Here is a 56,057-nt window from a genome sequence, read left to right on the forward strand (position 1 = left end):
TATTGTAAAGAAAGGGCACTGTTGTTACTCATTTTTTACCCCCCACCCACACACACACACACATATATATAATAAAAATAATAAAAAATACAAGAGGACATATATGAAGAAAGCCTAGAATATTTCCCAAGATTAGTGGTGGAGGACCAAGATGATAAGTGAAAACGCTGGAGGACTAAAATGTATAAGATAGGCAAAATTGTTCCTCCAATTCTGACTAACAAAAGGCCCTACTAGTGAAAACATTTTGATTTGGGGTAAAGAAACAAAAATTTGGATGGGGACTTTGTTGCATAAATACTAAAGTTTGATGAGCAATTAGGGACTTAATTGAAGAAATAAAAAACTAAGGACCAAACTAAAAAGACATGTGATTGTAGGGGCTGAAATTGACCAAATTATAGGCTAAATTGAAGAAAATTAAAAGTTTAATGATCATTTCAGGATCCAGGTGCACAAATAGAGAACTAAGGACCAAGATGAAAATGACACTAAACTTTAGGGCTGATGATTGAGTTCAGCAGGAGTGAAATTACATGAAATTAAGAGTTTGAAAGGCTATTATGGATGCAATTAAAAGCAACTGGAAGAATAGGGGCTGAAATGAAATATTTCATATCTCAAATTAAAAACCATAATTTTTAGAGTTTAACCTAGACGACGCATCATTCAACCACTATTTAACTTCTTCTTCGATAGTTTTAGCTAATCAAGTAGGCACTTTCAGGCAAATGGCTGTGGCATTTCTGATCACCTCAGGGGCTGTAACCACCACCATTCAACTCAGAAACATCCCCTCTATAAAGACCAGTTACTCTCATCAAACGTTTACATCCCATTTTCTTCAACGAACTCAACAACATCTTGTTTTTGATCAGTCATCACTGTATTTTCAAATTCTATGCTAATCGGTTTGGCACTTTCAAATAAATAAATGTGAAGCTACAAACCTCTAAATTGAGCAAGATTGGATCCAAACGAAAGGCATGCAACTCTTCTACCAACTTCAGGTGGTTTCCAATAATGTTTACAGCTATTTTTTTCATGTGTTCACACTTAAAACTTCTCAAAGGGTTCTTATTAATGGCTTTAAAACCTTCATCTTAAGATCAAAAGGCCAGAAATAGCTTATTGCCTTCCAAGTCTAAAACCACCAAGTACCCCTAAAACCAAATCAACACTTTCAAAACCAGCCTAGTACAAGAGCTTTCAATTGTTAGCTTTTTTCCAGAACCCTCTCACTTTGATCAAAGAGCTAAGATTTGATCAATATTAGAGGGAATTCACCCAAAAAAACCTAGAAAACCCCTATAAATACCCCTGGAAATCAGAGGAGAAAAAAATATAAAAAAAAAAGGAAAAACAAGGAGAAATACTCTGTTAATATACCATATTGTGAAGGTTTAAAAGCCTAACATAGAAGGTCTAACAAACTTTGAAAAGAAAGAGAATGAAATGGGAAGAAGGAAGGAAAAGAGAAGAAAAAATAGCAGTCTATAGTCAGCAAGCTTGGAGAAGGTATAACCATGTAAAAACTCATTGGTGGAGTCTATGTGGCCTGCCTATTCATGCTTTCTTAATATTTAAACCTTTTTTGATTTTTTTCAGCTTGTATTAGTATTATGATGTTTTCTAGTTTTGTTTTTATTAATACATAAAAATATTTTTTTATTATTTAAATCTTATTTGGAGTTGATATTGACGTTACTGAGTGTCAAGACAATATGTTTGTGACTGATTTTGATAAAATATTGTATTTTTGGATCTGCCAAAAGGTGACAGTGGGTGTTTGATGCCTTTTCTATTTTGTAAGGTGGCAGTGGATGTTTGATACCTTTTCTATTTTATTAGTGTATGTTCCTGGCTCCTGAACATGGTTTGAGTTCTAAGTGTTCAAGAGTTAGTTGAGAATCAAATTTTAATGTTTTTGTTGGCTGTCATTAGGGCTCCAGTTATGAAGTTGAAACTTCATAAATGTTATTGATGATTTGATGTTATTTATTAGTTTTTTGAATTCAACTATGCTTGATATTGGTAAAGTGGTTTGTGAGGACCAAAAGTAGTGTATTTAGAGGCCTAGAAGGCTAAATTTAAGTTTTGGCATTAGTTCTTCAATTTCTGGAAATTTTACAAATTCTGGGTTCATGTTCTTCGCATGAACATTGCCTTAACCTCTTGTTTTTTAGCTGATTTGGGTTAATTCTTGGCACAAACATGTTAGCTTGTCATCTTTAGCAAATAATCTAGGGTTAAAACACATCAATAACACATATTCATGCATATAGATTCTAGAGTTCTTTTGATTGCCTAAACAGATTTTGATCAAATCGTGACTTTTGAGTGTTAATCAAAGAAAATGAATGCTTAGTTATTGATCTACACATAATTACACACAAAACCTTTCACTTGATTGCATGAAACTTGTATGGTTTGTGATTTGTGTTTGTTGGGTTTCAGTTTGAACATTCTTCGTGTTCTTGGTGTTTGATCTGTTTTTGTCATAAAATTTTATGTTTTTTTTGTTTTTTTTTGTTTTGATATGTTTTTGCTTTAATTGTTTGTTTTGCTTTAGTTTCTGGTCAAACCATGGTTTTCGGTTCGATTAAAGGTTGAACAAGTGTTTTCAGTTAACCCGATTGGTTTTGTTTTGGGTCAAGTACCAAGGCTTTGTTGGGTTAGTTACTTTTTTTGTTAAGGAATTTTTGGCCTAAAGGTTGTTTGGCAAACATACCATTAGATCTATTTTAACAGTTTTGTTTTGAATAAAAATGGTTTTTTACCAAACAGACCCCAAATAAATTCATAAAAATTATAAAACAAAATTCAAGGACCAATTTAAAATAATTTGTGGGTCTCTCACATAGTTTTCCAGCAATTTTATTTAATATTGGGACTGTAAACTTGCCTTGTAAGATGTTGATCTGGCATTAAAATACCCCACTTTTCATCAAAAATCTCTAAAATTTCTAAAAACAAATTCTCATTTTCAAAAAATAAAAAAATGTATTTTATCTAGTGTGCATTCAGCCAAGTCTCTTATATATATATATGATTTAACATTTTTTAAATAAAAATAAAAATTCAAAAAATACATTTGCATCTATTTTTGGATTTAATAACCAGTTTATTAAATCCATAAAAACTTGGCTAATATTTCACTAACCCCTAAAAATTTTAATTCATGAGAATTAATAGTCAACATTCTTGTATAAATGTTGGAACTACAAGTAAGCTAGCATTTAAATACTAGAAGTTGACTAGAAAATTCTTAGAATTATTTTGGGTATTCACCAATTTTAATTGGGATTATTTTTCACCATAATATATGATATGATTTGTGGAAAACTATTTCGCCTTCCACGATAGGTGAACCCTGTCAGAGCACTTATATGAAATTTTCCCGCAAGAATTTATTTTGGCATACGAGTCCATAATGAATTCGAAATGCCAGATTTATTCATGAAATAAATATTTATTCTAAGCAATAAACGGACCATTGATTAGGAACTCATCAATACATTTAAGTCACATCTAGACCACACAATGCAACATACCTTAGGTAAGATACGTTATGGGTGTTAATACCTTACCTAGCCACAATCAATCTTTTACCCTAAAGTTTTATATAAGATCAATCCACTTGGATCTCCTAGTGACCCTAAACTAAATAACTAGGTGACGACTCCTTGATCTCGACGCCACAATGTCATGCATGTACATGCGACACTTGATATAATATAATGGCGGTAGCTAAGGAGACAGATATCAATATTGATTGATAAAAATTGATGCATATGACAAAGAAAAAAAAAAGGAATGTGTTTTGATACTTAATAATCATGTTGACGGTGACTAAGGAGTTGTGTAGAAGGCTTGTTGGGTAATCTGGATGATGACCAACATAAAGAATAAATGACTTATTCGTTTATATGTAGGACACGTAAGGGGTTAGGTGTAAATTGAATTGTCATTACTAAAGGTGACTTATGGATATGAAGAAATAAAGTGATTTTAAGATTTATATGAATATATCTGAGTTATTAACAATACTGGGTTAATATATGAGTAGAGAATCAAATTTGTGAAATATTAAATAGTAAAATAATGGCATTTTTTACCTTATATGTTATAAATTTTAGAGGTTCATCTTTCTCAACGGGACAACGCTGATTTAGTTTATTATTTACATTTTGTTAAGTATAGAACCTATGTATCTTGAAAAGATTATGACGTTGTAATAACTTTATTATGGGATCTATTAAGTATGGAATGTTATTATTATACTATGTGTGTTAAAATTTTGCTTAAATTCAATTATGCATTTAAATGATATATGGTCTACTAATGAAATGAATGAAATGGAAGTATTATAAGGATTATAGACAAATTGTAAAGAGATTTAAGGGATAAAAAAGAACCGATGGTATGTCTAAGGCATCTGTATGAAATTATTAGAATTTGTTTTGGTGCAGGTAGCAGGAAGAAATTTTGAATAGGGCTTCGTTAAAGGAGACTGTGCTGAAATTTCATTAAAAAAATAAAGGAATTTGAAAGACTGTTAAATTTCAATAAATGTCAAATCAGAGTATTTACGATGATAAATAAAGTTGATTAAAAAATAAATAAATTTACCCTAATTTCAGCTATGACATGAAATACATTGGTTAAATTAATGTTTAAGAGAAAACGAGGGGTTTTACATTAAATTCAAAAAGCTAAAGGGATTATATAAGAAGCAAAAGGAAAATAGATGGATCAGAATGTACTTTTTCACGTGATTTCAAGATTGGCCACGTGGTTTTCTTCTATTTTTTAGTTTGGTTTTCTTTTTAATTGTAATTTCTACTATAATTTTATATTATATCTCATTACATTGGTCTCCAGTAAAGTTTTAAAATTTAATAAAAACCATCAAATTTGTAGAACACATGAAGATAGAAGATTATTAATTCATAAAACACTCAAAATATCTCACAAAAGGATGCAATAAAATAAAAGGTTTGATGAACAAAATGAAGAAAAAGTAGGCATAATTGTAATACACAATGAAAGGTAAGAATATGTTTTGAAGTTTTGGGCCTAGCCCCTGCTTCTAAAATGAATTTTGAATATGGATGTTCATGGATATAGAAGGTCGGGTTTTGACTTATGATTATATTCAACTCAATTTTTGTTGTTTTACAAAATATAAACCTGACCTATTCAATTTTATTTTATTTTTAGCCCAAGTAGGTTGGATATATCAAGTTTAACTAAAAAATTTATAGATATTATAGATATACGCGGGTTAAGCATATTAACTCTTTTATTCATCGACAATCCTAAAAAAATATCTAGATGCAACTGTTGGAACTATATAAGATTGCTAGAATGTATATATTAGGGACAACATAAAAACTATCACAAATTCTACATAAAATCAAAACAAAACAAAAATCATAGTAAAGCATTTTATAAAATAGTTAGGGTGCAATATGATACAAAGACAAACTAGTAGGAAGAGACTATAAAGTGCTTTTGGGTTTATAATTAGACTAAAAAAATAAAAATTCAATCTGGATTCTTGAAATTTTCATTTGTTTTCTAATGGTTCCTTGGTTACCAAATAGAAAAGATTGGAATTGTAAAATTCATTGTCACTTCATCATATTAAACTTCAAAAGAAATAACTATAATTTCTGCAAAAATAAGAAATAGAGAGAAGGGAAAGAGATTAAGAGAATAAAAGGCAATTGTATGTGTAAATGCAAGAAAGGAAAAAAATAGAGAGATAGAAGGAAAAATAGTATTTATACCAAGAACTCGAGGTACATGCATTGGGTTATACAAGTTGGGTTAGGTTGAGCGAGTTTTAAGAATCTCAATCCACACTCGACCCATGACATATATTTATTTAGTTTTTTTACTCATTATTATTTATAATATTTATATTATCTGATTTTGACGAGTTATATTATATCAAATAATACAAATATTATAAATGAACTAGTTTTTCTTTTTAAAACATCACTGGTTTCAAACATGTTTTTCTTATTAACATTAGAGAGATTAGCATTGAAAAAGACTCATTAGAGTTTTCTCCGATTTCTCTTCAATGTAGGAGATCTACTTTTAAAATCGTCTGAAAAGAAAGACTTGTCTTGATATATGGTTCAAAAATTCAACTTACATTGGAATAGAAAAACACGTGCTTTTATTCTTTCTTTTTATATTGGGTTACTTTAGGGATAGTACACAAGTGCTAGGACATGCTATATACTTATTTGGTAATTAAACAAACGCTTGTTATTATTCATGTATTCCACAGTCTGCTGCGTTTAAAACACAAGAAGAAAAAAAACAGCTAGGAGCTGCTTCCTGCATGGCAAAATGTTGAACCGTGCTCTACTGTTCAGTGAACAGTGGAGGCATGCATCCACTGTTCACTGAATAGTAGAGGTATATTTACTGAACAGTGGAGCATGCCTCCACTGTTCACGTGAACAGTTTTTTTTTGAAAAACCGGTGCAGTTAATTGATTTCACTCGTGAACAATAATTTATTTTTTTTTTGTTTTTTTAAAAAAATTAATTTAAGGTAAATTAAATTTACTCGTACTGTAATCTCAATTTTATTCCTGATAATATTTTACCTAATTTTGTAGTTCTTGTCGGATGAATTTTGTACGTAATGGAATAATAAAAAAAATTTATATAAAGTATAATTTATTTCATGATGTAATAGCAATAATTAAATCCACAATATTTAAATGAAAAACCATCAATATTAATATATATTTTTTAAAATTATTTTGCAACCTCAATTTCAAAAACATTCTTAACCAAACACATTAAACTACTTTTTCTTCAACCTCAATTTCAACCACAGTTTTAACCAAATACCTATTTTTTCAAACCAACCTCAACTAAAAGTACTTTTTATAAAACAATTTTTTTCAAACCATAACCACAATAGCTACCGCAATACCAAATACACCTCGTGTTTTGTTCAAAACTAGATATTTTATTTTTAACAAAAATATTTATACAAAAGCTTTTTCTACACATTTTTATAATTTAAGAAATTATAAATGAAGATAAAATATTTTATGCATGCATGCAATTAAATAAATAAATAATATGTTTATTAATAAATGGAAAAAAAAACACAAATGATAAATAAAAACAAAACTAAAAAAATCAAGAAACAGATGTAAATCAAAATATTTAATCTTATAAGATGAGATATTTACCCTATTATGCTTATTAAATTTATTTATTAAAATATTATTGACATGCGATTGTCTATTTTCAAAATGCCCATTAATTTTTTCCAAACAGACTACTTAATTTGACATATGACTGTTTATTGAACAAAGTTCTGATCCAACTTAACTTAAAAGATCAATTTTTTAAATGAAGTCCCATTATTATTATTAATTGATTAACAAATTATACAAGCAATACAATCAACATGCTCTCACGATAACACACTCGACAATATTTATGGGCACAAAATCACAGTGGTCCAAAACAGCGAGAGAGAAAAACCAATGGTTGAAGCAAATTGCACATCATAGGATTGGAGAAAAAGCATGCCCTTACTGGGCATGCGTAGCTCCAAAGTTTATTCGTGCTTGCTCAAACCGAAAAATTAAAACGACAAAGATGATTCGGCCCTTCCTCTTTTCAACTTTCTCCTAAGGGTTTGAGAGAGTAATGAAGCAAAGAGATTAGAATGGCTTCTTCATTGGTCTTTTACTTTCTTTCTTGGTGTTTCGTTAACACCAAGAAATTTTGACATCTCCCTCCAAAGGAATTTTGACCCATCATTTAAAACTTTAATCATGCAGCGTTTAAAGAGAAAAGGGGTTAGAATTTAGAAAGCATTGGATACCGTCATGCCAAACTGTTCGAGTAGACTTGATCTCCTTCTAAATCATGACAGTCGATTTCTTCCTGTCACTCAAAGGTGTTGCTCTCTTGACTTTCTCTCTGTCTTGCATTATTAAGTTATTAACAACAGCATGATGCACTAGCCGAAAAAAAAGAAAGCATTAGCCATGCGGGACACATGAGAGCTTTTGCCGCACACTTCAAATGAATATGCTTCTACTTTCCTTGCACAAACACAACATAAAAAAAAACAGTTCCTATTGATGACACTATCTTCTCCTTATTACCCTTCTTTTTCAGCTTCTCATGTAAATCTAAGTTATATTACTGGTATGAATGTGATCAGTTCAACCCTCCACTGGCAGATTAACTTCCCTCATAACCTTTGCAGCATCCTCGGGGAAAACAGGATTTATGTAGCAACCAGTTCCAATTTCAAACCCCCCGACCCCACTCAACTGAGGTATTATCTGTAAAAACCAGTGAGAATAGAATAATTCTGATTCTTTAACCTGAAGGGGAGAGGTCTGGATCATGAAGTTAAATGGTGGGTTGTTCAGTTGTAGAGACATCTTCCTAAGCATGAGCTTCAGCAATCCACCGAGATCAACCATCTGCAGAATTCCACATAAATCAGGATAAAATGACAATCACGGAAATGAACCCTACCATGTGCGAAGACAATTACAGGAAAGCCTTTATCTAAGGCTCAAAACATCACATAGTTTACAGGTTATACGAACTACATGAGTAAAATTTGCATCTTATACTTCACAGAGAAAAAAGGTGGAGAGAAAACTCTACATGCCTTATTACAGTCCATTGCTTTATCATAATCACTATATTAAGCCTCACCTAGCAAGGTAGCATCCTTAAATACACAACCATCTTATTAATTTACTTTTAGTTATTCCATCATATGGCACCTTACTCCTCCCAAATAAATGTAAAGACTCCTAATTACTTTACAATTGTCTCTGTACCAACATAGTTCTTTTTATTTCTGAAAAGAAAAGAAAAGAAAAGACAACAATATTTTCTTTTGCAAAATTATACCAAATAATTATAAAAAATGAAGAAGATCCAAACACACCTTTCAAACGAACTCATTCGACATATGATTCCTTGCTATTCTTTTCAAATTTTAAGATTTAAGGTAAGGGCTAAACTGGTACAGGACAATAGCTTCCCCAAGCTCAAGCCACAAACATTTAGAAAGGAATTCTGGGTTCAACAAAATCAAGAAATACTACCCTCGTTTTTTGTTGTGATTTCAATATAAAGTAACTAACAAAATAACCTAAGGATCATAAATGTATATCATGGTGTCTTAATGACTATTTTCACACCCTTTTCCTCTTTACAAAGGGATGAAATTAATTATTAAAATTCCAATAATGTCGCTGTCAGACCCAAAAAAAGGGGGGGGGGGGGGGGACAACAATATGTGGTTGTATTTGAAAACCTGTGCAAAATAAAGGATTCAATCTGCAGAACCAATAACTGAAAATTACCTTCTCACAATCAAATTCATGGAAATGAGAGGAGTGAGCCCTGGGAATAATCCATATCTCAAAAGGGAATGTGGCAGCAAAAGGAACAATGGAGATAAAATGAGTCGATTCATCAATCAAAAGTTCTTTTGCTTGAACTTCACATAGACTGCATTTTCCTGTCTTTTCAAAGTACTCATTCATGCCCTCAAATCGAGCAGAAACTGATGAAGGAATAATGGGAAGAGCCAGTATCTGGCTATGTGAATGACTCATCGATGCTCCAGCAGATGCGCCATGGTTCTTGAACACCTTAAAGTGTAAAACAAAGACCATTGTCAGTTCAATTGCATATCAATGCAACAGAGAAACAAGTTCAGATGCAGTTTAACATGACAGGAAAGCAAAGCAGATGAGATTGCACAAAAACACATACATGTGCATGCAAATCTCATGGGTATAACTTTAAATGCAGCCTCCTTTTAGTTATGCAGAAATGAGGACACGAGGCAGAACAGAAAATTTCCATGACAGTGAAACAATCCTAATTACTAGTGAAATACCCCAAAACAATAAGCGCAAACATTTTGAAAATTCTCCAAATCCAACTACAAAAAGCAAAGCTACATGTATTCATTGATTCAAAACTCCCAGGAACATAAATATCCACACACACTTGAACGAAATCCAATTTCATAAATCCACATTAACGAATCAACTAAAATCCCATTGCTGAAAAAGGATAAAATAAAATAAATTATTAACTAAATGAAAAATTAAGAACAAATAAAACATGTTCAAATAAGCTAAAATAAATAAGCTCATATCTTGACAATCATTAACCAATAAAACCAACATGTTGATGACTCATCAATGTTCCAGAAGATGCAACATGGTTCTTGAACACCTTAACAATGAAATCAAGACCGTTTTGGGTTCAGGTTGCTACTGGTGCAAAAGCTAGACAAGTCAAATCAACCTTAATTGAAAGGTAAGCAATACTGTGAGGATGCGCATGCACACAGATTTGATGGGTTCAAAGAAGCCTGAACAATAGAATGATGTATTCCAAATTTTCAGTTACGCAAAAAATTTAAAAAAAATACAAAAAAGAGAGAATTTTGCAGGAAAAATACATCACAACAGCTAATGAATATATGGTGGGCTAGGTTACATGATCATAGACATATTAACAGAACCATTAAACAAAAACACGAACAAGTGAAAGAATACAAGCATGAAAACACACCAAGCTCAACCATCAGACTCGCTATATATTCGTAGAACATGAAGAAAAACTCTGAATTTCCTAAAGGCTAAAGATATAAACCATTGTTTCAAGAGTACAGACTCCAAGCCTGTCTTTCCAAAGCATTGACAATGAAATATAATTTTGCAAAATGAACAAAAATATACCCGCCCGGTACCCATTCAAGGAGCAATAGAATCACAAGTTCACAAAACATTGTGTGTCATCTAGGCTAAATCATCATCATCATCATTCAAAGCCTAAAAAAAAATTCATCTTTAAGCTAATATCAACAGTACATTATTAAAAAAAAAAAACAGCTTAATTTGTTTTGCTACAAATTCAAGATTCAAGAAGAAAAAACCATTACCAAAAATACAGAAAAAACTGAAGAATCTACTCGTACTTGAACAAATGGCCCAGAAGAAATCTATATTTATGAATTAAATAAAAAACCCATGAAAAAAAAAACACACAAATTCACTAAAAAGAAAAGTACAACAAAAAAAAAGAGCAAACCTGCACGTATTTAATGGATTCAACAGTAGCAATCTGCTGAATCCTCTTCTTATAAGCAAGCAAAACTTGGCCAATATCTCTCGCCTCCATATCACACAGATGGACCGAATGAACCGGGTTCTCTATCACCACATCGTGAAACCCAAAACCACCCATTGCCAGACCCGGAACACCCATATCCTGCTTTTCATCACACGGGCCCTCGAGATTCCTGTTCAGGGCGGGGTAGAGATTCTCAATGACCCGGAGTTTCCAATTCGGGTCGGACGGGACCCGGAAGATTTCGGGTGCGCACTCGTGCTCGTTGCCGATGCAGAAAGGGCATGAGGAGTTGTCGTTGGGGTTAGAGTTTTGAGGGGATTTGGATTTGAGATCAGTGGGTCTTTTGGCACGGGCGGGTGAGAAAATGACCCATCGGTTTGTTACCGGGTCGTGCCTGAGCTCGGGCCTCCGACCCGTATTTTGACCTTGAGATGACATTTCTTTCCGGGTGCTTGTTTAGAAACGTCTGGTGCTTTGGTTTTCATGGGAGAGTGGTAAACCACCTATGTGTCGCGTGAAATTCACTTTCATCCTCGTTCTTTTAATTTTATCACTTTGAATCATTTGTGTTGATGGACACTTGGACAGCTTTTTAAAAAAAACCTAAGAAAACAAAACTGTCCTTTTTTATTTGTTCCATTTTTTCTTCTTATTGAATTTGTGTTTTAAAAAAATCAAAAAATAAATAAATGATTGAAGACTACGGTGTTGTAGGGTATTTATCGCTTGAAAATATTTCAAAATGATTTTTTTATTTTTTTATTTTTAATATCAACATCTTAAAATAATAAAAATATATAATAAAAAAAAATATTTTAATATTTTTTCAAGTGAAACGTATTTTTAAAACACATCAAAGAATAAAAATAAATAAATACTGTAGGGATTTAAAAATTAAAATAAAATAAGAGAAATAGTTGCGCTTGTAATATTAAGTGGGGAATTAGGTTTTGTTCTTATAATAAGGGTGTGTTTACGATTGTAATAGTAATTGCAGATTAAAGTATTTTTCGTTTAAAAATTTATCACAATAAATTTTTTTTACTTTTTAAAAATTATTTTTGATATCAATACATTAAAATTATTTAAAAATAAAAAAAAAATTAAGAAAACACGGTAAGAATAAACCCTAAAAAAATTATCCATCACAAGTATGATGAACAAAGTAGTTAATAGATAATTTTGTCTTTTTTAATACATAAAAAACTCAAAAAACTTTGGGATAATAATTAGATTATTCAGTGTGCCATTAACACCTCAAAAGAAAAAAATATCAAAGGTTTTAAAATTTTAAACAATTTTTTCTACGAGTAATGGTCTTATTTTAATATCAGTGTTGTTGAGTTTTTATCTATATATATATATATATATATAAATATCTTTATGCTGCTTTTTTCCTTTTTTTTTTTTTAATTGATGATGACAGTTTGAATATAAGAACTTTTTATTCATGTGTGGGCTTCGAATAGCCGTGTGTGTGTGTGTGTGTGTGTGTGTGTGTGTGTGGAAAAGAGAGAGAAGAAAACAAGAACAGAAAGTCTCATTAAGAGTTTAAATATTTCTTCTTTTTTTTCGTGGACTTGCATAAGGCTTTTGAGTCAATTCCTATGCTAATGCGTCTCCTCTTTTCTTTTATTTTTTTTTTCTTAAAAAAAAGAGTGAGAGAGTTTTTCTAAATAATGAGTGTTTCGTTCAAATTGTGAGAAATTACTTAGTTTAATTTATTATTTGATAATATTAAGCATATTTAAAAATTTTAAGAAAATATTTTATTATAAGTTTTTTTAGTCCACCTACTTTCTTTTTTCTTATTATGTAATCTCTTTAGTTTTTGTAATTTTAATTTTGGTTCAAAAATCTATTTTCTTAACATTTCAGTTATTCTGTTTCAAGAAAAGGCCTTTGAAAAGAACAAATGAGAGAGAAAGTTAGTGAATGAACACTTTTCAGCGACTAAACTCGTCATATTTATTGTTAAATGGTCTATTTTATTTATGTAATTAAATAAAAATTATTTAAAAAAAATAAATCAAATGGAGTCTACGACTCGGAACATGGGTTCACTTGGGTTGATGAGCGGATAAGTTTCATAATTTATTTTAGTTTGTTTTCAATGAGGTTATTGAGGTCTCATATAAAAGACCGACATTGGGCTAGTGTTTGATTTTGCAAACTTCTATTTTTTGTATCATATGATGAAATAAAAAATAGTTTCACAAAAGAAAAAACAAAGTTATTAAACCTAAAGGAGGTCATGATTGGTTTTACAAGTTTGACGGGTTGTCTCAATATGTTATTGTCTCATTGTTTTTTTGAAAAAAAAAAACATGTCATTTTGAAGAAAAAAAGTCAAATTATATTTTTATCAGTCATTCGAGTTGTCTCTAAACAAGTCAAGCCATCCAAGTAACATCCAATTGATTTTCCAGTCATGCCACAACTTTTAATAAGATTATACATTTTTATGGTAATATTATTAATTGTTTTATGATGAATTATATATGGATCTAATATGCAGATTTTTTTAAAAAAAATTGCTTTGGAATATTGAGTGAGAATAAAACATTTATTTTGTTGTTCTTTTATTACTTATTTTATATAATTTTTTTCAAATTCATTTTTTTTTAAATAGCTTTCATATGCTCGCGTTAAAAACACAGAGGCATGATATTTTTTTAATCTATGATAAATTTCTATTTTTAAAACTTTATTATTTTTATATAAAGCTATGTTGTAAACATGTATTTGTAGAAATTAAGATCAATATTATGAAATAAAATTTTAGTTTATAATTAAAAAAATCAAAATAGTAAGGATCAAAATTAAAAAAAAATAACCTTTTTTTTTATTTTTACTGTTAAAAAGGTGTGAAAAACTTTAGTTTGGTCCTTGTTGTTTTATTTTTTGCATATTTAGTTAATATTATTTTAAGATTTTACATTTTGATGCTAAACTTTATCTTTTCATGTTCTAGTCCCTAACTATGAGAGACAAGAGATAAAGTCGTTAGAAAACAGGGAGGAGAGGAAACAATTTGGCCGGCCACAATTTGACCAACCACATTTTTACCATAAAAAATATAAATCTTGGTGTTAATGTATTCGTCTTTGTTTTAGAGAAAACGGTTTAATAGATGTAGTTTTATCATTTAAACATACTGGGAAAAAAAATTAAGCCCTGTGAGTATTTTTTTATAAATACGACTTTATTTGTTTTGTTTTTAAAGTAATTATAGGGTGTTTTAGGGTCAATGAGTTTATTAAGATTTATGCGATGTATTGTAGGTTTTTTTTTTCTCTCTCTATCAAAGCATGTTGAAATATGGAGTTTTAGGCATAAAAAATTTAGACCCTGACATTCAAGGTGTTCAAGGTGGCGGGAAACAAACAGGTAGATTACATGTCATTTGTCCAATCAAAAGATATTTTATTTATTGTATTTTGAAACAAATAGGTAAATAATGTGTCATTCACCTATATATTTTTTTAAAAATAGAGATAAATAAGCATGCGTGCTTGGTTTCTAGACCCGGGTATGCCTGATATTTTTTCTTTTAGATCAAATGTGCTTCCCTAGCAACATTAAAAGTATTTTTTTAAAAGGGAATCTTAGCCTATTACTTTTTTTTTTCTTTTACTTATTTTTCCTTTTTAATTTTAATAAGATTATATATTTTTATGGTAATGTTATCAATTGTTTCATGACTAATTATATATGAATGTAATATGCATATTTTTATAAAAAAATAAATTTGCATAGGAATATGTAGTGAGAATAAAACATCTAGTTTGCTGTTTTTTTATTAATAATATTTTATTTTAAAAAACTTTATTTTTTATTTAAAAAAAAAGCCATGCTGTAAAAGGTGGATGGTGATAGCTTTAATTATTATAAACATGGCCTGGTTTTCAAAGGGTATTGGCGAGACGACTCCTCATCCCACCTCCGTGTCACGCTGTTCTCCTACCGACTCGTGTTTCTGGTTGAAAATTAGCCACTTATTTATTTATTTATTTATTTATTTATTAAGCGTAAAGAACCATGTAAATTTAGGGGAGAAGTGGATGAATTCCCCACCTCACAAGTTAAATTGCTGTTCATGTATCAGATTAGGTTAAAAATTTATATTCAGTAATTTTGACCGACCGAGGGATGGAAAATGGAAGGTGGTTAATTACCAAGAGAAAAATAATGTCTTTTTTGACTTTTCCCCCACCAATGCTTGGATATTTTTTCGTTGATGAATGAAATTATATTTAATTGTATGATTGGTATTACGATGAAAGGGATTTTTAAAATTATTTTTTAATTAAAAAATATTATTTAATAAAAAAACAAAAATAATCAGAATGCCATACGACAGCTTAATGATATTAGTGGAGAAGGAGGTGGTGGAGCCATTTAGAATTGCAATTTATTATATATTTGCCCTTATAAATGTAATTTTAAGTATATATATAAAATCAAACTTTTGCAAAAACATCCCTTTTACGCTTTAATTGGCAACCACAATTATAATTGATAAAAAATATTAATTTAAGTTGAGAAAAAAAAAATTTTAATTTTTTCAAAAACATTTTTGATACGCAAAAATAAACAGGGTTTTCATGGAATATAAATTAAAGATAGACATATATACTTATAAAATAGATAGATAAATTCAAGTAAAAAAAAATCCGTGAAGTGGTCTAGACATTTTAAATATGAAGTGATGAAAATAATAAAAAAAAAAAATTTAATAATAAAAAAAAGTTTGTTTATTTTTGTATTTTAGAAGTGTTTTTTAAAAAAATCAGGTTATTTTTATTTTTTTAGCTTCAAATTATTTTTTTATATATTTTCAGATTATTTAGATATATTGGTATTAAATATAAATTTTAAAAATAAAAAAATATTATTTTAATACATTAAAAAAATATTTTAAAAAATAATTGAAAAAAAAAAAAAAAAAGGGGAAGCAAAAGGAGTTAGCTATGCTTACCAGAAAGTCCGAAGAACAGCACTAATAACGTGCGATGTGTTTTGACCACTGGTACCCATGCGAATAAAAACAAAACTTCCTTTTTTTCCACCTGTACACCGTATGCATACATCTGTACACCGTATGTATACATCTGTATACACGCATGCATGCATACATGCAGCCCCTTGACCAAACGATGCACAAATGGAGGATACCCCTTGGATATACGTGCAATGCTTGCATACCATGTTCACATTGGCCAGACTCCTGCTCGTGCATATGCAGAGCTCAAGATACAGCAGCATCCCTAGCGGGATCCTATGACCAAGAAATACTGTGACAGATTTTTGCATATTGAATTTATTTATTTTTAGATTAAATTTTGAATTTATCATTTATATTTGTTGGTATAATCATGAAAATCTCTTACTTAAAATATGAATCCTAAAGAGAGCTGACGATAATTTTTTTATATATTTGACATTATGGTGTCGAGTATTTTTTAAAATTTATTTTTGTTTGAAATGTATTAAAATAATTTTTGTTTTTTTATATCAGTATATCAAAATTATCAAAAAATACTAAAAAATATTAAATTTATATTTTTTTCAAGAAAAACACACTTTTAAAAAATACCCAGAAACAACACTTTTAAAAAACACCAGGAAACAAAAACAACCATACTCTGAAGCGGATTCTAAATTTTTATGGTTTATCTAGAAGGATTTTTTTGAATGTCCTAGGAATAAAAAAAAACTTGACTCATTAATTTGTATTTTAATTGGATGAATCACACAACAATTGTTATATATGGCACATTGATTACTGAAAAATAAAAATAATTTTTTTAATTTGTTTGTTGATACCTAAATTGTGAAGCTTTCTTTATAATTAAATTAAAGCATCATTTAATGTCGTGTAAAAATGAGAGGTGGGAGGTAATCTCTAAATTCCCGACGAGCTATATTTTTTTTAAACCATTGACGTGGTATATTATATCCATAACATCCAAACACATGTAACTATTTCTTAACACATTTATATATAAAAATAAAACTATTGTAATTAAAATTTTATATGTATTTTATTTACACATGTTCAAAAAAGTTAATGCATTACTTTCCGATGTTGAATAATATGATAAGTTATCGGTTATTATAAAAATTGTTATAATTAATTGTTGATATATAGACACACACGTGTATAAAAATTTAATGTATTACTTTTTATTATTCAAAATATAATAATTTGTTGATTTTTTATGATAAAACTGTAATAGTTAAGCATTAGAACATATATAAAAAAATTAATACATTTTTAATGTCATAAATTTTTAATCCAATGTTTTGTATTATGTAATGTTAACATATTACAAGTAGTGCATTGGTTTTATAAGTAAATCTATATTTTAGGTTCAACACTTTCAACATTTTCCTTTGAACATCACAAAGTTTGTGTCTTTTTTTTTTTTTCCTTTTTTCCTCTTAGAATTATGAAAGTTCAAACACTCGATTTAGAGTGTGGTTACAGTTGTTTTTTAAAGTATTTTTCATTCAAAAATATATTAAAATAATATATATTTTTTTTAAAAAAATTATTTTTGACACCATCACATCAAAATGATCTGAAAACGTCAAAAAATATTAATTTAAAATAAAGAAAAAAAATAAATAAAAAATAATTTTTTTTAAAAGCGTTTTTGAAATGAAAAAAACAAACAGTGTTAGGATTCAAAGCATACCAACTATAAGTAATTAAGGTACAAATTAGTTTTAGCATGACAAGATAGAAGAATGCAATAAACATTAATACATTTATATGTATTAAGCATTTTATAGATAAAACTATTGTAATTAAAAAAAATTATATATTTTTTCTACACGTGTTCAAAAAAATTAATGCATTACTTTCTAATGTGATAAGTTATAAATTCTCATGCAAACCGTTATACAATTAAACATCGACATATATGCATTTATGCACGTGTATAAAAAATTAATGTACTACTCTTTATTATTTTATGATAAAACTTTAATGTTGGTGAGTTATTGATCTTTTATGATAAACTGTAATAGTTAAACACTAATATATATATAGATAATTAGTACATTTATAATGTCATAAACTTTTAATCCAATATTTTGTATTGGACAATGCTAGCATATTACAAATATAACTATTGCATTCAGGGGCGGAGCTAGGTGCAGTTTACAGGGAGGCCAAAATTAATATAATAATATATATTATTAAAAAACTTATGTATTTAAATTAAAAATATTAAATAATAAAAAAATTTAAAATATTTTGCGGGGGCTCGGACCCTTGCTTACCACCTCTTAGTTCCGCCCCTGATTGCATTAGTTTTATAAGTATATCTATGAGATTTTAGGTTAAACACCTACAACATTTTCTTTTGAACATCACAAAGTTTGTGTTTTTTTTTCTTTCTCTGTAATTATGAAAGTTCATAGAATCCTAGATTTTGGATTCAAAGCACATCAACTATAATTAAGGTACAAATTAGTTTTAGCATTAAAAGCAATCAAAATTTATATTTGATCTTTTTTATAACTTAAAATTTATTCATGAGTATAATGTTCTAATCATGATTTTGAAAATATTTAATTAATTACAACACGACATAATTATATATAGATTTTACTAAAAACTCGTTTTCAAAACATAAGTTAAAAAATTAACCGCAAAAACAATTATGATACCAAATATACATATAAATTAACTAACATAAATATATTTTAAGCTTGAATCTACATAAAGCTAGGGTAACTCCTCATCCCTACGCTCACCCACTATTTCAAAATTCAAACCTAACCCTTTCCAAGTTAGAAGCATGAAATTTAATGGAATTTCATGGTGATTTATTACCGGGACAGATCTGTACAATCTACCCATGTCTTGCAAGCATGCCCCATGTTTTGTATCTTGACCAAACCACCGTACATACACCTCAAATACATGTATATATACCACACCCCCGTATACCATACAGCCATATCTCTTCTTCTCTCTACACTAGAATATCCTTTTGGTTAGAAGAAAGCCACATTTGCATACCTCATGTTTCTTTATACAAAATATACATTATGTGGTAGATAGGAGGAGTACCTTCCTAGATAGCATTAGAGAGAGAGAGAGAGAGAGTAGTTTTTGGTTTTAACTCCTTGGCAAAAGGAAAGGAAAGGAAGAGAGATTTTCTAGAGTGAGAAACACATACATCCAGACACAACAACAAGAACTCCACCACCCCCATCCCCACCCTCTATCATTTTAAGACACATTGTAATAAGAGAAAACACAAACTCAAGACACCAAAAAAGAGAGTCTTTGCCCAAATCAAATCAAATCCTTCTCTCTATGTTTCTTGCTTTTCTATCCAAACAACAACCCCTTATCTATCAAAACAAAAAAAGTTTTTTTTTTTTTTTTCATCTGAAAAATAAAGGGGCGATCTAGGAACAATCGGTTGCTTATTTTTCATAGCTCCGATCGTTGTTGTTTTTGTTTGTATCGAAGATCGATCTGTGAGTGCTTTTTTTTGTTTTTCTTTTGCGGGTTTTCTTTTTTTGATGATAGTAATATCTGTGTTTGCTTTGTTTGTTGATGATCGGCTTTGATTTTGTTATGAAACAAAAGGGTTTCTAGTTTTTTTGATGATCGGGCTGCAGATTGTTTGTTAAATGGTTAAAGATTTTAACTTTTTGAAATAAGATGAAAAAAAACTTAGCTTTTTTATTTTGTTATGGATTCAATTGTTGGTGTTTGGATATGTTTGTGTGGTTAGTTTTAAGACGATATGATTTTGGTATAAAGTAAGAGTGAGTGACTAAATGGAAAAGAAATGATAGAACATCATTTTCTGGAAATGGAATGACAAGCAATTGTTTAGATTTTGTGGGTATTTCTAGCTACATTTGCTTCATGTCCTGGGATATAAAAGATACCATTTACTTCATGTTTTAGGATATGAAAATACCATCTTTTTATCTTGTATTTGCTTTTAAATTAAGCCACCTTTGCTTTTGTCAATGTTTGTCTATGAAGATTTAATCTGTTTTAGCAACCCAACTGAACATTCTTACTGTATATGTGTTTTGATATATGCATATGTTAATGAGAATTAGTTTATGTATTTCCTGTTTGCAGTTGGTGTTTGTTGTTGAGAGTGTTGTTTGTTGTGATTGGGAATTATACAATGTTGTGATAAAGAAAAAGAAAAACTTGGATCAACTTGTTTGTTTTGATAAGGGTTTGCTAAAAAGTTTGAATTGTAGTTGATTGAGGGGGTTTCCATGTATGTATCAGTTCTGCGCGCGCGATTGTGTTGCATTTGAACTGGTTCTTTACCGATACGTGTCTGTTTTGAAGGGTATGCATGGGCAGTTTATGTGTTTTCCTTTTTTGATCATTCATGTGTAATTTTAACTGCATATATCTATTGTAAGAAACATGTGTGAAACATGCTCTATTAGATTGCTCAAATGTTTCTGTTTCTAGTGCCATTTCCTTTTATGTTGTATTTCCCCACTGCAGTTTATGTGTCTGCACGTGTGCGCATGTATGTCATAAATTATGAGTATCTGGCTTTTCTGTTACAGGAGATTTGAAGGGATATTGGCGGAATCAAGTGGAATGTGATTTGCATGGGCTGAGGATGCCAGAATTGAGAAGTGGAGCCCGGAGATCAAAGCGCCTTGATGATCTTCAGCCTCCCCAACAACCAAACAATCAAGCAGAAAATTTGACGGTGCCTGTTCAAAACAAGACCAGGAGGAGAGCTGGTGGTGGTAGAGGAAGGGGTGGGAATGCTGCAGGTGTAGCAAAAGGGGCTTCGCCAACAACGAGGCCAACTGCTGCCGGTAGAGGCCGGGGTGTTAGGTTGATAGATTTAGACCCAGAACCTTGTCAGGTTGAACCTGCAGCTGTTGGAGCTGCTGAACTAGGTTATAATAGATTAGAGGTGGTGGCAGATAAAGATATCGCGATGGAGGGTGGAAGTGCAGAAAAGGTAGTGGCAGTCGAAGAAGAAGGAAGCACTACTCCAGTTCCTGAGAGGGTAATCATCCATTTGCCTTTCTATCTTTGCAGGGTTATTTGTGTGCATCACAGAGTTGTATAAAACTGTCTTTATTAGTATTCTTCTGGTATCCTTTCCTTGTAATTAATAAATTGCCGTCTCCACTGCTTCAGCTTATGTGGAATAAGCTGTTTGAAAATATTTGGATGATAATCATTTTGAAAAATATTAATGAAATTAAGCTCTGGTCAGGTTGCATGTCCTTACTTTTAAGTTCATCTTAAAAATAATCTCTTTCTAAAATTTGTAGTAGTTTATATATAGTTAATCTCTATCTCAAATAGATAGTTTTTCTGTTAATGGGTGCAGGTGCAAGTGGGTAGTTCTCCTGTGTACAAAGTAGAAAGGAAGTTGGGTAAGGGTGGTTTTGGCCAAGTTTATGTTGGCAGAAGAGTTAGTGGAGGCAGTGATAGAACTGGACCAGATGCAATTGAGGTATGACCGATGGCTCATTTCCATGTCCTAGGTTGTTGAAAACATAACCATTTTGAGTCTGATGCTTACCGTTCCCTTTCTTTTACAGGTGGCACTAAAGTTTGAGCACAGAAATAGTAAAGGTTGCAATTATGGCCCTCCTTATGAGTGGCAAGTGTACAAGTAAGCACCTGCCTTCATTATCTGAATTCAAATATGAAAATCATGTAATAATAAACTTATTTGAAATCTATCATCTGATCCTCACTCTTCACTGATCTGCTCCTTTTCTATTTGAATTGTAAAGCACCTTAAATGGATGTTATGGAATTCCTTGGGTACATTACAAGGGTCGTCAAGGAGACTTCTATATTCTGGTGAGGTTTGATTATGAGTTCCTCCATATCAAAATTTCTAAACTTGCTTATTGTGTCTGAAAGAAATCAAATATATATTTCAGGTAATGGACATGCTTGGTCCCAGTCTTTGGGATGTTTGGAATTCCCTTGGCCAATCGTAAGAAAGAGCATCTCTGTCTCTCTCCCTCTCCCTCACACCTACACGCAGCCACACACATTCACTGACACCATGATCATGCATGTGTGCATGACATCCTTGTGTCCATGTTATAGGGGTCACTTTTTTTCCTTGTTTAATATGCAAGTACCTGCTACAGGATGTCACCAAATATGGCAGCCTGCATTGCTGTGGAGGCTATATCAATTCTTGAAAAGCTTCACATGAAGGGGTAAGCCGTTTATGTTTCCATGGGTTCAGGATTTGACGTTCTTATTTATCAACCTGCCTCAGTAATTTCGATTAGAATGTAAGTACCGCTGCTCATGATTTGTTCTCTTCTCAAACAAGGTTTGTGCATGGAGATGTCAAACCCGAAAACTTTTTACTTGGTCAACCTGGAACCGCAGAAGAGAAAAAGCTATATCTTATTGATCTTGGTTTGGGTATGTTGTCTTTCCTTGCTCTTACTATCCTTGAGTGCCAACCACGATTACGTATCATAACAACTTACATTTATTTTTAAATTTATACATGAGATTTTTGCTCTTCTCTATGTGGTTGAAGTTGTACTACATGCTATTTATATATCTGTATTTATTGCTGGCGAATTTAATGTTTTTTGGTTCAGCTTCTAGATGGAAAGATGCTTCCTCTGGTCAGCATGTTGATTATGATCAGAGGCCTGATGTATTCAGGTGTGGATTTTTTTCCTATATGCTCAACAATTTATACTTAAATATTCAAATATTGACGCATCTGTCCGGCAGGGGAACGATAAGGTATGCAAGTGTACATGCACATTTAGGTCGGACTGGAAGTCGGAGGGATGATCTTGAGTCATTAGCATATACATTAATATTTCTTATAAAAGGAAGGTTGCCATGGCAGGGTTATCAGGTTAGTCTACATTGTTGTTTCAGGTTTTTTTTTATTAAGATGCTCTTTTCATTCTATTTCTTACCCCACTTCTTTTTTTTGTCATTATCTGATTGTTTGTTAAAATGCACAGGGAGATAACAAGAGCTTTCTTGTTTGTAAGAAAAAGATGGGTACATCTCCAGAGCTGATGTGTTGTTTTTGTCCTGCCCCATTCAAACAATTGCTTGAAGCTGTTACAAATATGAAGTTTGATGAGGAGCCCAATTATTCCAAGCTGATATCTTTCTTTGAAAGTCTTATTGAGCCATGCACTCCACTAAGGCCAATTAGAATTGACGGAGCTCTTAAGGCAACTTTGATTTCCTTTTCTTTTCCTGAGCTTGATAGGATGCTTCAACCTGCTGAACTTTTATTATTGTTTTAAACAATTAGGTTGGACAGGTTGGACAAAAACGCGGAAGATTGCTTATAAACTTGGAAGAGGATGAGCAACCAAAAAAGAAAGTACGATTAGGGAGTCCTGCTACACAGTGGATTTCTGTTTACAATGCACGCCGACCTATGAAGCAGAGGTATATTTATTTCTGGCACGGTCATATAACATTTGCTTGTACTCTTACATGCTCACAATTCTTATTTTCTGTGCTCACAGAGCATTGCCTCTGTATGTTGATTTGAGCTGGTTTTATCATTTGCTATGGGTGTGAAAGAAAGTGCTACTGGTTGTTTGTCTGTCCTTGAATTCCTGTTATGACTAGATTTTTTTATGCTTCAAACTGTCTCTTGTGTTCATGTTTCTTGGGGGGGGGGGGGATTGGGGCAAGGTGAGGGGAGATTAAAGTTGAAGGTTTAGGTTTGATATGGTTGTTAAATGTGGTGGAAATGTTGATGCAGGATAACTATGGATTTTTTCCAGGTTTTAGGTGTGGTGTACTTTATTATTAAAGTCCCTATGGTTACAGAGAATACATGCCCCTTTTATAGGCAGTAAAAGTTGAAAGCTAATTGGGAAAAGAAATGATCATAATAGTAAACTCCTAACAAATATTCTAGTTCCTAAATAAGCTGTAATTTCTATGTAGTAGCATTAATATTTCGACGATAAATTCTAAACAGACTAAATTTGCAAGGAACACCAGAATATAAAGAATAAAAAAAAAAGAGGTAATTCATAAACTTTTTTCTCTTTTGTCGCAACAAACATTGTCAGATTTGCTGGACAAAGGATAAAGAAGCGAAGGATTCAAGGATATTCCTGTGTTTCCAATGATTGATATTAGAACACTAGTCTTGTATGGCTGGAAAGTAATTTTCTTTTGTGAAGATCTATGATAGTGAGAGGTCACGCCATTGATCAATGTGAAAGCCCTATAAAGTATCTCAACTAATAAGACAATTTGAGTAATAAAATATAATCAGATAAGGTAATTGTCATTCTTAACTAAGAAATGTCATTCATTTTCCAAGAAGCATGTAATGGTGATGGAACAAATCCAGATATTTTGGTGACAATAATTGACTTATTTCGATTGAAAAGGCTAAAAGAAGTGAGCTTGAGAAATTAGTATCGTGTGCGGGTTTAAGAAGACTTTTGAGGGAGGCTCTATGCCAAAACCCTCAAGGTTATCCAAGAAACATTTTGTTCTGCATTGCTTTCAATTAAGGAGTATGGCATGAAGAATAGCCATCTACAGGACATCCTATTAATATCTTAAAGTATCGTTCTTCATAGGCTATAGTGTTTGGCAGTCATTGAAATGACCAAAGTGTGAAATATACATGTCCTTTCTGTTTTTGTTTTTAATATTATAATTTTTAAGTTGAAGATAGAATTCTTCTTGCAGTTGAAAATCAGAACTATAATATGAAATTCCATAGAGTAATTTCATTATCATTATGGTTTTTCTAATTATCAGTCTTCTTGTTCCTTGAACTTATTACTCCTAATAGTCTCAGTTTTCTTGTTCCAGCATTATCATTTTGTTTTCTTACCTTGGATTTGTAGATACCACTACAATGTAGCTGATTCAAGGCTGCGCCAGCATGTAGAAAAGGGTAATGAAGATGGATTATATATCAGCTGTGTTGCCTCTTCAACTAATCTCTGGGCCTTAATCATGGATGCTGGAACGGGCTTCACATCTCAGGTTTATGAATTGTCAACTGTCTTCCTGCACAAGGTATTAATTCAAGAAAATTAATTGCCATCATCTTTTGCCGCACAGTTATGTGTGACTGGAACTACTGATCATCTTTGAAATTGTTTGGATTGTTAACAGGATTGGATTATGGAACAGTGGGAAAAAAATTACTATATCAGTTCAATAGCTGGTGCAAGTAATGGAAGTTCGTTGGTTGTTATGTCCAAAGGTTGGTGACTGTTTCCACAATATAAAGAATTGCGTGCTATATATGTTAGTACATGAAGATTGGTAACTCTGTTTTCATAATGTATAAAAATGATTGAGGACTTGGAAGCTACCAAGATCCTTACACTTGAAGTCTCGTACTGTTTTACATCATGCCAACTGCTAATTCTGCTTGTTTTTGTACTTAATATTAATTTTATTGTAATTAACTAAATAGGTATGTTTCTACATGTCAGCACAAAGATACTCTGATAATTTTTGTAAAGAAGAGATGCATCAAGTATGATTGAAAGGCATTATCTGTCTGCATGTGAACATGACTAATGTATTTGTCCTTAGGCAGGTTCTATAGTTTTACTTTGCTAGTAGGGAGCCAGCTAGAAGAACTAAATTAATAAATTGGAGGAAAGTGCCATTGTTGGACTTTGAACTCACCTTGATTTTGAATTGCTAACTGTCATATGCAAAACAGACGATTGCTGTAAGTTTTCAGTTATGTTTCTGACTACAAAGTGGAACTGGGCAAGGCTTGTATTGCGGTATTGCCAGGTCCTAGTATTGTCTGAAATGAGATTTGCTTCTATGGATATTTTCTTTTATCTGGTCATGTAAAGTGATTTAGTTGGGTTTTATAAACCCGAGTGTGGCTTTTTATTATTTGTTGCATATGCTAGTTGAGGTGCACTTTTGCAGCCTACCTTTGTTAAAAGTGTTGTGTCATGCCATCATGGCATGCATAGAACACAAAAAGGTTTCAAATAGCAACTTACATATTGTTCTTTTGCTTTTTTGAGATGCATCATTTTGCCAAGCTGATTGTTGGAACGAGTCTTCCATGCATATAACATGGGTACCGGCATGTGTATCACAGTATGGTGTATCTAGCTATTAAAATTAGGATTTTGCTACGTAGATTAACATGGAGGTTCATGAATGAAATGGTTATGATTGTCAAATTGACTTGAAATTTGAGTTATATCATGTGCATGGGAGAAGTAAAAATCTTAAAGTAAGCCTGGAAAGGGCTTCCCACTGCTTCAGGAGGTGCTGTGAAAATTTTCATTCATGTTTCTTATTGGAATCGAGCCTTTCTCAGTTTCTTGGTGGTTTAAGCGAAATAACTTTTTAACTAAGAGATCCAATGGCTTAACTTTTACGTAAGTAGATTCTGAAGTTTCTGCAATTATGTAGGAACTCCTTACACCCAGCAGTCTTACAAAGTGAGTGAATCTTTTCCTTTCAAGTGGATAAATAAAAAGTGGAAAGAAGGTTTTCATGTCACATCCATGACAACTGCTGGCAGTCGCTGGGGTGTGGTTATGTCCAGGAATGCTGGATATTCTGATCAGGTATGATTTCCTATTGTGGTTGTGATTTTTTTTTATGCACCGGTAATCCTGCACATTTATTTTCCCTTTTACCTTCCGGTTATCAGATTTCTCCTCATTATTGTTGTTTTACTGGGACTAGGTTGTGGAGCTTGACTTTTTGTATCCAAGCGAAGGGATCCATCGGCGATGGGAGAGTGGTTTCAGGATAACATCTATGGCTGCCACTGCTGATCAAGCAGCCTTCATATTGAGCATACCAAAACGAAAAATGGTGGATGAAACTCAGGAAACCCTGCGCACCTCTGCCTTCCCAAGCACCCATGTTAAGGTAGGTTTCTGCATGTTTTCTCTGCCTTAAAGTATCTAGTAAAATTCAGTTTAAATTGTACTGAGTTGTTGCTTGCAAGTCCTGAAGAAAAAGTTTAATCAGACAAGCTGTCTTAGTGCCATATATGCAACTCATTGGTTACCTCACCCAATCTAGCATTTTGGTCTATGCAAAATTTAGCCCACCTGAAGTTGGACTCCCTTTTCTGGAAAATGTTTGGGTGACTAAATAGACTATAATTTGGCGTAATTATGTTTTGTCTATTTTTAGGTGGTGGCTTTGTTCAGCTTCTCATAAATAAATATTAATTGTTCAATTTTCCATGTTTTTCTTCTTGCAGGAAAAATGGTCCAAAAATCTCTACATTGCTTCAATCTGCTACGGGCGCACTGTTTGCTAGATTTTGGTGTACATGCTGGCCTCTTCAAAAGAATCTGATGGTTTCAAATTTTGAAGCTGATGCTATTTTCAATATGATTCTCAGAACGGGGTGGTTAGCTTTTCATCCGCATGTTAAAGAAAAACCAGGCTTCTGGTACAGGATCTTTCTCATATATGACTGTAAAAAAAGAAAAGAAAAAAAAAGAGAGAAAGAAATAAAAAAAAAAATGAATTGAGAGTTTGAGGACAGGTTCCCCGACCATGAGCTGAAGTATGAGCCGGTGGGGCAACAGTTGAAAACATTTATATAATGTTATTGGCTATTGCAGCCTTGTTGTGCTTTATTACTGCTATTCTGCCTTGATTTATCATAATTTAAAAATGTTTGCTATTTTTGCTATTTCATAGATAGAAAGAGCACAAGAGGGTGTGCTTGCACGACAAATTGTTGCCCTTTCCCCCCTTATTCTGCTAGAGGGATGAGCTGAAAAGAGAATTTAGGGTTTCCAGGTTACCTAACCAGAGACATACATAGCTGAAATTGTTGAGACAAACCCAAAAGGAAATCCAATCCCCATCATTTTCCAAGAAAACCATGTGCCCTTACCTTCACATTCCTGTGTTGTTGGCTCTGTCAATTTCAACCTTGGCGATTCCTTCTCACATGGTACCTGAATTTGCATTCCACAGGGCCCACTATTGTCAGCATAAGAACTTTGATCGTTGAATGTATCTGAGGATCATTCGGAATGCGTCCCTTTAGCTTGCTGTCACTCAATTCCAAGACAGTAAGTTGCAAAAGCTTTTCGAACGTTTGTGGTATTTCTCCTGAGAGAGTGCTGTCCGACAAATCTAACTTTCTAAGCTCTCCAAGTCGCCGAAACTGATTGGTATTCTTCCCGAGAGTTTGTTATAGGAAATGCTCAGCAATTTCAAGCTTTTCAGACCTCCAATACTATCAGGAACATCGCCTGATAATTGATTCTTTGATAGATCTAAGGAAGTAAATATCTGCCGAGGTGCTGGAAGGGAAGATACCTTTTCCCAGATAACAGCCATAATTTTTCTTGGTTTTCTAATTATTTTGTCAGGGTGAAGTAAGGTTTGTAAGTAAGAAAGTATAGAAGGTCAAAGGAAAATATATCTTCATCGCTGGGATCATCAATCATGTATCACTCCAGTGAGTTCTCCCTAAACTAGCAGGGATTTGTCGAGTAAGGTTATTGTTTGAAAGATCAAGTATTTGAAGACTTTCAAGACTCGATAAATTGTTTGGGATCGGCCCTTCAATAACACGAATAGGAGAGATTTGAGAGAAGAATGCTGGGATTTCACCTGTAATTTTATTGTCATGCTGTTAACAACTTAGTCTTAACAAAGAGTTGGTGCGAAGAGAATATGAGATTGAGAGTTAGAAGAAATGAGAGAAGAAAGTGTAAGTAAATCGGTTATACATATTACTGATTTTATTCATGTAGAACATATTTATTATTAATAAAAATTTTATTTTATCTTTAATATTTATTTATATTTGATTAATGAATCTAATATTTAATTAATGAGTCTAGTGTAGAGATAAAACCCATGAGATAAAAATTCTTTGTAAAGAAAATTATAAAGTTATTATAATTATGATATTCCTATTCCATCAAAGTATTGTTCTTAAATGTTTATAGTCAATGTTCTATTAAATTTAGATATTAATTAGATCTGTGAAGACCGATACATATTATGTTTATTTCTTTATGAAAGGAAGCAAATGCTCTCATGAATCGATGTATGATGGATACCTGGAACTAATATGTAGATGCTTATTAGATAACATGTACATTGAACTGACCCGCAAGAAAATTTCATATGGATAGATCACCTATGTCTATAGAAATACTCTTGAATAATTGTGTAAGTGATCCTTAATCTTGAGATCACTAAGTTATCTTATATAGAGAGTGTTATGTTTTGATTCTGACTACACATCCTAATCAAGGGTAACAAATGGACAAATATTGAGTATAACATAAACTATATGGATGTATTTGAGTAATAAAAAGATGATTCATTACCTTAGGTGAATTAGGAAAAATGTTTTATCTGTTCTCAAATAGTATTGATTATTAAATTCTTGGCCAAGATGAAATGAGTTTTGAAAAGAGTTTCAAAATATTATTCAAAGAATCAATGACTATAATGTTGAGAACTAAAATGATTTAACAAAGCAGACATTCTTCATGTTATAATATTTAAATCAGAACATTCATGATGAAGGGATAATAATTACACAGAAAAACTAGTTACTGAAAGGTTAAGTCAAATCACTTATGACTTTCCTAATATTTAGGGGATTATGACAGGTTGCTAAACATTGTACTTAATCTTCAAATATAAATAAATAAATTATTCAATTCATAATAAATTAAATTATTTAATCTTATTTTATTTAGGATTATGATTTATATTTAAGCCAATTTATCAAGGAACTTGATGGGTCACACACATAAAAAATATTGGTAAAAAATTAAAATGAGATGATTAATCAAGTGAGACTTGATTGTAAATAAGTTTTAGAAACTGAAGACTAGAATATAATTAATACCTGAGATTACAATTCTAGACTTAGAAATAATCAAGTAAGGACTTGATTGAATAAAATTTTAAAATTAGCCTAAAATAATATATGTGATATTATTTAAGAGGCAAATTGATATTTTACTATTTACAGGGTTTTTAGGTTTCCCTATAAATAGAAATCTATACCTCTTATTTTCTAAGAGAAAAAGATAAGAGTAAAAAAAATATTGTACGTAAACACCTAAGAAACACAAGAAAAGAGCTAGAACTTTAAGGTATAACAATCCCTATCTCCTATAAGGGTTTATGAGACTTTTCACTAATGATTTGTGCGGATTGCCGTTAGAGGCCAGTCATTTAGACAACTTATGGTTTGCGACAACTCAGCCTTAAAGCAAATATTCAAAACCGAAAAGAATATTTGATCTTCAGGTAATCTTTGTATAAACCCTAAACAACTATAGATCTATCTAATGAGATCCTTGAGAATCCTGAAAAATCTTAAATTTACTGTTTTCGCTATGTATGTGTTTCGGGAAACCCAACAAAAATAACTCTACAAAATTTACAGAAATAATACTTTATAAGACTTGAGTTCCATGTACATCACATGCCTTGTTTATACAATCCTTCTAACTAACTAACTAACTAATCTTTCCAACTAACTAACTACATTTATCCCCACGTGTTTAATGCTTCTATACACTAACTTCCTTCTACTTAACAACTTCTCTCGCCATTCCTTTTCTTCTTATTTCTTATTGTTCATGTTACTGCTAACTCACACTGTTTATAACAATTCTTCCCCTTTAGAAATTCATGTCCTCAAGAATGGATATCAAAATCTGGAAACAACAACTGAAGTTCTTCAAGGTCCTCTTAAGTCGAGTCTTTAGTAAAACAATTTGACCATTTGATCATTCTAGCTGTTGCAACCTATTTCCTTTTTTTTCCATAATCTTTTGTTCTAATATTGCCACATGATTCACCTTCACTTTTCTTGATTTATCTCATTGGAAAAGTTGAGGAAACCACTACATTATTTCCAATCTTCTTTTTAAACAAGGAGACATGAAATACTGAGTGGATATTGACTGCTGATAGTAGGAACAATTTATATGCTACTGTCCCAATCTTTTGAATAATTTTATAGGGACCAAAATAACATGGATTCAATTTCATATTCCTCCTCAGAGCCATAAATTTTTTCATGTAAGACTGTAGCCTTAAGTACACCTAGTCTCCCACTACAAATTCTTTTTTTGCCCTCCCTTTATCACTCACTTGCTTTATTATGTTTCTAGCCATATCTAATTATTTCTTCAAATTATTATTCAACTCTTCTCTTTTCTATAGTAATTCCCTCATTGTAGCTATAGTAACAATCTTTGGCAATGCCATTTCAGTAGTTGGAGGTGGATAGCCATACATAGCCTGAAAAAGATTCATTTTGATACTGGAGTGGTAATTGGAATTATACCACCACTTTGCTTAAGTCATCCATAAGCACCATTGTTTAGGATTATTCATAGACATACACCTTAAGTATGTTTCTAGGCATTGACTCACTTTTTCTAATTGCCCATCAGATTGTGGATGATAAGCTAAAGTCATGAACAATCTGACTCCTAACAACTTGAATAATTCCTTTTGATACTGGAGCGGTAATTGGAATTATACCACCACTTTGCTCAAGCCATCCATAAGCACTATTGTTTAGGATTATTCATGGACATACACCTTAAGTATGTTTCTAGGCATTGACTCACCTTTTCTAATTGCCCATTAGATTGTGGATGATAAGCTAAAGTCATGAACAATCTGACTCCTAACAACTTGAATAATTCCTTCTAGAACAAACTGGTAAACACATTGTCTCTATCAGTCGCAATGATTATTGGCAATCCATGAAACTTATAAAAATGACTAGGGGTGAGCAAAATAATCGGAAAATCGATTAAACCGAGAAAACCGGAAAAAAAATAACCGAAAAAACCGAACCGAAAAAAAAAACCGATTAAACCGATTAAATTTTTGAAAAAACCGGCCGGTTCGGTTCGGTTTCGGTTTTATAACCAAAAAACCGAAAAAACCGAACCGAACCGAAACCGACAAAAAACAAAAAAAAAACCAAGCCAAAACCGAGCCAAACCGGAAAAACCGATCCAAAACCGAGCCAAACTGAAAAAACCGAGCCAAAACCGGAAAAAACCGAGCCAAAACCGAGAAAATCGAGCCAAAACCGGAAAAACCAAGCCAAACCGGTTTGAACCGGTTTTTGCCCTAAAAAAACCGAACCGAACCGAAACCGGTCGGTTTGACCCGGTTTTGGTTCGGTTTCGGTTTTTTTTCAAAAAAAAAAAAATTTCGGTTTGGTTACTTTTTTTGATAAAAACCGAACCGAACCGAAAATGATCACCCCTAAAAATGACTTAAGAATGTCTCAGCTTCCATCTTTGCAGTAAAAGGATGTGATAAGGAAATGAAGTGACTATATTTGGTAAATCTATCCACAATCACCATTATGGTGTCTTTACCTTTATATTTTAGAAGTTCTTCCACAAAACCCATTATAATGTCTCTCCGAACTCCACTAGGTATTGTTAATGGCTGTAAGAGTCTATGATAAGCCACCTTCTTTATTTTTTCTTGCTTATAAACATCATACTCCTCCACCAATTGTTTCACCATTTTCTTCATCAAGGGCTAATAAAACACAACTTTAAGTTGTTTATAAGGATTTTGAGTTCCAACATGGACTATAATACAAGAATCACATCCTATTTTGACTATTTTTTCTCTTACATCACATTCTCTTCCAATCACAACTCTTTTTTTATACTTAGTATTCCATCTACAAAGCTATATTCAGGCCAAATTTCAGCTCCTTCTAATTTCCCATAGATGATCTCCTGTAGTTGATAATTATTTTTTGTAGGTTTCCATGATTTTCTTATCCATGTTGGTACTATTATTGAAATGAAATTACAGTTACCCAGGTCTTCTATAACATCTTTATTAACAGTTTCCAATCCTTTACCAATCATCACTTTACTTGATAAAGCATCAACAACCTTTTTTTTTTCCTTTTCTTTTCGATAAGGAATCTGATACCTTAGCCTCAACAATTTTGTCAAACCTTTTCTTTATATGGAAGAATGAGTTTTTTGATCTAGTAAGTATTTCAAACTTTCGTGATCAGTTTTGATAACAAACTGATCATGTTTAAAATAATATCTCCACCTGTCCATTACCATTAAAATTGCTAGATATTCCTTCTAATATATAGATAAATCCCAAATGCCTAGAACATAAAGCTTCACTAAAAAAAGACAATGGTCTCCCTTCTTAACTAAGCATTGTTTCTACTTCTGTAGCATAAACATCAGTTCCCAGTATAAAAATCTTATAAAATCAGGCAATGCCAAGACTGGTGCATCATACAAGGATGTTTTAAGTCTTTCAAAAGCCATCTGTGAGTTCTGATTCCATTTGAAACTGTTTTTCTTGAGTAATTTAGTCAAAGGCCTACTTATAATTCCAAATCCTCTTATGAATTTCCTATAATAGCCTACCAACTTTAGAAACCCCCTAAGCTCATTGGTTGTTTTAGGAATAGACTAATCTTTCACTACTTCTGCCTTTAGGATTTGTATCAACCATTTTAGTTGAGATTCATATAATATACATTTAGATTATCTAGCAAACAAATGATGATCCTTTAATGTTTCCAATACTGTTCTGAGGTGAATGACATGCATTTCAAAGGTGGGACTGTATACTAGGATATCATCAAAGAAAACCAACATGAAATTTCTCAGAAAAGGCTCTAACATATTGTTCATTAATGCTTGAAATGTTGCAGGTGCATTTGTTAGTCCAAAGGGCATCACCTTGAACTCATAATGTCTATGGTGTGTTCTAAAGGCAGTCTTCTCACTTTCAACAGTGTGCATCCTTAATTGATGATAACTTGACCTCAAGTCCAATTTTGAGAAATATTATGATCCATACAACTCATTCATCAAGTCATCTATTAATGGAATTGGAAACACATTCTTTTTTGTTAGCTAATTCAATTATCTGTAATCCACACAGAACCTCCAGTTGTCGTCATTCTTTTTTAACTTACAATATTGGAGAAGTAAATGGGATACCGTTGGGTTGAATCACCCCATTAAAAAACATTTCATTCATTAATCTTTCAATTTCCTTATGTATAAAAAAACCTCTATAAGGCCTTATATTCACTGGTTTGGCAATTGGAATCAAAGGAATTTTATGATCCAATGTCCTTATTGGAGGCAACTGTTTTGGTTCATTAAGCACTAATTCAAATTCCTTCAATAAAGCCTTAATCACAAGATTCACTTCCTTCTACATAGATTCCACTTTAGCTTCAATTGAGAAAAGTTGTCGCACAAAACCATACATCACCTCTTTTAGACTTTTCTAAACTTTTAATTATGTGATTAAATACAAGCTAGCCTCTTCAATAATTCCTGTAAGCTTAATCATCCTTCCATCTTTCTTAAAAGATAATTTATCCTGATGATATTGAACAAAATTGACAAATAAAGTCTTAGCTAATTCACTCCAAAAACCATGTCACTCCTCCTTAACTTTAAGACTCTCAAATCTACTTGAAATTCATGCCTTTACATCAACCATTGAAGTTTTGGACATAATATACTATACTCATGACACTCATATTGGCAACAATTACTACCAACATAATATTTTTCTCAATTGTAGTTATAATCTCCTTATCAACATGTTCATCTATGAAGCTGCGATACTACCACTATTAATAAGAATTATAAAGTTTTTGTTTTGACAATTTCCTTTAATTCTTATTGTATTATGAGTATAACTAACAACTAGTGAATTTAAAGACAAACCATACTCATCCACTTGAACTTCATTAGCTACAATTTCATTATTATCTCATTCATCTACTTCTAAAAATTCATCACCTTTTTCATCTACACCATTCATCATATTCAAGTTCTTCTTATTACATTAGTGGCCTAAAACAAATTTCTCCAGATATTTATAACATTGGCCTAACTTTCTCCTTTGTTCATATAAAGTATCATAAATTCATTTACCTTCTACTGTAATATCATTTCTTGTATTGTAAAGAGTGTTGAAAAACGGTTTACCTAGTGGCCTTCCATTATTGAAAGAAAGAGATATTCTAGGTATCATCCTGTTCTTTTTTGCCATATCTTGGTTAGATTCCTTTTACAACATTGCTTGATTAAATGCTTGTATCAAGGCGCAGGCTTCAAAATTTTCAATGTCAGTTTAGTATCATCTTTGAGGCCATTGATGAAGCTAGAAATGTAGTATGATTCTGGCAGTGAAAGGTTCAAGGTACTCATTAAGGAATTAAACTCCTTAAACCTTTTCACATACTATTTTACCCTTTTATCATGCACCAGCTTGTTAAACCCCTTCACTACATCCTCTTTGTTGCCAAATATTGTATAAATAGATCAAACAAACTCCTCCCAATTAGTTATGTCATAATCTCTTTTCAAGCACCCTTCAAACCACACTTTTGCTTTATCCTCCAAATAAAGTGAAACTATTTCCACCCATTGGTGAACTAAAGTGGAATGCAACTTGAAAAACTTTCTACATTTCCTAATCCATCCCCGTATATTATCTTCATGAAATGTAGATAGCTTTATTTTTGGTAAAATTATATTTTATACACCCATATAAAACTTATTGATGCCTATAATTTCATCTTGAATGTGATTCTATTGTAGACAAATCATACTTTTGGTGTTACTTTGATTCCTGACATCTTTTTTAGCTTTTTTTAAACCATGAATGTTTGAATGGTAATCATCAAGGTTTTTATTTGTGCATTCAGTTGTTTGTTCCACTTAGCTTGCTCTTGCCACTATCTCTTATTGTCAACTATGTAATCTTAGAATTTTTGATAAAAAAACTTATATTCCTTCATCTAATTGCCTACCATGCTTCTCCAAAGCTTTAACTTTGTTGTTTTCCACCATTTTTAGGTCTTCTTTCCTTCTGTGATTGCATTGGATTCAAGGCTCAGATACCAATTTGTTAAGAACTCGATCTTAACAAAGAGGTGCGAAGAGAATAAAAGATTGAGAGTTAAAAGAAATGAGAGAAGAAAGAACTCTGTAAAATTATTGAAATAATACTTCATATGACTTGAGTTCCATGTACATCACATGTCTTATTTATACAATCCTTCTTAATAACTAACCGATCTTTCCAATTGACTAACTACCCTTATTCCCATGTGTTTAATGCTTCTTTATATTAACTAACTTCTACTTAATAGTTTCTCCCGCCATTTCTCTTATTCTATTATTTCTTCTTATTCACGTTACTACTAACGCACACTATTTATAACACATGCAAATTAAGGTAATCAAGTGATGCGATCCAAACAATATTAAAAGATCTGTTAGAGGTTCCAGTTGGTCCAGTGAAAAAACTTAAGGTTAAGAGGTTCAAAAAGGCTTTCTATAGACTTTTTCAAGACATTTGGGCTAAGACAGACTTAAAAAACATATTAAATAATGAAGTACAACCTTGATTAATTTAATTCATGTTCAAAAAGAGCTTGTAGGTGGGCATTCAAATATTACAAAAAGATTGGAATAAGAAGATTTAAATTTGTTGACTTTTCGCTACTGTTTTGGTCATACTTGGAGTTATAAAAGGAGTTTTAATGCCATTTTAGTTACATTGGAAAATAGACATCCATAGCTTTCCAAAGATATATGGCACGCCTTCTAATTCATTAAAACAAAAGAGAACCATACATTTAAAGTTAAACTTCAATTCTACCAACAGATTACGAAAATAACTTTGGTTTTATTTAAATTAGTTGGACTATTATTTTATTTATCTTTTATCTATTATTAGGCCTTTTAGAGATATTAGGACCTTTATTTAAATTTGAGTTCATTGGATTATTATTATTATTACTATTAGGTTTATCCATGTTCATTAGGGATATCTTATTAGATTTAGATTGTTTCTAGTATAATTACTCTTTTATAGACTTTTTGACAAAAAAAACCTATTTTTAATAAAAAAAAATGGTATTTTTGCTATCTTTTATGTGATTCCCATACTAAGTTCTTGATTGAATTTGTAAACTCTTTGAAGGATTGATAAACTTCGTTGTGATTTTATACTATTTATTCACGTTTCTTATAGGGGTAGGGTGATCATTATCACTCAAGTCTAAGTGAGTAAGATTGCTTTGCTTGGGAAGCCAAACAGGAATTTTCCCAGAAACATTATAAGATCTCAAAGAAAAATACCAGAAACAATTGAACAACTGCTGTAATGGAGTACATTGGACTTGAGCAACAACAAGCTCACTAGTCACATTCCAAATGGTCCTCAAATGGATAGGCTGGATAATCGAAGTTTTTATGCTAGTAACAGTAGATTGTGCGGGACACAGATTTAAATCTATGTTTGTTTCTAGGTATTCCCACCTCCCACCACAGCAGTGAGGACATCTTTATGTCAGGCCACTTACTTAGTGTTGGTAATAAATATTTGAATGAATGAAGGAGAGTGTTTTTCCTTTCTTTCTGAGCTAATGTTCAATGAATGTTTTCTCTTAAATTGTGCGTGTAGTACTTGTAACAAGCAGTTCCAATAGACATTGGCTCTTAAGGTTTTTAGTATAATGAACTTTTTTTTTTGTAACCAAGAGAAGGGAGGTGCTAACGTTAAATGCAAGATTACCATGCTTGATCTTTAACATGATCCATGTCTTTATTACTCTTTTTAGTACTTTCATAGACTACATTGTGCCAACTTGCCATTCAATCTTGTGTTACATGCTTTTGTTATGTCTCTATTTAATTCCAAACCAACTGTGTTATTTAAATTATACAATTTGTTACAAAACAACTACAGCAAATTTCATTCGTAAAAGTAGAATTATATCAGTCCGAATTTTGTTCCCAGCAATGCCAGCTGCAAGAACAAGAAGCATTCTCGCTTCTCTATTTGTTTCTATCAGATCAGTTGCGAGCTTGTTATAGTAAGTCCCTGCGTTCTTGAACCTTGCACTGCACTGGCTAAGTTCCTGAGTTCTTGAACCGCTTAAGTAGGCCTTTGAGCCCTCCAAGTCTTTTCCTTTTCTCTGTTTCGTTATTATAGGCCACAATAGTTTTTGTAGTGTTTTGATGTTGTAAATTAACTCTTTGGTTATTAACGATTCTATAAGTTGAAACTTTTACTAGTGAAGGATCAATTACTAGTCTCATTTCAAAGTTTCGATGAAGCTGATATATATATAGAAATATGACGGATTTATTTTTTCCTCGTAAACTACTAACAAAAGCCTCGGTAAAGTCCGCTGATGAAATAATCAACATCATTATATCAAGGGTTTTGGTACGAATACCTCTCCTTGTAAGAGCTGCCTTTTTTATATATTGAAACTATAGCTCCTTATAAGGCTGAAAATCAGCAATTAATAGTACCATACAAGGTACAGGTAAGAGTAAAGACTATCAATTATTGACTAAATAAAGTAACACATATCAAGCCATCAATTCTGCTAAAATCCCCCTTTAAATTAATGTTAGGCTATCTAGAAACATCAATTTGTCAATCAAGAACTAATGGCGAAGATGAGAGAGAGACTTGGTGGAAACATCATCGGTTTGGTGTTTAGTAAAAATATGTGGAAGAGTAATCTCCAGACAAGCTAAAGCTTCACAAATGTAATGACAATCCACTTTAATATGTTTGGTGTGCTCATGAAAAACAAGATTGACAATAATCTGAACAACACTAGTATTATCAACATGAAAAAGGAGTAGGAGTAAGTTACAGAACACTAAGTCCTCTTAACAACCCATGGAGCCATACAATTTCAGAACAAATAGACGACATAGCCTGACATTCAAACTCGGTGGATGACTTCGATACACGAGCCTGCTTCTTACTCTTTCAAGAAATGAGGGTATCACCAAGAAACATACACCAAATCGTAATATAATGATAAGTATCCACACAACCAACCCAGTTAACATCACTAAAGCCCACCAAATGTAAAGACTTCCAACAAGGGAAGAATAAGTTGTGACTAGATGTCCTTTTGAGATATCAAAAAAGACGATGGGCAACAACCAAATGTGTCTTACACGGAGCTTGTAGAAACTGACTCATCTGCTAAACAAAAAACGATATATTAGGTTGAATAGTGGTCAAATAATTTAAATTGCCCAACAATTATCGATACATTAAAGGACCAGATGAGGAATCACTATCCGCATTAAAAAACTTCAAATTTACCTCTATAGGAGTAAAAACCAAATTATTGTCTTGAAGGCCAACTAAAGAAAAACGTTCATGGGTATACTTATGTTGATGTAAGAGTGTGCCATTCAAATAATGTTAAACCTGAAGTCCAAGAAAATACTGCATGGGACCAAGATCTTTCATATGAAAGGAAGATTTGAGGCCCTGTTGGAGTTGGTCAATTAACTAGATTATATCCAGTAATCACAACATCATCGACACACACAAGAAATATAATGGTCCCAAGGGTAGTTTGGTGAAAAAATAAAGAGAAGTCATATTGATTTTGAGTAAATGTAAAACCCAACAGAGTAGTATGAAACTTCTCAAACCATACATGTGGTGCCTACTTCAAACCATATAGAGACCATTTCAAACGATAAACCTCAATAAAAGAAGAAGAAAAAAAACCAGGAGGAGGAGACATAAAGATTTCTTCTTTCAGGTCACCATGTAAAAATGCATCTTACAAAACGACCATCCTTTGAAAATAACAATGGTTGTAACAATGTAGACAATAGTCATTTTAGCCACAAAGGTGAATCTTTTCTCATAATCAATCCCATACTCCTGCCAATTCCTAAGTGCCACCAGATGAGCTTTATGTCATTCGAATGAGCTATCAACATATAGCTTAATGGTGTATGCCTACTTACACCCAATAAGCTTAACTTCAACAATACAAGGGACAATGTCCCAAGTATAACTCTCTTGAAACACTTGAAGTTCATCCTGCATAGCTTGGCGCCAACACTCTTGAGTAGAAGCCTGATAATAAGACTTAGGCACATAAGTATTATCAAGAGTAGCTTAAAGAGTGGAAGGAGAAAAACTATGCCAGTCTGGGGGTTAGAAAACCTTAGTAGACCGGCGAGGTGTATGCAAGACAAGATCAAGTAGTGGTTTAAAAGAAAGAAGAGGCAGTGTGCGACGTCGCTTACACAATACCTGGCTTAAAACGAGGAGTACTAGACACATCATCAAAATAAAGAAGTGAAATAGAAGAAGACAAAAAAGTAGGACAAAACTGAAATAAATATTTCTTAAAAAAATTCACATTTTGAGAAATACAAAGCCTGTTAGAATCTGCATCATATCATATAAACCCTTTATAAGAGTTACTATAACCAAGAAAAGCATACAAAATAGATTAAGTAGCAAGCTTGTGACGTTCAATGAGAAGTAAATGAACAAAACAAATGCGATAAAAACATGTAGAGAATTATAATCAGGAGGAACACAAAACAAAGCATATCATATAAACCCTTTATGAGAGTTACTATAGCCAAGAAAAGCATATAAAACAGATTAAGTAGCAAGCTTGTGACGTTCAATGAGAAGTAAATGAACAAAACAAATGCAATAAAAAACATGTAGAGAATTATAATAAGGAAGAACACAAAACAAACAAGAATATGAAGAATCAAGATTCAAAGTAGTAGAAGCAAACAATTAATGAACTATACAGTTGTAGATAAGACTTCTACCTAAAATCTGGAAGGAACAAAAGATTCAAGTATCAATATATGAAAAAATCTAAAAAATGATGATTTTTATACTTGACAACACCATTCTTTTGATAAGTGCAAAGATATGAACACAGAGATAATACTTTTTTGTTGAAGAAAATATTGAAAAACATGGGATATGTATTCTCCCCTAGAATTTGAGCGTAAGATCTTAATACATAGCAAATTGGGTTTTTACATGGGCAATAAAAGTATGGAAGGTTGAGAACATGTCAACTTTAGAACAAACAAAATAGACCCACATAAAACAACAGTAAACATCAATAAATATCATAAAATACATGTATACAACTTGAGAAAGAACATGACTCATACCAAAACATCAGAATGAATAATTTCAAAACACATAGAAGCACGACTACCTTGCAAAGAAAAAGGTAAATATTTGCTTTTGCCAAGTTTACAAGGAGCACAATCAAATGACAATGAAGAAAATTCATTGGTATTATTCAAATAACCATATTTCATAAGATGTGTAAGAATTACAGAGTTGGGATGACCTAATTTCTTATGACAAAATTGGCTATTATTATTAGTAATTGCAAAAAAAATATATATATATAAATTGAACGAGGAAAGGAAAAAGATCGAAGAGAAAAAAAGATGTTTCCCTTTAGGCCCCCTTACTATCTCTTATCATGACATTTGATCTTGCACATAACAACCAGAACAATCAAAATGAAGAGAACAATTTTCTTCTACTAATTGCCTAAACCAAAACAAGTTTGGCAGATAAATCAGGAGATACAAAGATATTAGAAAAGGAAGACCCCAAATTGCTAATTGATGTAATAGAAAGAGTACTATCATTGATGATCTGAATATGTTGCTTACCATCATACTTATGAACATCATGTAAAGTAGCTAGACAACTAGTCATGTGATTGGAATCAATATAATCAATTTGTGAACACTTGGTTGAAATTTTCTACGACTAGAAATTTAATAAAAATAAATTAGAGAAATTAATGAAGATAGAAATATTTTTTTTGATGAGAAAATAAATAAATTAAATTAAATTGGAGAAGGGTACAACTGAATAATATTAAATAAAAGGTTATGGGATTAAATCAATTAAGGTGATGAAAGAGTGGGGTCCAAAAAGAGAATGGAAAGAACTTTGGGCCATTATGTAAATAAGAAAATTTCATGATATAAATACATGAATGGCTTCTCTGGGAAGCCATTCATGGCCGGATCTTGAGAGGGTGAGAAGAGAGAAACAAATTGGGGATATTTCTTGCATTTTCCAATGGCTTTAAGTGGTTAAGCTAGATAGAAATATGTCAAATGAATTTGAAATGAGAAAATGAAATATTAATAGTGAGAAGAGAATATTAAAGAGACATACTTATCTAACATGGAATGAAGTCTTATTTTCATAAGACAATGGAAGGGGAAATAATTATATTAGTTAAGAAAAGAAATAATGATTAAGGGCTTTTAAGTGGAGAATATATTGATGAGATAATTCAATTAAGAAAAAAATAAATAAATGAAGAAGAAAGAATTTACTAGAAGGAGAGATTTCATGAATCTAAAATAATAAATTTGATTTAATGTCTTAGGAGAAGTTGCTAGAGGGTCACAAATTGTGAGAACTGTAGTGCGCCAAACAGCTGCAGGTAGGTGAAAATATTCACCACAAAAATTAAAAATTCAAATTTTTAGAGTGTTGGTATTGAGGTTATTATAATGTTTACTTTTGATTTTTAGTCGTAATTATTATGTAAAAAAATTGTACAATTTAATAAATAAAATGATATGTAATTGAAAATGAATATTGGATTGTTTGGGATCCCAAAATGCGAACGTTGGATTTAACGAATACCCAAGTCAAGATATTGGAATTTTATGTAGTATTCGAGAGATAACACCAGATTGGATTGTCATACAAAATAGGGAATGCCAGATTTAAAAGTATCTTATGGAGATACTAATATTTTTATGGTATTTAAAAAAGACTACCAGATTGGATTGACTTTCAAAATGAAAAATACCAGATTGAAAAAGTATCATAAAGAGAATACTAATATTTTTATGGTATTCAGAAAAGAATACCAAATTGGATTGGCTTTCAAAAATAAGGAATGCCGGATTGAAGAAGTATCATAGAGAGGATACTGATGTTTTTATGGTATTAAGAAAATAAGACCGAATTGAATTGCCTTTCAAAATGAAGAATGCCAGATTTAAGAGTATCGAGGTGAAGATACTAGAATACATGTGGTATTCAGAAATATGAATAAGATTGATTGATTTTCAAATTGGAAGTGCTGAATGAATGAGAATCTATGCATGAAAATTATAAATTATTAATAGTGAAGGAAACACCAAACTTGTAGAATTTTAATAAGAAAATTCCATTTGATAAATACCTGTTTGTTTCATTATGTTAAGAAATAGAATATTTGGAAAGAGGTTTTAACTATTCGAAAATGAGATAGAATTATTGGACTAAAAATGGATCATTGAATAGATTATCAATTAATTTGGTTTAGAATTGCAAGTTTGATTATTTCTTCTAAAATATAAAGATCATTGATAATATTAAGAATAAATAAATTATTGTGTTGATTATTATATGCTTGGTAAATTTCAGGTTTATCTCAGTCCCGCTAGGATTAATATTTTGTTGCACTCAAATCTCTTTTGCATGTATTTTGTTGTAAATAGTTTTGTTTAGTAATGTTGTAATTTAAAGAATTATGTAATTATTCTTGTTTAGTAATATTTAATTTTGATCTTTGATGTGTGATTGAATTGTTTTCATCACTTGGGATGTTTTAAATACAAAAGAGACTTTATCAAAATTCCAGTAGAATCTGATACATGTAAAAAGATGAAAAAAATATTATGTTTTTTTTTATATATATATCTATGGGATTGAGTTAATGTTCCAAAAAGGTGGATCATTATCTAGGGTTGTTACACAATTTACCAAGGAGACGTAAGAAGATGTTTCTTACCTTAGAGACGAAAAGTAGAAAAGGCGGGAATAATCATATGTTGAACATGCTCAAGAGTAATGTTGGAAGAAAAGCTTGGAACAACATGTTGTGCAGAAGATGTAGGCACAAAAGTGGACTGAACACCAACATGAAGAGAAGAAACAGATCAATTCTAAGTGCAAATACGACAATCCTTAATATTATGACCTTCATTCTTGCAATAATTGCATAATTTCTTATTGCAATATTTTGCAATATGCCCAATTTCCTTGCAACTATAACATTGTGGTGGAGATCTAGATCGTCTTCTTCCTTGAGTAGCGTAGAACATATTAATCATCTCAGAATCACTAGTATCTTGAGCTATGCTATGAGGTGAGACATTGTTCTTCATGCAAGAGTTCACATAAGCAAACCTCCAAAGATGGAACATGTTGGCAATTGATTAGCCCAGCTTGTGCACTTTCAAATTCAGGCCAGAGTTTCATCAAGAAGTGATCTCGATGGCTCTCAAAGTTAACCACTTATATTGCTTTAATTGTTAAAGCTTATTTGGGAACATGTGAATGCACTAATCCATAATAATCATTCCATAAATTATTAAAGTCAAAATAAAATTGTTCAATTGAGAAATTTCTCTGGCAATAGTAAGTTTCGTGCAAAAATATCTTGATAATAAATTCTTCAAAGGTAATCCCATATCATCTTATCAGTGATGAACCCACAAAAGATTGTTGATCATGTGAGGTTCAACAAAGAAGAGAACCCAAAAAATAATTTTGGCATCCCTGCCCTCCCATGAACTAAGTTCCTTAGGATCAGTAGAAGCCATAGAAGACCTATCTAAATAACCCTATAACTCCTTTCCTTTCACAAACATCCAGAACTAAAATTCCCAATTGGCATAATTCTTCCCTTACATAAATGTCTTGCCAGTAAGATGTACAATAGAATTCTCTCCTGACATAATAATCACAAAAAAAAAAACAATTGACAGAATATAGAGAATCACCACACCACCGAGAAACTAGGATCTATCCGAGAACTCTACAACCAGAAACTAAACCTCCAAACCAGAGAACCACTTCTGCCAATACCCAGAAAAATGCCGAAGACCTACTTTCTAATGTTACTCACAAAAAAAAAATACCAAAAAATAAATAAATCAAGAAACCAAAAGGATTAAGACAAGCTAAAAAAAAAAAAACCACTATGAAGAGAATTTAGAGCTCTCATGCCATGTCAATAAAGGTTATGGTTAAAATATCTTTGCTCATGAGAATTGCCTTCTTTATATATTGAAAATGTAGCTGCTTACAAGGCTAAAAACTAGCCATTAATAGTACTATACAAGGTTAAAGTAAAGTATAAAGGTCCTGCAAACACATTATCATCTAAAAGATACACATTTATTTTATTTTATATACTATTATCAAACACAATATTTCATTTTTGTTTTCTGTTTCATCTCATTTCCTTTTCCAATTATCTCCACCCTTTTATTTTAATGCATAAGCTAAACATTTTCTAAATTTCTGAAGTCCTGTTAGGTTATTGCTTCAAACATTCAGAAGAACTTATCACGTGTGTGCGTGTGTGAGAGAGAGTGATTGAAAGAGGATTTTTTGTCTGGTACCATGATTTGGTTATTGCTGCCTTTTCTACTTCTCCATGACTATCTCTATCCACTGAAAGAAAGAATAAGATATTGGGTAGCCGAAGGCAAAGCAAGAAGAAAGAACTTATGGAGTTTTGAGTGTGAAATCTTTGTTTTATGATTTGTCATGTTTCCTTTTTTTCTTACTCTCACTCCTCTTTTGACTTTAGTTAAAAAAAATAAAAGCATATAAGAAGTAGAGGTTGGCATAATATTTAATTGTACGTCTTAATAGGGTGAAAGAATGGAGAATTATGGAGGTAAAAGTGAACATGAGAAGATTGGAGTTTGGTAAGCAAATTAATTGAAGGAAAAATCTTTATTACCTCAAGTTTAAATTTGGTTTAGGAAGAAAGGAAATAGGATTGATGATGATCTTTGGAATATTAATATTAAATGGAAGTGTTAAATTATTTAGGAATGCATGAAAATGATTGAACAAAAAAAAATTGTGAAGCTTCTATTTACATAAAGTGGAGATTGATGAATTTCTTTATGATGAAGATTTCGAATTGCATGATGATAATAAAAAAGAGGCTGCCGGGGTTGCATAACAATCAATGAAGATTATTTGATAGTAGACTACAAGTGGTGTTCATCATCTTGTTATTTTATTGAATTTTTCTAATATATTTTGATCACAAATTTGTAAATGTGCAATCTTGTTATGAAATCTGCATATATACGTGAGAAAGCATATGAATAGAATGGCTGGATTGATTGGTATTCACTCGGGAATAACAAACATTTAGATTTTCATATAGAAATGTTGGATTGATTGGCTTTCAAGTTGGATTGCTTGATTACTTGATAGTTTGATAAAATTAAATGTTGGTATTCGAAAATTGACATTGAGGTTATTATACTACCCGATAAAGTAACCTATAATAGATGTAATTTAATTAATGTCCTAATATTTAGCTTATTATTTTAATGTTGACCTAAATCGACACGAGTTATTTCTTGTGCAGAGAATTTGATAAATTTATCTTGATCCTTTTAGTAAGATAAAAATTTCTTCACTATAGCTGCCTTAAAACATAACAAAAGTTGATTTTTATACTGTACAAAGATGCATCAACAATTTCAGAAAAAAAAAATTATAATGTACAATTCATCTTTATCTACCATACCAAACATTACTTGAAAAACATGTAGTGTATTTTTCTCTTGTGGGTGGCATGGGTGCAGTGTATTGAAACTTTAACACTGCAATATTATGTAATGCAACACACATTCTTATTCATCTGTTGTAACATTTATACAGTCTAGGAACCTTAATTGCAGGAGTTCAAATATGTGTAACGGAAAGATAATTACAATCAGAATTAATAGCAATATTTCAAACTAATCCTATGATTACGAAGAGCACAAAATCTGGCACTTATCATGGTAACAGCTGCGGTTGAATTGGCAAAGAGTTAATCTCATCAGATTCCTTGATACGCCCCCGCAAGAACGGGCTACCATCGGATAGGCCGATCTTGTCACGTAAGAATTCTGTTCGTTGCCGGGAGAGAGGCTTGGTAAGCAGATCCGCTATCTGATCAGTCGTGTGAACATGTTGAACATTAAGAATTTTTTTCGCAACCAAATCTTTCACAAAGTGAATATCAATCTGTATATGTTTCATCCTGGAGTGCTGGACAGGATTGAAACTTAGGTGTGTTGCTCTCAAATTATCACATAGGATCAGAGGTGGTTGTGATAGACAAAACTTAAGTTCTTGGAGTAGAGATAGCAACCACACACTCTCAGCAGCAGCCGTTGCCAATGCCCTATATTCAGCTTCAGTTGATGATCGTGCGATAGCACGTTGCTTTTTAGAACTCCAGGAAATTGGTGTGTTACCAAGAAATAGCAGATAAGCTGAAGTAGATTTCCTGTCATCTAGACTTCCAGCCCAATCAGCATCTGAGAAGCAAGTTAATGTGCTGCTTGATGTTTTGCTGATAGTAACTCCATGAAAGATTGTGTTCTTCAGATAACGCAACAGTCGTTTTGTAGCTGTCCAATGAGTCTGCTTGGGATAATGCATAAACTGAGATAGTTTATTAACAGCAAAACTGATATCAGGACGGGTGAGGGACAAGTATTGCAAAGCTCCAATAACTTGACAATATTCAGTGGAGTCAACAGAAGAGGAACCATCATCCAATTGTAAAGGAACCGAAGTTGAGAGAGGTGTGGCAACATCGCGAGCACCATCCATACTGGTTTTTGCAAGTAAATCTCGGATGTATTTATGCTGAGATAGAAATAAGCCAGTTGCAGTAGGAATGACCTCAACACCAAGAAAGAAATGCAATGACCCCAAGTCTTTGATGGAAAATTTCCTGCCAAGATGATCAACAATACTTGCAACAAAAGTTGTGTTATTGCCTGTGATAATTAGATCATCAACATATACTAGGCAATAGGCAAGTGTAGAACCAGTATGAAACACAAACATAGATGAATCGGATTTAGAATTTAGAAAACCAAATTCTGTCAAGGCATGCTTAAGGGCAGAATACCAGGCACGGGGTGCCTATTTGAGGCCATAGATAGCCTTGGTGAGGCAGCAAACATAATCAGGATGTTCAGAATTCCTGAAGCCAGGAGGTTGTTTCATATAGACTGTTTCGGTGAGATGACCATGAAGGAATGCATTATTAACATCCAACTGTCGCAAAGTCCAACCCTGCATCATAGCTATAGTCAAAACAGTGCGTATAGTGACCGACTTAACAACAGGACTAAATGTTTCTTTGTAATCCAGTCCGGGTCGCTGATTGAACCCTTTGGCCACCAGTCTGGCTTTGAACCGATCAACAGACCCATTAGCATGTCGTTTCACCCGAAATACCCATTTACAACCAATAATATTACAATCAGGTGGAGGCGGCACCAATTGCCAGGTATTATGACACATTAAAGCAGTTAATTCTGAAGACATGGCCTCACACCATCTAGAATCAGTAAGTGCAGCAGTGACAGTCGTGGGTTCTAAGGATGATGGAATGGGGTGTTTAGTAACAAGGAAGGATTTCTTAGGTTTATAAATGCCATTCATGGACCTAGTAGTCATACGATGCATTCTCACAGTAGCATTTGCAGGGACAATGGAAGCAAAGAATTCAAGGGAAGGACTGGGATTTAAAGACAGAGGTGAAGTGGAATTACTTACCTGGAGAGGAGACGGTGCAGAGGACGACCCACCCTCAAACGATTACAAGACTTCAGTACCCACATCCAGAGAAGTACTGGGACTAGGTGAATCAAACGGGAGCTTGGATAATGAGATTGGCACAGAAGAGCATTGCTCAACTGATGGAGAAGAAGGAGCAGTGTTGTGACCAGACTGCTGAAAGGGGAAAGTGCTCTCATGAAAAATGACGTGGCGAGATGTAAAGATTTTTTTGGTAGTTTGCTCAAAGCACAAATAAGCATTTTGGGATAAGATGTAACCCATGAATATGCATGATTTTGATTTCGGCTCAAGTTTGTGTTTATTGTATGGTCGGGTTAATGGATAACAGAGACAACCAAATTGTTTGAGTTTGAGATAGTTGGGTCTTTGATTGAATAATTTTGCAAATGGAGACTGATTATTCAAGATGGCAGTGGGCATGCGATTGATAAGATAGGCAGCAGTTTGAAATGCATAGGGCCAGTATTTTAGAGGCATGTGAGCATCGATGAGCAAGGTAAGACCAGTTTCAACAAGATGACGATGTCGCCTCTCAGACACACCATTTTGTTGAGGGGTGTGAGGGGCAGTAGTGTAGTGACTAATGCCATGAACTGAAAGATAATTTTTGAGACCAACATATTCCCCACCATTATCAGAATAGAGACTTTTTATTTTTGTATTGAAACGATTTTCCACAAGATTGCGAAATTGGGGAAAAATAGTTTGAACATTGGATTTATGAGTCATGGGATAAAGCCAAATATATTTGGTATAATGGTCAACAAAAATAACATAATATTTAAATCCATTAATTCCAAGATCATGAGATGGGCCCCAAACATCCGTGTAAATCAGTTCAAGTGGAGTAGTGCTGGTAAGACCATGAGTACTAAATGATTGACGATGAGCTTTGTTTTGGGAGCAGGAAGTACACAAGGAAGAACTGCCAGTTTTATTGGTGGGTAAAGAAAAAGCATGAATAAGATGATTAACCAATTTGGGTGATGGATGACCAAGACGTTTGTGCCATCCATCAAATGTTGAACGTTCATGAACATAGGCAATAATATTTGTCTTAATGGATGGTAGCTGCTCTGGAAACGGGTACACTCCATCTTCACATTCGCCTTTGAGTAGGAGCGCCCCCGTGATCCGATCCTTCACCAAAAAATAAGTAGGATGAAATTCAATGTAAACATTGTTATGCTTGGTAAAATGATGAACATATATAAGATTTTTATGAATGGTTGGAACGCAAAGAGTATCACGTAAATGAAAGACATGATTGGACGTTTTTAGAGATAACGACCCAATATGAGACACAGGCAAACCTGATCCATCCCCAATTACCACTTCATCAGTTCCATCATATTCAGAATTAATCGTCAAATTGGAGAGATCAGTGGTCATATTGTGAGATGCTGCTGAGTCAACTAGCCACTTGTGATTTTTGGGTTGGGAAGAAGCTGCACAATTTGCAGAGAAATCAGATGCAGACATTTTTGGGCATTGTTTTGCTGTATGACCCAGTTGATCACACCATTGACATTTTGGTTTAAACCTCCTGTGACCCGAATTGAAAGACCCATTTCGATGAGTCCCATTATGTCCACGTGGAGAAGAAGAAGAAACCGGAGGACGCCATTTGGACTGTCTAGAATTGGAAGACAACTGAGGGGTCCAGCGATTAGAATAATTAGCAGTGGGAACAAATGAATTTGCAGATTGTTGCTCCAACCGCCGAAGATAATTCTCATGACTAATAAGAAGGTCATGAATTTCTTCAAACTTCAGAGACGTTTCACGGGCACGATTGGGGGCCGCAATTTCTCTAAATTCAATACCCAATCCATTGAGTATGTATAGAGTGAGATCATCATCTGAAACGGGATGATCGATGACAGCTAGTTCATCAGCAATTACTTTAATTCCTTGAAGAAATTCAGTAACTGGACGAGACCCACGAGTGCTCAACGTCAAGTCTTCCTTAAGCTGCATCACACGGGTTCTGGATTTGCCTGCATACAAACGGGTAAGTGCTGTCCAGGCCTCATTTGATGTTTTGTAGGCAGAGAGGAGAGGGGTAATAGTGGTGGAGGTGGAGGCAAGAATAGCATGGAGAATAAGCTTATCTTGGCGAATCCAGTGGGAATTCGCAGCTTTGGAAGCAGTGAAGTTTTGTGCATCAATAGCAGGACATTTGTGTGTACCTGTTACAAAATCAATAAGATCATAGCCAATGAGCAAGACTTCAAATTGAGCACGCCACTGAGGAAAGGTAGAGGGAATGAGTTTTTCATTGATGGTTATGGCAGCATTGATTGTGATAATGGGTGAATGTGTTGAATCGGTGGAAGGTGCAGTGGTTGTTTCCATTTGCAGGAAGCAGTGGAAGAATAGTAGAAGGGATGAATACTCGTTAGAGATTTTTCAGCTCTGATACCATATTGAAACTTTAACACTGCAATATTATGTAATGCAACACACATTCTTATTCATCTGTTGTAACATTTATACAGTCTAAGAACCTTAATTGCAAGAGTTCAAATATGTGTAACGGAAAGATAATTATAATCAGAATTAATAGCAATATTTCAAACTAATCCTATGATTACGAAGAGCACAAAATCTGGCACTTATCATGGTAACAGCTGCGGTTGAATTGACAAAGAGTTAATCTCATCAGATTCCTTGATACAGTGTTACAAACTCAAGGGCAGTAGCTTTTGGAGTTTAAAAATTATTGCTGAATGTGGAGAAAATTGTAGGAATGAAGAAGTCCTGCTTGGTGTTTAGTTGAGCATATCATTGATAATTGAAAAGAGAGTCATCTTTGGTAGGATTGCTAGCATCTTTAGGAGCAACAGTGAAAAATTGTGGAGTTTTGTTAGAAGCAAAGGAGTTTTTGGTATAAAGTAATATGGGAATATGCTTTAAATATACCTGGGCATGATTTTGTTTCATGGCTCGCAATTATTAGAATGAAGCTTTCATTTTCCAATGACAAACGCGAATTTGATGTCTTGCATGATAGTCACCGCACAAACACTACTATTAATTCGTTCTACTGACTGTCGTCCATATTTTCACAAGAATACAAAAAAAATCTTTCAATTTTTTTTGACTTGATTTATGTAGCTATCCCGAGCACCAAAGAATCATTTACTCTTGTATATAACTTGAAGAATTGACTATAGTTATGCTAACCTTGGACCCGACTGACAGCTATTTATCCGGGTTGAGTGTAAAAAATATTAATTTAAAATAAATATAATTTGATTTGATTAATTTAACAAGTTATCCATGACCGTATTAATTCGATCAAAATTTTAATTGATTTTTTAAATAATATTATTTTAACATCTAAAAGAAAAATTTATTAACCCCGGTCAGACAGCTTTACTTTGATAAAATAGAATAATATTCTAATAAAAAAAAAGAGATCAATTCTCAATTCTGAATGGTTTTTCTCTTAAATCATCAAATCAATCAAAACTCCTTCCATTAAGGTCATGTTTGTTTCCCGGAAAGTGGTTTTCAAAAAACTACTTTCTAAACTTTCCTATGTTTGTTTGCCATTAGGAAAGTTGGTCAATGGAAAACACTTTCCAGTCAAAGGAAAATTTGGCTTGGTTTCCAGGGAAGTGTTTTCCTGAAAAATTTAGGCGGAAAACACTTTCTGAAAGTTGTGAAAAATTTAGAAATGTCATATTATTTGCTGATTATATCAAATTTGATCCTTAAATGTTTGATTGCTATATATATATATATATATATATATATATATTTTATTTTGAATATTTATTTTTCAATTTCATCTCTTAAAATTTAATTTTTATATTAACTTTGGTCATCATTTTTATAATTGTTATTTGCTTTTCCCTTATCATTTTCTTATTGAAATTTTTTATCTATCAAATTGGTCCTCATTCTTTTGATTGTTACTTATTTTATTTAAAATAATTTATGAAATGTTAATTATTATTATTTTAATTTCTTCATCTTTCATTTTTATTTTATTTTTTAGATTTGATTTCTATTATTTTGATTATTATTTATTTTATTTGAGATAATTTATGAAATTATATATTTTTTTAATTTCATCCTCATTCAACTTTTTAATTTGTAAGATTTGTTTCTTATTATTTTAATAAATTTGAGAAAATAAAACATTAATAAGTTATTTTCCAGCTCATTTTCCATGACATATCCAAATACTGGAAAATGTTTTCCAACTTATTTTTCATTACACTATCAAATATTAGAAAATAATTAACTTTCCTGAAATTAACTTTCCTACAATTCACTTTAAAATAAAATTTATTTTTCAGCAATCAAACATCATAAATTTACTCTAGGATTCCAAATTGGCAGCTGATGTTGTATAGAGTGACAAGAGAGGGTGATGTCTATTACGTGACGATTGCCTTCATGACCTCAGCCCATTTTATTTTATTGACTTTTCGGTCCCTGTTTAGATGGTGTGTATATAAAGATTTGTCAAGTAAATGGACCTGCCATCTTCACACATCTGTTCTGAGGTTTCCCGGGGGATTCATGATTGCAAGCTCTGGAGGGACAATAATGGAGAGTAGTAGTGGTAGGTCTAATCTTTCTTCTACAAAAACAGAGAGAAAAGTCAGTGAGAAAAATAGGAGAAATCAAATGAAAACCCTTTACTCCAAGCTCAATTCTCTCCTCCCTGATAAAGAATCCACGGTTATCTATCTTCCACCCTCTCTAAACTTATGTCTACTCATGTTATTGCATTCTAGCTTGCTGTCTTGCACCTTCCATGAGGAGGCCAAGCTGTCCTTGCTCTGATCATGTTTGGAGAGGGTTAGAAAGATTTTGGATTTATAATTTGCATTTGGATGATCTTTCTTGTTCTTGAATTGAAAATATTTTTCATTTTCTTGTGGATATGCAGGAAAAACAACCTCTGCCTGATCAGATAGATGAGGCAATAAGCTATATAAAGAGTCTGGAGGAAAAGTTGGAGAAAACCAAGGAAAAGAAAGAAAGCTTAACATTTGCTACTTCAAAATCACCTAAACTAAAAATCCAAGAAACGGGTTCAGCTCTAGAGATAGTTTTTACAAGTGGGCTGGATAATCAGTTCTTATTTTACGAGATCATCAGCATTCTGCATGAAGAAGGTGTAGAAGTTGTTAGTGCTAATTCTCAAGCTCTTGGAGATTCCTTTTTCCATGTAGTCCATGCACAGGTAATATTTATATTCGATCAATTACGCTGATTCATTTCTAATCTGCAACACGTTTTCTTGACAATTCAAAGATCAACTCGAATTTATTTTGTGCAGATGAAGGAATCTGCTGATGGTCTTGGAGCTGCAAGAGTAACTGGGAGACTGAATAGGCTTATCAATGGATCCACATGTGAAATAGAGTTGGATTCAGAGCTATGGGATTTTGTAAATCATCCTGAGACTAATTTGGAATTCTAAACAGTTCTAAAGCACCAAAGTTGGCATAAAATGATGGTAAATTTGGCACTACATTTTGGAATCTGAGTGTAATTTCTTGAAATCTGTAAGATATATAGATGTTAGAAAGGAGTTTACATACGCATGGCAGTATTCTGTGTAACAAATTTAGTAGCTACTGAATGTTTTATATATATGCAATGCCAGTTCTGTCTAGAAATAAAATTGCTTGCTTGCTTTTGAGTTACCATTTTGAAAGCAAAAGCAATTGTTCTCCTTTAGCATCACAAACTCATATATTGGTATGTTTGTTTTAGCTTTTGTGGTTGAGATTGTGGTAGGTACAACTTATTTATGCACAAAACTCAACCACAAAAGCTAATTTTTTTTGTTTTTTATGGCTTTTTTAGTAGGTCCCACATCCAACCTCAGCCTCCACCTTAAATACAAACACACACTTACTGAGGGGAACCATAGTGATAAAAGCCATCCATAGATCTGGGCCCGACTTGGATCATAGATTAATCAGATTAATTTAGATTCAATCAAATAAATCAAAGTGATGTCGTTTTGATATTTTGAAGTTATGTAATGTCATTTTAAAAACAAATTTTAAAAATAATATTAACTTGCAGTTTGATCAGTCCACCGAATCAATTTCCAAAGACTTTTTTTAAGCTCAGTCCATGCCAAGTTCTAGTTCTACCCTTCTAGATGGATACTGTTTATAAACCTCATTCTCGCTTGGTTCTAGAAAGAGATAGGGCAGGGCTTTTCTGATTACTGATTAGGGTTAGGTTAAGTTTTTATTTATACTTTGTTTCTTAGTTAATTAGTTTAAATTTGGTTGAATTGGTTTAGTTCGACTGATTCTATCAATTTCAATTTTTATATTCAAAACTAAATGATTGATTTTATTTCTGATCCCAATCTCAATCCCTTGGATACTGTTTATAAACCTCATTCTTATAGGTGAGCAAAAAAACCAAAAAATTGATTAAACTGAGATAACCGGAAAAAAATAATTGAAAAAACCAAACTGTGAAAAAAATCGATTAGAAAAATTAAAAAACAATTCGGTTCGGTTCGGTTTTGGTTTTAAAAGGCTAAAACCGAATAACTTAACTGAATCGGTTCAGATAGAAAAAAAATCAGTGGTACTATAAATAGCTTCCAAACCCATCTACTTTTAGTTTCTTCTTCTAACCCTAGCAAACCTAGCCCCCCCAACCCACTCCCTCTTGTTCAATCTCTCGATCAAATCTTCATCTCTTAATCTTTTTGTCTTTAAATTAAAGCTAGCAGTCGCTCCTTCAAGTTCTTTGCCTCTCCAAGTTGGATGAGAAATTTGATGCTGTCTATTCTCTTTTCTAAATTGTTTTTTCTTTTTTTTTTCTTTCTTATTTTTAGTTTTTATCAGTTTATATTAACCTATTTTGTTAAACTTTTCAGGTGAACTATTCAAGAGAACCAGATGCATTTTTAATGTCCATGCTTGCGCGCCTCAATAGTTGGTTTTTTTTCTCTACAGTTTCTTCTCACTTGGTTTCTGAGAAAATACAAGCAATAAAATGTTAAAGGCATATGGTTTAGTTAACAATAATATTAAAATAGTAGCATCTTTCCTTTTGTTTTTTTGTTTTTTGTTTTTATGGGTGTTGGGATAGAGATAGCTGATGCGTTTTATTCCAATTTAAAGGGACTCCTGCAGATTATATTTCTTTATTTTTATCAAGGGCATTGTTTTCTAGGTCTTAGTCATTTTCCATGTTATTTGCTATATAATTTTATTTTGAATTTTGATTAGAGTTGATTGGTTTGAGAAAACCACCAAGTGCAAATTAAAAGATATTTTTCCAATCATTCGAGATGAATTCTATAAAGGAAAGTTAAACAATTAATATAGGTTTTTTATATCAATTACAAGCCTTTTAAATGACCT

The 56,057-nt window shown here is 32.3% G+C and overlaps 3 protein-coding genes across 3 annotated transcripts; 2 read left to right on the top strand and 1 right to left on the bottom strand.

The window, feature by feature from the left end:
* Nucleotides 1–7,880: 7,880 nt before the first annotated feature.
* Nucleotides 7,881–11,688, bottom strand: LOC7491037 (ADP-glucose phosphorylase). The gene is made up of 3 exons (XM_002325801.4): nt 11,136–11,688; nt 9,389–9,679; nt 7,881–8,488 (listed from the first exon to the last, which is right to left on the bottom strand). Exons 1-3 carry the CDS (start codon nt 11,613–11,615, stop codon nt 8,222–8,224), a joined length of 1,038 nt encoding a protein of 345 aa, XP_002325837.1. The 5' UTR covers nt 11,616–11,688; the 3' UTR covers nt 7,881–8,221.
* A 7,537-nt stretch (nt 11,689–19,225) lies between these two features.
* LOC7491038 (casein kinase 1-like protein HD16) lies at nt 19,226–27,800 on the top strand. Its single transcript, XM_024591121.2, has 17 exons — nt 19,226–19,682; nt 20,757–21,214; nt 21,545–21,670; nt 21,759–21,832; nt 21,957–22,026; nt 22,110–22,165; nt 22,326–22,397; nt 22,517–22,611; nt 22,797–22,863; nt 22,936–23,065; nt 23,178–23,396; nt 23,480–23,619; nt 25,053–25,227; nt 25,327–25,417; nt 26,608–26,765; nt 26,887–27,075; nt 27,416–27,800. Exons 2-17 carry the CDS (start codon nt 20,813–20,815, stop codon nt 27,473–27,475), a joined length of 2,124 nt encoding a protein of 707 aa, XP_024446889.1. The 5' UTR covers nt 19,226–19,682; nt 20,757–20,812; the 3' UTR covers nt 27,476–27,800.
* A 25,403-nt stretch (nt 27,801–53,203) lies between these two features.
* Nucleotides 53,204–54,365, top strand: LOC7469879 (transcription factor bHLH162). Its single transcript, XM_002325381.4, has 3 exons — nt 53,204–53,388; nt 53,600–53,896; nt 53,993–54,365. The coding sequence occupies exons 1-3, from the start codon at nt 53,227–53,229 to the stop codon at nt 54,134–54,136; spliced, it is 603 nt and encodes a 200-aa protein (XP_002325417.3). The 5' UTR covers nt 53,204–53,226; the 3' UTR covers nt 54,137–54,365.
* Nucleotides 54,366–56,057: the final 1,692 nt, after the last annotated feature.

Source organism: Populus trichocarpa, chromosome 19, assembly GCF_000002775.5.
Source record: "Populus trichocarpa isolate Nisqually-1 chromosome 19, P.trichocarpa_v4.1, whole genome shotgun sequence".
In the NCBI taxonomy this organism is placed as follows: domain Eukaryota; kingdom Viridiplantae; phylum Streptophyta; class Magnoliopsida; order Malpighiales; family Salicaceae; genus Populus; species Populus trichocarpa.

Coding starts and splice junctions, on each gene's coding strand:
- LOC7469879 (XM_002325381.4), top strand. CDS start 53,227: ATGATTGCAAGCTCTGGAGGGACAATAATGGAGAGTAGTAGTGGTAGG. Junction 53,389..53,599: donor TCCCTGATAAAGAATCCACG/GTTATCTATCTT, acceptor GTGGATATGCAG/GAAAAACAACCTCTGCCTGA. Junction 53,897..53,992: donor TCCATGTAGTCCATGCACAG/GTAATATTTATA, acceptor TATTTTGTGCAG/ATGAAGGAATCTGCTGATGG.
- LOC7491038 (XM_024591121.2), top strand. CDS start 20,813: ATGCCAGAATTGAGAAGTGGAGCCCGGAGATCAAAGCGCCTTGATGAT. Junction 22,864..22,935: donor CAGAGGCCTGATGTATTCAG/GTGTGGATTTTT, acceptor TCTGTCCGGCAG/GGGAACGATAAGGTATGCAA. Junction 23,620..25,052: donor CGCCGACCTATGAAGCAGAG/GTATATTTATTT, acceptor TTGGATTTGTAG/ATACCACTACAATGTAGCTG.
- LOC7491037 (XM_002325801.4), bottom strand. CDS start 11,615: ATGTCATCTCAAGGTCAAAATACGGGTCGGAGGCCCGAGCTCAGGCAC. Junction 9,680..11,135: donor AATCCATTAAATACGTGCAG/GTTTGCTCTTTT, acceptor TTACACTTTAAG/GTGTTCAAGAACCATGGCGC. Junction 8,489..9,388: donor ATGAATTTGATTGTGAGAAG/GTAATTTTCAGT, acceptor GGAATTCTGCAG/ATGGTTGATCTCGGTGGATT.